The sequence below is a fragment of the Idiotropiscis lumnitzeri genome, chromosome 22 (genome assembly GCF_059441095.1).
Source record: "Idiotropiscis lumnitzeri isolate Australia: NSW breed Sydney's pygmy pipehorse chromosome 22, RoL_Ilum_1.0, whole genome shotgun sequence".
Taxonomy (NCBI): domain Eukaryota; kingdom Metazoa; phylum Chordata; class Actinopteri; order Syngnathiformes; family Syngnathidae; genus Idiotropiscis; species Idiotropiscis lumnitzeri.
This window is the reverse complement of record NC_142412.1, coordinates 6304609-6376697: the sequence shown is the minus strand read 5'-3', so window position 1 is coordinate 6376697 and position 72089 is coordinate 6304609. Positions and strand designations below refer to the sequence as shown.

General features: G+C 43.2%; 1 protein-coding gene across 8 annotated transcripts; it reads right to left on the bottom strand.

Annotated features, from left to right (window-relative positions):
* Positions 1-30301: 30301 nt before the first annotated feature.
* LOC148316178 (uncharacterized) lies at positions 30302-63618 on the bottom strand. Of its 8 annotated transcripts, none has more exons than XM_088287023.1 (6): positions 63547-63618; positions 63376-63416; positions 63181-63266; positions 62914-63062; positions 54849-54960; positions 30302-31486 (listed from the first exon to the last, which is right to left on the bottom strand). In XM_088287023.1, the coding sequence occupies exons 1-5, from the start codon at positions 63579-63581 to the stop codon at positions 54885-54887; spliced, it is 387 nt and encodes a 128-aa protein (XP_088143149.1). In that variant the 5' UTR covers positions 63582-63618; the 3' UTR covers positions 30302-31486; positions 54849-54884. The 8 variants fall into 8 exon arrangements, with proteins under 8 accessions (XP_088143149.1, XP_088143151.1, XP_088143146.1 ...); XM_088287025.1 differs by lacking the exon at positions 30302-31486 and adding an exon at positions 33650-35498 and having other exon boundaries at positions 54854-54960; XM_088287022.1 differs by lacking the exon at positions 30302-31486 and adding an exon at positions 43129-44315.
* Positions 63619-72089: the final 8471 nt, after the last annotated feature.

Below are 72089 nucleotides of genomic sequence, written 5' to 3'. Positions count from 1 at the left end.
ATATTGGACAATCAAATTAATGACTGCCCAGGCTTCAGGATGTCTTTTTACACTATATAAAGGTGGAAATTTACATTGGAAACGTTTGGTTTAGCTGTTATAAAAGTTTGGTTTTTTAGTGCTGTAAATGCATTTTCAGCTCGCGCTGTACACATTTGCTATGAGAGGCATTATCTCATAAGGGAAATATTGGACAATCAAATTAATGGCTGCCCAGGCTTCAGGATGTCTTTTTACACTATATAAAGGTGGAAATTTACATTGGAAACGTTTGGTTTAGCTGTTAAAAAAGTTTTCCAAGACTGTTCACAACCTTGACTTTGACACGTGTTCCAGTTGAAGAAAAACAGCCTCAAAGACTGAGGCTGCAATCACAAAGATTCATCTCAAGACACTTTTGGTGAGGTCCATTTGTGGTTTAGTGCAAAATAAAGCCAGTATGCTGAATGTGCACGCACGGCGTCTTCAAATTCACACTGTACATTTTTTTTTGCTTACTATACATTTACTTTATTTCAAAAGACTGAATTAATGTATATCCATCCACGCAATAATGGTGGTCAGGCGACCCTGAACAGAATAAGAACTAATACAGGTAGATGGGAGCACTTCTTGGTAATGTCACAGTTGTGCTTGAGTGTCACCTTGCACAAACAGCACTCTGTTGAACACGGATTTGAGCCTGTGTCCTTCTGTGGTTTGACCTTTTCAGTAGGGTAAAAAAGCGGTCATTTCTATCCTAATCTGTATCAAAATGTTTTGTTCCATTAAACACTTTAATGGTTTTAAGGGAATCTGAATTGTTGGGCAGTAGCGGCACCCCCAACCATTCAATGACTGCTAGGTGCCCATAATGGTTCAACTGGCGCCCACATTAACTAACTCCAAATTCCATTTGCGGATGTTACTTGGTCCACTAATCTTGTTCTTGCTGTCCGCACACTTTTGTTTTGTTTTGCTTTCAAAAAACATCTGAAACGCAACGGCTCATTTGCTGCTCCTGAACTGCTGGAAGAAATTAAACTGAAGTTTATGAAAAATAAATAAAATATTAAAAGTTAGATGTGGACGGACAGTGTTACTATGCATTACCCGTGATGCAAATAAATAAAGCTACACTTACTGTGAGCATTCTCATCCACTAGAGACCAGTGCTTCTCAAATAATGGGGCGGGCCCCCCTGAGGGGGCGCGCCCAAAAACGACCACCAAGGGAGTTGATATTTACGTAGTGAAGGACTAGGCCTACTCTAGTAAAAGTGTTAATGCTCTCTTGACTGTGTTTGCTTTGTACTTTCAATGGGATGGGAATGCATATGCAACAAGGGAAAATTAGATATTCATGTCCTATTTGGGCATTCCCTATAAGAAGGGAATGTCTGAGAGGGGGCTCGCACGTGCGCGATTGCCTTAAAATTCTGTCTGTAGCATCTGAAGACCTGGGACAAACACTGGGGCTAAAATTTTTTGTTTCCGAAATACTATATGACGGGGGCGGGGCTTCAAAGTTTTCACTTAAGATTTCCTTCGCCGCAATGGACAAAATGCTTAATAACATTCCTGCACATGCTGCTAAAAATCCAAAACTTCACATGTACATAAAGAGTCTGTACCTGAATCACGTCACGTGCAAAAACCATCAATTGTGAATTGATCATTTAAAGCGAAAGTGGATGTTGAATCTGGTTATTTCTGGTCTATGTATATGTGACGCTTGGGGCTTTTCTTTTTTTTTGGTCTGTTCTGACGGAATCGGGGTTCGAGTGGCCAAGCGGCCCCTAAGTTTAACCGAATGGAAGCTCCGGGGGAGGAGGGTGGGCGTGTGTCACAGTTAAGCCGAATTGGAGCACCTCTTCCGCCCGGGCACGAGCGGAGCGCGAAGCTGTCAGTTATGAATGAATAAATGAATAAATAAATAAATAAATAAAGAATGGCACCTTTCATTTCACAGGGCACACCAGACGGCGTACCAGCAGGTAAAAGTCTGAGTAATTAAATAAATACAAAAAGAATGGCTGGGGAATAAAAAAATAATACGTTTTAATAATAATTTGTTTTTTTTGTTATAACATGAATTTCACTCTCTCTCTATGTGAGGCATTATCTCATAAGGGAAATACTGGACAATCAAATTAATGACTGCCCAGGCTTCAGGATGCCTTTTTATGTTGGATTGTTGTGTAAAGGTTCTGAGCATTTTAAAGACATCACAATAGCAGATGAAAACATCTTGGAAGGGTCCTGGAAAATAAATTCAAGAAAAGAATTGGAACCCTGAATATTCTTTCTATAGTTATTCACTGCATAATTCAGTTTTCACATTTCGCATTTTAAAGTTTTTTTTTCTTTAGACATTCTTCATGTATTTTTTCATTCAACTCTGATTCTGATTAATGTGTGTAAAGGAAAAGTGCCCAGGCCTGATTTTGTTTTCGGTATTTATTTAAAGTACTTTAATATTTCATTATTCGTTTCAGTATTCATTAAACTACAATAATTCACCATTAATTTCAAGATTCATTGAACTCTTTTAGGAATAATTTAGTATTCAATGTTTAATCGTTACAGTATTTAATCTTATGGAAAATTATTTAGCAAGCACCAACACAAGGTTTTTAAAGATAAAGATGTCCTTAAATAGTCCCACAATGGGTAAATTTGCAGTGTTACCAGTAGTCATTTCCATTACCTGTAAATGTAAATTAGAATGTAACTTACTACAGTGAACCCTCGGTTATCGCGGTTAATGGGGACCGAGACCACCCGCGAAAACTGAAAATCCGCGAAGTAGCGGCGCACCTTCAAAAATGCTTAAAAAAAAAAAAGTGCGAAGTAGCGGCGCACCTTCAAAAATGCTTAAAAAAAAAAAGTGCGAAGCCAAGGATGTTCATATGAAGTCTTGTGTTACACTCCTCAACAAGTTCACAAAAGTTCATGAAAACTATTTTTTTTTTTTAAATAGAATGAGAATTATTTTTTTTAATTATGCTAAAGCTCACAATAATTATAGGAAAAATATTTTCAGCAATTAATTTCACAAATGAGTTTTGAGGATTTTATATTTTTTAACTTAATCTATTTTGGCATTACTGTTTGGTCGCACCGAAGAAGGAAGGTGGAACAGTTATTTGAGAATTGTAGTTCACTTTACTTTATGACATAATATTTATTGAGACTTCTTTTTTATTCAATGTCCACTCTACAAATACTCTAATAAAGCTAAAACTAATGTTAAAACTAAGAAAAACGATGTAAAAAATCATCAATTAGAAAAAACAAAAAACTAACAAACCAGCCCTAAAAGTGAAAACTAACTGAATCTAAAAACAAGTAAAACAAAACAAAGATTAATTGTAATGAAAAGTCCAGAGCTATTACAACCCTGCTACACACAAAAACTGCATATTCATAAACAAAGTACTTCATATTCACATTTTTGGCAAGAATTTCAGGCTGAAAAAAAAAAAAAACATGAGAACTTTAGAAGTACTGAAACATCTGGACATGTGCATTATAACGTTTAACAAATGCCAAAATAAAGTTCACCTTTTAAAGGTCATTGTGCTTTTTGGGTTCATCTTCAAATTTCACCTAAAAATCCCCAACTTTTTGTGAGTGTAGTGCTTGCTAACTGTGTGTCATCCTCTAATTAATAGTGGTACATCTAAAAGTGATCCAACCCAAATGTCATTAAAAGGGAAAATGTTACACTGCTGCCTGCTTGAGAATTTAATCAAACAGTGTTTCGTAAGGGACAAAGCAATTAAAAATAAGGGGAATGTTTGAATCAGGAAGCAGATACTGCAACGTTCACTATTGCTATCTAAATTCAATTCATAAATACACGCCCCGAGCAATGTGTACATACAAACATTACTCATCGTCATGAAGTTATAAAGTGATGTGAAAGAACACACACTTATTGATAACTGCCATTTCCGGGCTTTAATTAGGAAGTGTCACCTTCCTTTGTTGGGGCTGTACACAAATTAAATCGCTTTATGGCAGTACACTCCGCACTGGCACAGTGTGTGACTTGAAAATGCATATTTGTGTGTCATTGTGATGACAGCTGGAGAGTTGATATGTGCACATCATTTCATTACATAAGAATTGATTTATTGATATGAATTAAGAATAGAATCAAGATAAGAATTGTCCCTACTTGGGTTTCAATGCTGCTGCTGTTTTCACTTAATCACAATCATTTTACGTCATATGTGATCAATCCATTTTTGTTTTTCTCAAGAGACAACCTGGGTTATTCAATGCGTTACTGCATAATTAGAAAAAAAAATCTATATACATGTAATCTAATACAACAGTCACATTTGACTTAATTTCACTTCATAATATTTTGACTCTGGTGGTGAGAACGACAAAGAGGGTAAAGGCACCTGCCTCTGTTGCAGATCACTCAAGCAATTTATTCGGTTTCTGGCAAAGATCAATACAAAAAAAAAAAATGCCTCCAGGTCCAGGAGGTCATGTGGCCCCTGAGCCGTAGTTTGCCCACGCCTGGTCTAAACATTTTTAAACTTTTAAATGTCAATCAGACTCTCAGGAAGTGCAGACGCTGGTGGACCTTCTTTACCACTGCTGTGGTGTTGTGAGTCCAAGAAAGGTCGTCGGAGATCTGTACTCCCAGGAACTTGCCAATTATTTTTACATTTTGAATTTTTTGCAAGCAAATTTTTGGCAGCTGAATTTTTTTGCATCTGAATTTCTGTAGCCAATTTTTTATATGTTGAATTTCAATGATGAAAAAAATTCAGTTTTCAGTTTTATTTGTCTGAAATACTCTGCAGTAATGTGAAACAAATTTTAGAGCCGAGTTTCAAAAAACAAACTTTTATAACAGCTAAACCAAATGTTGTAAATGTCTTTTCGTGTAGACCACTCGTTGGTGGTAACTCCGCCAAGATGCTGCTCCAGGTGGTAGAGAGGATGAAGGCTCCCTTGTCTCTGTTCATGGTTTTGCTGTCCGTTCACTCCGCCAAGATGCTGCTCTAGAGTGAGTATTGATTCCACTGTTGCCAAATATGTTGCAGGCCTTTCCATTGGTGACCGCCCCAGTAGCCAGCCAATGGGAATCGTCCTCACAGTTTTGGGAGTGGTGGATTTTTCACATTTGAGGATGCTACTACGTGAACGCCATCTACGGATTTTTGTCTGGAGTCAGTCTTCAAATTGGTTGCCTTTGGATTCCGGCACATCAGCGGGCCCCGCTGGAGAATATCACCACTTCGAAGTTCGAACTGCTGTTGAAACGGAGAGGTAAGTGTTTTTCGTTTGTTTTTATTCAAAACATGCCTCGAGTGCTCACTCTCTCTCTCCCCGTATATATATATATATATATATATATATATATATATATATATATATATATATATATATATATATATATATATATATATATATATATATATATTTATTGTGATTCTTTACATGGTCAGACCTTTTTTGGGACATCCGTCACATGCGGAATGAATGCCCTTTTATTCCACACATGATTGGGCAGTCATTAATTTGATTGTCCAATATTTCCCTTATGAGATAATGCCTCTCATAGCAAATGGCTGCACTTCAAACATCCCATAATAGTCCTCCTCCTCCTCAAACGATCGCCATGGACAGTGTTTCTCCGTCAGCCTCCTCGCCCCGCCTATCTGCGCACGGCTCGCTTTCCAACTGTAGCGAGCGCCTGCAGGACCTGCGTAATCGCTCTGCTAACAAGAGAAGGTAGGAGGAGGGTTACCGACATCAAACTGATCACATGTTCCGTGTTCCCTAAGTTCACCTGCTTTAGGGATTGGCATTGGAACCTCAGAGTATGAGGCCATTCGCGAAGATACGTCACCTGTAGACTGATACTTATGTTTCGGTACCAAGCCAGCAGACTCCCCAGGAGGCGTGGGTTCGTAGTGCCGTGTCAACCATGACAACAACCAGAGCCTTTAGGAACTCCGGGCTGATCTCATCCAGCAAATTATTATAAATCAAACTAAGTTAACTGAGCATGGAAAGTCCCAAGCGTCTTGGTATAACCATTAGAGCATTTTGTCTGTGGGAAGCTGCAGAAGAGTTGTAATGGTGTGGAACGGAGCTCTCGCACGGTCTATGGTAGCTGGACAAAAATACATTTACCTGTGGCTCAGACTAAATGCCTCACATAGCAAATGTGTACAGTGCGAGCTGAAAATGCAGCTGAGGTGAACATTCAACAAATGGCACCGTGAGAAAAAAAAAAACAATCATTTGCTGTGCTCTCACAGGAAAACTCATAGCGGGCACAACCCTGCTGCCTTGTGGCGACCGAGTTCATTTGGTCTTCTGCAGCTTTGCTGAAACTATGGTGGAATTTGAACCTCCGAATAGTAAAACAGAAAAAAAAAAAGCCCATCCCTTGTTTGCCTACATCTGGTCATAAGATTAGATGACAGAAGAAGATTTTATGTATTTGTTAAAAGAGACAATCAAACGATTTGGTTTCACCGGCCCTCTGGGAAAGCCAACTACAAAGTAGACTGCGTCAAAAATGACTTTCTCATTGAAACTTTGTCGGTGGAATTCTTTCACATTCTTGCTTGATGTACAGCCGAAGCAGCCCTCGGTTATCGCGGTTAATGGGGTCTTAGAAGAAATTTGTAAAATTCACCCGGAGCTCCGTGCCCGAGGGCCGGCTATGAGCCGCGCCGTGCCCGGGGAAGGTGCTCCTCTTCGGCTTACTGTGACGCGAGCATGCCCGCCTCCTCCGGAGCTTCCATTCGGTTAAACTTAGGGGCCGCTTGGAACCGCCCGTGCCCGGGGAAGGTGCTCCTCTACGGCTTAACTGCCTCTCCCGCCTTCACGTGGCGACTGTGAGTCACGCCCCCCGTCGCGCCGCGGACGACCCTCGCGCAAGGGCTTCAATTATTAGCCAACGGAAACGGAGTGGCTTGTCTCGCGGTGCCCAAAACATTGAAAAATAGGCTAAGCTTTTGTAGATGTGCTTTTGATTTTAATTTTCACGTACTGCACGGTGCCCTTTTGACGAATCCGACTGAAAAAAATGACCATGTATAGTAAGGTGTTTTTTTACTAAAAAAAAAAAAACGACCATGTATAGTAAGGCGTTTTTGTCGAAAAAACCCCCCAAAAAAACGACCATGTATACTAAGGCGTTTTTGCTAAAAAAAAAAAACGCCGACCTCTGAATCCAAAGCTCATCTGCGGGTCTCGAAATGCCGCAGTGAGCGTAGAAATTAATTTTTTTTTCTCTGTTGCACGACTCCAGGGTCCTCCGCCACAGCCCCCTTTACCAACCTGCAATGGGACATGATGAGAGGATGCTGTGGTCGATATAAACTTTTTTTTTCCCAGTTACCAGTATACTACTGCTTCACTCTCCTGCTCACTAGTCAAGCGTGTTTGGGGTGTGTGTGTGTGGGGGGGGGGGGGGGGGGTGTGTGTGTGTGTGTGTGTGAGTGTTGTGTAGAGGTTTTATATTCAAACTGCTAAGCTTTATGTTTTGTTTTTGCAAATATTCACTCATTTTTAATATGATGCCTGCAACACGTTCAGAATGGCCTAATTCCATATTGACAAGTGCAAATTCACTTTTGATTTTTGGCAGCTTGGCTACCCCTATGAGAATGGTAGTTTTGCTTTAATTGTGTAACATGTTCGTGTGTCGTATAACAATAGTGTTCACTTTGTCCTAACTTTCATATTGTGGCCCACTTCGGTATTTAATCACTGCTAGAGTGACCCAGACATCGGGGGGCTTCATGGGGTTGCCCAAATAAAGACTGAAAAGAAAAAGCAATCAGATGAAGTACCTGATCATGTGCTCAATGGTCCTACTGCGAGCTACGGTGGTTGAGGGGCAAATGGAGACTGTTGCCAGACAATCACGTCCCACGAAAGAAAAGCACAACGCTAACCTTAAACAGTCTTTGGCTAAGCAGCAAAAATGCAGCTTGCCATTAGTTTGCCGTGGAAAACGAAGAGCTCTCTCAGCATCTGATTGCGGCCAAAGATGCCCAACGACAGCTCACTGCGGAGGTGAGTCTCTGGTTGGGTTGCCGGCGTGATGGAGCCCATCCCAACTGGTCCCGGACCTCAACGAGCTGGTCCAATCTGCGTCTTTTCTTTTTTACGATGTAAACCTCAAGGCGACGACTACACTTATTTTTATCTCCATAATTAAAAGATTTAAAAACACAAAAATTAGCACAAAACCCACTTCTAAAATTATTAACATTTCTTAAACAATATTAAGAGAGCGGGAAGAGACAATAGGATCCAACCGGCAGCAGGTTTTATAGCGGCCTCCCAACCTCCCTCCCACCGGATGTGCTCCAAGCGGCATACAGACAGCCGCTTCCTCAGTTCGCGGGTCTAAAAAATATTCGGGGGCATTGTAGTTTCGCCGTGCTTACTAGCTCACATTTTGGAGGATAATTGTAATTGGAACGAATGGCTTGTCAGAGCTAATAATGGCCAGCGCGGGCGCGACAGTAATTACGCCACACGTAAAGCGAGGCTGAAGAGGGGGGTTGAGATGTTCTTTCCAGACGTTGACTAATTCATTAAATAGATCCATTCATTGATATTTTAACTTGGCCTCCCACTGCAATTATGACCATGATTGTACAAAACAACCTCATACATTTTGCACTTATTTCGGAGTCTATTGTCAACATCTTTGCCTGCCATTCCTGCCCCGAAGGAGCGGCATTCCGCTGGAGAGCCTCGCTTTGGCACGGCGGACCGAGTCAGTTCACACAGTTTATTAACAAACGTAAAAAAAAAAAAAAAAACTGCCTTCCCTTGAGTGACTTTTGTTTTTTATATTTAGTAAACTAGTAAAATTTGCACAAAGGCAGTCAGGGGGCGGTGCCTTGCTTGCTTGTGAGCATCAGTCAGTTTGACTCGTTAAAGTCAGTTTGGACAGGCTGTCAGCTCTCCTGGCACATTGAACTAGATAAATGGTAGAAGATGGATGATTTGTAGCGCGATGTTACTACGTTTGTTTTCATTCAAAGGCACGAAGAATGCATGATTTGGTGTTTTTGATTTGCTGTAATTTAAACTAGGTTTTCCATAAAAGTGGTAGTCTTCGTCGGTGTGGTTTTCAGCGCACCATTTGCTACAATTTAACACGTAAAGTAAGCGTTTGACTCCGCCGAAATTGGGGGGAAATTACCTGCATTTGCCCGAGACCGGAACGTGGAGCGGCGGCCTCGGCCGCGTCGACCCGAGTCCGTGGGGGCGGCCGCGTGGGTTGAATCCCACCTCAGAATATATTATTTAACAACAAGCTGTGTTGATGTGCTCACAACTGACAGCACAAGTCATCTCAGAATGGACTGATAAAATTAAACCCGGGCACTGATTCATATACTGCTATTTCTTTCTAGCTCGCTCCAACAGACCAGATTCGGTCTAATTGTGCTCTCTTGACTGTGTTTGCTTTGTTCTTGCTTGGTAGTTTCAATGGGCACTGTCTGAGGTGGGATTTGAACCCACGCCTCCTGGGGAGACTGCGACCAGGTGGGTTCTCAAGGCCTTGAGGGACTGTGACGGTGTGACACAACGCTTGAGGCGTTTCCTTTTGAAACCTGAAACGAACAGGAAAAGGCTCTCCCCTTTTCTTCCCATAAAAAAAAAAAACAAGCTCAGCATATGCGTATTTGTTGAAGAACTGTGTGTGTGTGTGTGGGGGGGGGGGATGTTTGGGAACCACCATGCTGGCGCAAAGAAAGACGTGACGAGAGGTCTGAATATGTGCTCTGCTTTGTTGTCAACAGCATCTGTAATACTATGTTTGTGATATATATATACATTTATATATATATATATATATACATGTATATATATATATATATACATGTATATATATATATATATATACATTTATATATATATATATATATATTTAGATTATATATATTTATATTATATATATTTATATTATATATATTTATATTATATATATTTATATTATATATATAATATATATGTATATATATGTATATATATACATTTATATATATATATTTATATATATATATATATATTTATATATATATATATATTTATATTATATATATATTTATATTATATATATATTTATATTATATATATATTTATATTATATATATTTATATTATATATATATATATATTTATATTATATATATATATATATATATATATATATATGTGTATATATATTAATGTTTACAGTATATGTCTTCGGAAGAAGCGCAGCATTAGATTTTTTTTTTGTTCTCTCTCTTTGACTTCTGAATTTGAATTTCTGTCAGCAATGAAAACGGAAATTAAAATAGAAACCTCAACCTCAAGGATAGGATTTTTATCTGCAAAATTACTTGCACAACTTCCGCCCCGCCACGAGAGGGGCGCGGGCCAACAGTGACATAAGGTAACTCAAATTGTAATATTGTCACAGTAGCACTCCATAGTGTAGAAAGGCATCCTGAAGCCTGATCTCGCTGGAAACATGATAGCCCACTTCACTAATCCTCAGGGGAGGTGAATCCTGATCGAGTCAAAGCGAGTTTGAAAATAATCATTCTGTTTTAAAAAGCATCACGTGCAGTTGTGGGTCGAAGATTGCAAATTGTTGCCGGGGAAATGCAAATTATTGTGTTGGAGCAATTTAGGAGCAAGAGACCTGAGTCAGAGACTCTTGGAGAGATTGACAGTCACCGGACGGCGTACCAGCAGGTAAAAGTCGGAGTAATTCAATAAATACAAAAAGAATGGCTGGGGTAGCGGGCGTGCTGGCCTAGGGCTGGGCGACATGGCTGAAAACTATATCGTGACACATTACCTAACTGAATTTTTTACTATTTAAATGACAAATCAATTCGAAACGTTTTTATTTGAAGCCCCGCCCCCGTCATATAGTATTTCGGAACAGCGCCCCGTCGTGCCGCTCGGCGAAACTACAATGCCCCCGAATATTTTTTAGACCCGTTTCTCTGAAGTCGGGTCTTTTCTTTGTGCTGTGTGTTTTGCATCTTCCCACAGTGTGATAAAGCATCATCAGCCACGTTTGACGCAAATGGAACACTTGTTCCGGGAAGGAGCGGCCATCGGGGGATCGCACGCAGGAGGAGCCACGGGATTCGGCGGGAGGAGAAAGACCAATGAGAGCGAGCTAAAGTTAACTGCAATACACATAGCCAATATAACTGCATCATCTCTCCAGGGCCGGACTCGGGATGCGGCGGTCCACAGGAGCTCACCGGAACGTCGGGCTAATGGACAAGGCACTACACCACCCAGATTGCGGTTGGCTATGCTACGTGGGCCTGTGTTTGAGCGCGTTGAGATCAGCGAGGGCCAACCTGAACCGTGCTGTCAGACTAGCAAAGCGAGTTTTCCGGTTTCACCATCTACGTCAGTGGCACCCACTGAAGACGGTGCACTGAATTTGACAACGCAAGAAACATGAGTGAGTGTTGGACGATATAGCTTCTCTTGAAAGGTCCGAGTCTAAGTTGTTGTCCTGAAATCACAAATATCCCTCGTAGCGATTGGGACAATATACTTTGGCTGCGCGCTCGAATAATTTTACAGGCGCTACAGATGCATCAAATCAAGGACCAATTTGATTAAAAAAAAGGGATTTTCAAAATAGAAGATGTGTTGGGGGGCAGAACAGGACTCTGTGACACCACATGTATAATCCTTCCCAGGTTGATTTGTTAATGCTGGAACAGAAAATGTAGGCCCTAATAATAATAATAATAATAATAATAATAATAATAAAAGTAATAATATTTTCTACAAAAACAATAGCAGCACTAAAAAAACGAAACTTCATTAACAGCTAAACCAAACGTTTGTGCGTCGCACATAATGCATATCATAGCAAGCGTTGCCATTTTTTGGACTGTTGCGAGTCCTACTCATATATTATAATCTCCTGTATGCAGTCTAGAACTAAATCTTTTCATTAATCATTGTTCAACCTTCTTTCAATTAGCACTTTAGTAAGAGCTGACTCTGTATCGTGATAAGGTCAGAAAACTGATTGGAATTTGTAGAAGCGTCTCTATCAGTTTAAGAAATTGCGGTTGTTTAAAAAAAAAAAAAAAAAATATATATATATATATATATATCGTCTTGGGTTGTTTGTTTGTGGAGGTTGGGTCTATAGTATTGCAAAATGCAGGTATTTGGCAGCTGCTGGACATCTGCGAATTCTGGGCTGCGCACAAAGCGCGGGATCTCACCAGAGCGCACGAGAAGGAGTTTGGATCTGTGGAAGGTAAGCGAAAATGTTACCATGACAATCAGCATAGAAAATTCTCCTCAGGTGAAAGAAAATGGATGGATGGGTGGACCAGAGCTCCAGGTATACGAGGTCGACTCTCCAGCCGACTGTGGCCACTTTTGACGCGTCATCCCGAAACATGCACAAAAACTCACCAAACTTGGCAGTCTCATCGGGCATGGCGAAAAATTTTACCCGCCCCCGTCATATAGTATTTCGGAAACAAAAAGTTTTAGCCCCAGTGTTTGTCCACCACTCCCCACAGTACCTGAAACGGCACGGATCTACTGGGCTAGATTGAATCCTGAGACTCCACTTGGGGGAGGTGTCTACTCCACAAGTGCTCCAATTTGGCTTAACTGTGACACACGCCCGTCCTCGTTTAGCTGTTATAAAAGTTTGGTTTTTTAGTGCTGTAAATGCATTTTCAGCTCGCGCTGTACACATTTGCTATGAGAGGCATTATCTCATAAGGGAAATATTGGACAATCAAATTAATGACTGCCCAGGCTTCAGGATGCCTTTTTACACTCTATAAATGTGGAAATTTACATTGGAAACGTTTGGTTTAGCTGTTAATGAAGTTTCGTTTTTTTAGTGCTGAAAATTCATTGTCTGCTGGCGCTGTACACCTTTTCTAAGTGTTGCAATATCTCATGAAGGAAATACTGGACAATCAAATTAATGACTTTCCAGGCTTCAGGATGCCTTTCTACACTATATAAAGGTGGAAATTTACATTGGAAACGTTTGGTTTAGCTGTTATAAAAGTTTGGGTTTTTAGTGCTGTAAATGCATTTTCAGCTCGCGCTGTACACATTTGCTATGAGAGGCATTATCTCATAAGGGAAATATTGGACAATACTGGAGCGAACCTCTGTTAGCTGCGACCCGGTGAGGCGCTCGTCCTCACATGCAGGGGCCGCTTGGCACCGCCTGTGCCCGGGGAAGGTGGCTTGCCCTGCGCCGCGAGCGAGTGACGACTGCAGGTCGCGAGTCGCACGGGCGGGTCACCACAATGGGGATGTTTTTCTCCGTGCAACTCAACAAGGTCGCCCTCATATATGCTCGGATGAAGCCTTGTGTACAAATACGTACCAGATCTACTTGGATTTTCAGTTCGTACATAAAGTGCCGTAATAATGCTAATGATAGCGTAGGACATCTGGTGAGTTCTTGCACTTTTTATGAATCGCGATGTGCCGTGTGAATACAATTTGTGGGATTGCAGAATTGTTACGTGCGGGCCCATCTATGACCCCGCTGCGCAAAGGAAAATCCCTGTGTTAGTTTCAATTATTGTGTTTTCGCCAAACGTCTGAATTATATAGCTCTCGTCATGAAAACAAGCATCACTGTGGATGCGAATTTAACACCTGTAGACACTCGCCCATACCCACTTCTGACACCATGTCGTGTTATACAAATGTTAAATGAGGGGTCTACTATGACGAGGTCCAAGACGTTGGCTTTAACAAACCATTCACAGAACTAACTTCACGCATGTATGTCTTTGGCTTGAAATGAACTTTTGCAAGACAGCAACATACGATATCTTGCGATATAGGAAGCTAAACACAGAGTCAAGTTCTGGGTGCAAACTGGGATGCCTCCTGGGGAGACTGCGACCTGAACGCGCCACCAAAAGGAAAGGGTGTTCTGTTACGCCATACAAATGTCAAGTTTGCGCTCCCGCGCGTCTTGCAGCGATCCCGGCGTTCCCGTGGAGGATCATCCTGCCTGGTTCCGGTTCCATGCGCGCGCCGAGCTTCCAGGGCAGTTTTTTAGTGCTGTAAATGCATTTTCAGCTCGCGCTGTACACATTTGCTATGAGAGGCATTATCTCAAAAGGGAAATATTGGACAATCAAATTAATGACTGCCCAGGCTTCAGGATGTCTTTTTACACTATATAAAGGTGGGCAAATCGTCTGTGCCCGGGGAAGGTGCTCATATTCGGCTGGGACTCTGTCAACTGCGATTTACTTTGAAGAGATCTTAATTGGTCCTTTGCATTGAACACTGAGTTATGATGATTTGGTTTTCCAGGATGCATTCACCCAGATGGAAGAAAGTCTTTTGAGAAGGATGGTGTGTGAGATGGTGTCAAAGGCCGCGGTGCAGCGGGCCCGCCGGCTTTCACAGCCGGCGGGCTGTCGGTCTCCGCGGTGCCGCCGGCCCGGCCCCCCCTTAAAACAAGACGCATCGTTTCGGGTTTTTTTAGTTCCTTCTTTTAAAAAGGACTAATTTTGTATTGTGACATCCTCATGGCCGAAAAAAAGCACTCTCAGCGGTTACTGAATGACAATATGTGTTTTTTTCCTTCTATAATGTGTGAGAAAATATTGATCGCATTCGGTGTCTGGCAAATGCTTTCGCCCTGGCCCGTCTATGCAGACGTGGTGTATCATCAAGCCGCTGGGCAGCAAGCTCAAGCGCAACGTGGAACATGTGACAAAGGCAAAGAGTGAGTTACCTTCACTCAAACGGAGTGCACTGTTCTATTTTTAGCAAAAAAAAGTTGTAAATGAGAAAAAAATGGGGGGATTAACACGCACGGATGTCATACACTTGCGCGTATGACCTTCCGCTACGTGACAGTAGCTTGGTACTTTCAATGGGCTCTGTCTGAGGTGGGATTCGAACCCACGTCTCCTGGGGAGACTGCGACCTGAACGCAACACCTTAGACCGCTCCGCCATCCTGTCAGGTGGTTATAGTTTGTTTCGTACCCCCGATTCGCGAATCCTTACGAATGAATTTTGCACCTTCCCCGGGCACGGGCGGTGCCAAGCGGCCCCTAAGTTTAACCGAATGGAAGCTCCGGAGGGCCAACTCTGTCCAGGGCTGGTTACGTTCGTGTCGAAACATCCGTATAAAGCTGGCCCTTATTTCCCCTCTTTCGCCTGGGGATAAATTACAGTCACATTCAAGAGAGCATTACCAGGTGCCAGGATGGCGGCGAGGTCCCTATTGTTTTTGTAGAAAACATTATTACTTTTATTATTATTATTATTATTATTATTAGGGCCTGAGCAGTTGGAAACAACTGTACTGATGCACAACCGCTACGCCTCATGAAAGTAGCCGACAAGATGTACAAAAAGACCCTGTTGAGCTTGACTCTAGTCTGGCACTGTGAAGACACAATCGGACTTTTCAGCACCGTAATAGCCACGCCTTTTGCCAAAACGTCACAAAACTCGGCAGAGAAGGGGGGTAGACGAATGACTGGGATAGCAAAAAAAATAAATAAATAAAGAAATTGCTGTACCGAAGTGTCTTTAAGGAAACGTATTACGGAAGATTGACTATTCAACGAGACGATCACTGGAGGAACACTCACTCAGCTGAAAAAACAAAAACACACGCGGCATGACAGGCACGGATCCTGACAGTGAAATGAAAGGTGGCATTCTTCATTTATAGACGACCCCAGCTGTTCATCAAAAATGGGCAGAGTCTGATTATTCTCCGTGGCAACAAAAGTTCCTGCAAAATGATTCAGATGATCCATCTTCTCGAAAATTGTCAGTCATTGAAACAGGGTGATACAATGAAACTGAAACGACAGGGAGCTCGACATATACATATACTAAATCAGACCTATAAGGCTGTCAGCGGCACACTTTTTCCCAATTTAGCGTCTTATACCATACAGCAATGTAATTAGCACCAAGCAAAGATACATCCAATTAATCGATTACTTTTCTAACCTAAATTAAAGGCACACATAAAGAAATTAGGTCGTAACTCGCTTTTCACCTTTGCAAGTAACAGACAGGGGTGCCGGCACGTACGCTTTGTTCTTTAACTGAGCGCTTGAGCCTTTCAGGCCGCACATTTCTAATTTTGTACAGAATCACCACAGCTCGAAAACAACTAGTTCTTCCTGAACAATGAGATATCCGGGATCCAGCCCATCTGTGGGCCGCTTGGAACCGCCCGTGCCTGGGGGGTACACTTTACTTTCAATGAAAAATAAAAGTACAAAAATCATACTCAAAAGCTGTGCTGATCCCAAATGTAAAGCGATTTAAAACCGCCATCTAGGTCAGTGATTGCTGATTTGTAATGTTCATGTTGTGCTTGTTCTTTTACTGCTCTGATTTTTTTTGGAAAAAAGGCAAAAACGTATAAAATTCCCCCATTCATTTCAATGGGCACGTTTCCAATAACGGATTGATTGGTCCAAGCCTTTGCCATATGAAACTTGGTGAGCAGTTCTTTGTTGTTGTTGTTGTTACGTTCCATCGCAAATTAATTTTGACCAGAAGACGACAAAGTGGGAGCGTGCGCAAAAGGTCGGGAATAGTCGGCGTCCCGCGCAGCGCATAATCATGTCACATGGTTCAGAAAACAATGGCTCGCCATGGCCAGACAATGAATTTTCAGCACTAAAAAAACGAAGGGAAAATTTAACAAAATGTACAATAAATGTGTGATGGTTGAGCAGGCACTCCAGAGACCCAACTATTTGTATACAATGATTAAAAAAGCCAATTTTAACAACGGCGAGTGAGCATGCCACCGATACCCTAAGTCTTGGGGAGTGTCGCTGCTCGGGCCCTATTGTTTTTGTAGAAAATATTATTACTTTTATTATTATTATTATTATTATTATTATTAGGGCCCATAAACCTTTAAAGCACCTATAAAACACTTGGCGAGGCCTTTTTGAAGTTTTTATGAAGATCTGGCTTCATTGTTCCCAAGAGATGAGCCCCGCTCCGCTGGCGCCTCCGAGCTTTCTGGAAGTGCCAGTGAATTCAGGAGGTGGGGAGTTGGTGGGCTTTGGGTGCGGAAATACTGGACAATCAAATTAATGACTGCCCAGGCTTCAGGATGTCTTTTTACACTATATAAAGGTGGAAATTTACATTGGAAACGTTTGGTTTAGCTGTTATAAAAGTTTGGTTTTTTAGTGCTGAAAATGCATTTTCAGCTCGCACTGTACACATTTGCTATGTGAGGCATTATCTCATAAGGGAAATAAACGGGTGGGGCCCGCGTAGTCCGCGCGGGGGATTCAACCCGGCAGGGTGCTTGGCGGCCGCGGTTTGTCGGCGCGCGCGGCAAAGACGATTTTAGTGACCCTATTGCCAATCAATAAACGGTCAAAGCACCGCAAATCTTGACAATGAGTCACGCCAGGATCAGGGACAAGGCACGCGTGCGAGGCAACGCCAGTAGACATAACAAATATATAATTCTAACGCAAGATGCACTCATGACTAAATTTCAGTCGGATTCGTCAAAAGGGCACCGTGCATAATGTGAAAACCTTCACCTGTAAATAAAACGTCCCGACCCAAAGAATTCCCTCCCCAGGTTCAAGCCACACGGAGTGTTCTGTTTTTTGTTAGCTTACTGAAATGGTCTGTCTTTCTCATGTTGCATTATACATATTTGGGGGCGGGATGGGCCGAAACCGCCGCGCGCGCCGACAAACCGCCGCCGCTCCATGTTCTTGTCTCGGCAGGGATCGACGACCAGCCGTCGCTCCGCGTTCCTGTGTCGGCGGGGTTCAACGATGGGCCGCCGCCCCACGTTCCGGTCTCGGCGGTGTTCGACGACCAGCCGCCGCTCGACAGATTAACGAGCACGAAGCCTGGGAAGTCATTAATTTTATTATTATTATTATTATTATTATTAGGGCCTGAGCAGCGGTCCGCGCGGGGGATTCAACCCCCAATGTCTTTGTCAGCTGGCAGAACGTGCCCTCCCCACATTGACTGTGCCAAAGAGGGACGTCGTACTCGATCTTGGCGCCGCTTTTGACACTTGATCATAACATATTTATTGTTGCCCGCATTGACAATAGTTTTTTGTCACGTCCAAAAAATGTTAAATCCCAACTCGCCCGCACACACCGCGGGCGCCGCCCGGTCCCCGCGCCCGGCTCCCCGCGTGCTAACGGCTAAGCGGCATTTGAGAGCGCACTCGTGTTATTCCAGCGGGGAACTTTGAAACATTGTATCCGACCGTGGAAGGCTGTTGGCGGGCACGGCGCGGCTCATAGCCGGCCCTCAGGCACGGAGCTCCGGGGGAATTTTCCCCTCATTTCTTCTAAGTCCCCTTTCCAGCGGGGAACTTTGAAACATTGTATCCGACCGTGGAAGGCAATGAAGAATTCAGACTCCTCATCTTCAAAACACGTTGACTTCCTCTCTAAATCATAATTATGACAAGGAAAAATAATCGGACAAATTGATTTAATCGAAAATCCATCAAAGTGAAACGGAAACCCCCTTGAATCGTTTTTATCTTTTAACACACAGTTGAATGTGCCCAAATTTTTTTCCTTGTAAAATCCATTGTTGTCCAGTTGCAGCGCCGCCAAAAATGGGAACGCCCCATTTTGAACACAGGAATGAACGACTCCTATCATTTTTCAACTAAAAGATTTGCATAGTAAAACTAGACCAGCGTATTAACATCACAACTTTATATGCGCCAAATCATATTTTTTTCCCGCCATATTTCATCATTGTTTTGGAAGTATTCCTTCACTTTTTTTGATTGGCGGGCTACAATGGCCCGTGCCCGGGGAAGGATACTGGACTGTTCGTCACCTCACACATCGCAGTGTCAGATTTCTTTGAGGGATGTGTGGCCCGGAGCGGAGGACGCCGGGAAGCGCGATGCAAGGCCATGCGACTTGTGAGCACGATGGCATGTAATGGTGTCTCAAAAAAGTTAATGGATGGGGATGGACATTCTCACCATGATGAAAATTAGGAAGGACAGCACAAATGAAGACTTTTTTGACTCACTTGGTACCTTTCGGTCATGTCAGGTCGACGCATGGCTTTTCGACTTTTCAGCACCTTAATAGCCACGCCTTTTGCCAGGAGAAGGGCAGGGTCATCCGCACAGAAGAGAACAAACAACAGCGCTGGATCAGAGAGGCCATTGAGATCTGGCACAATATTCTGCTGTTGAGAAACACAGAGCCAAAGCAGGGCGTCCCCTCCGCGTGCTCCCCGCCGCGCGTCACCTTAATAATAATAATATTAATAATAATTATTACCATTACTATTATTATCATCATCATCGTCATTATTATTATTATTATTATTATTTGTTTTCTTTGAAGTCACTCATAAGTAACTCTGCTTCGCAATCGGCTGTCGGACGCCCGGCGCCGCCCCGCGAAGGGGGGCCGCAGCGTCGCAACTTTCATGTACACTCCGATTGTTCGATCGCATTAAAGCCCAATGTCGACAGAACGCATGAACATTCGGGGGTTCCCCATCCCAGACCACAGCTGGGGTTGTTAACATCATCCCGCCCTGAGGGGTGTATCCAGCCACCTCTTTCGCGAGAGCATCGCTGTGTAGAGAAGCAATCAAGAGACAAATAAAGCAAAATGAAGCCCCATAAAGCAGCCAAGCCCTGCAGGGAAATACTTCACACACGAATGGGCTCAGAAGTATCAATAGTAGGCTATAGACTTTACACAATAAGGGTTTTGGAGCCGATCACCAATCAGCCAGTTTATTGCCGTGACTCTCTGCTTGTAGCAACAACAACAAAAAATAGTTATTTTAAACAGTGACTTGTTGGTTTGAATGCATGTGTGGGATGTGACAGAAAATATTTGTTTTTGAATAAATACAAATGTCTTTGTATAAAAAATTAACCTAAAACATAATTGTCTGCTTTTAATGAATTGATTGTGGGCGTGTGTGCGCATGTATTCATCAAATCTTAGGGACAGCATTTCCACTGTCACTCATGGGGACCTCAAGTTGCAACTCATTCATAAAATTCCGAACGAACTGGCGAGGCTGCCCGGCTCACCGTGGCTGGTCATCGGTTCAATTCACGAAGGTTGGTCGGCTTTATGCTATAGTTGAAGTGAAAGCAAAAGCGACCTGAACGCCAAACATCAGCACGAGCGACAGGGATTCTTACTGGCAAAGACACATTTTCATTACACCATGACTCCTGGATATTTCCAATCCCAGGGCCAGTCCCATTTAACTTTAGATAAAAATGGAAAAGACGCAACACAGGCTGTTGAAAAACGAACGACCGAGATGAAGACGTTGTTTCCATGGCGCAGCATCTAAAAGGAAAAGGAATTCACATATGCATTCAAATAGCCTCCTTCTTTCTTCAGGAGTTTTAAACTACTTCGCATATGAACTTCTCTTATCAGTATATACGAACGGAGCGCGAAGCTGTCAGTTATGAATGAATAAATGAATAAATAAATAAATAATTAAAGAATGCCAACGTGTGTTTGCTTTGTTCTTGCTTGGTACTTTCAATGGGCTCTGTCTGAGGTGGGATGGAGTGGACTTGAAGGCAGCGGCGCTCACGTTGGCTGGTGGCAATTTTAGAACCCATTGTGGCCAGGGATTGACGCTAATCAAGTATTTTAATTAGGGATTATCATCTGACTAAATTCCCTTGACTATATTTGAGGAAAAAAAATTACTGTATTTATTAATTTCATTTTAACAGCAATCAAAATAGGACCACTTTTTTCACTTTTCCGCTCGCGTTTCCCCACAAAAATTAAAAACTCTTTGCTCACGAATGCGTCCACTTAGCGTGCTGCTAACTTGCGCGAGTCTTTGTTGTGAGGCATTATCTCATAAGGGAAATACTGGACAATCAAATTAATGACTGCCCAGGCTTCGCAAATCTCAACCTATATTTAATTGAATATACTACAAAGACAAAATATGTAATGTAGAAACAGATGAATGTTAGTTGTTTATAAAGATACAACACTTCTCACTCAGAGGACTCAAACTGTGCTGAACATTAAAAGTCTCGCAACGCCTTAGACCGCTCCGCCATCCTGGCACCTGGTAATGCTCTCTTTACTGTGCTTCCTTTGTTCTTGCTTGGTACTTTCAATGGGCTCTGTCTGAGGTGGGATTCGAACCCACGCCTCCTGGGGAGACTGCGACCTGAACGCAACGCCTTATGACGTTATTACACAAAATTTATGCAAAACTGATTTTTTTATTCCCCAGCCATTATTTTTGTATTTATTCAATTACGAAAAATGTGATATTTTAACGTCTAATATGAGAGGTACGCCTGCTGGACGGCATCTTTGGGTGCCGCTCAACTGGGCCCCAATAATAATTTCTACACAAAGTCCATTGTGGTGACCCGCCCACGTTGTTTGCACCACAGCAACATTACTATACTGAGTATATAGGTCAAATATTATGCGTACGGTTGATTTAGCATGACAAATACTATGAATCGATATGTGCTCAGGGTGGCAGTAGGGCAATAATACAGACTCTGCACCAGTCTCTGCATTGCAGAGGGCATAATTTTGGAAAACCCACAAACGGCTGGATCGACTGCGACCTGAACGCTGATTGACCAATTTCTAATAAATTGTGAGTGTTGTTTATTAATTATACTTTTTTGAGCATTTCTTTCAGCTCAATAGTAAGGCTATAAACTTAGGGGCCGCTTGGAACCGCCCGTGCCCGGGGAAGGTGCTCCTCTTCGGCTTACTGTGACGCGAGCATGCCCTCTGTTGCTTGTCAAGTGCGCTGCTTTGCTTTGAAGTTTGCGTAAAGGCTTTAATTTGATTGTCCAGTATTTCCTTCATGAGATATTGCCATCGTGCTAACCAGTCATCCACCGTGCTGCCCTCTGTAGTGATGTGAATATCACAACATCCACAAGAGTGACGGTCCTCCTAAGAACATTCTGTTCTGGAAGTGGAACATAGAGCAAATTTAGACCAAATTCAAGCTCAACAGCATCCGTTATTAGAGTACCTAACACTACATTCAAACATGAAATTATTCCAGCCTCTTCCACCATTGCTAAAAAGCGTGAAGAGAAAACCCACACAAGGATGGAGAATGGGATTCAAACCCAGAACCCAAAAATTGTGGAGCTAACCACTAGAGCACCCTCTCATACTGCCTCTATAAATCACATAAAAAATTTTAGTGTTAAGTTCTATTGAATCTATTGTTTTTAGTTAACTGTTATATATATTGTATTTATATATATATATATATATATATATATATATATATATATATATATATATATATATATACAGAGAGAGAGAGAGAGTGAAATTCATGTTATAACAAAAAATAAGTAAATAAGATAAACTGCGACCAAAAAAAAGTAAAGAAGGAAAAACAGCCAAAAATGGACCTCTGCCTCTTTCATAAAAACATTCCTCACAAGGGGGCGCCCCACACGTCGCGCCCGTCTTCGCACGCAACTCGGAACCACGTCAAAATGTATTTTACTTTATCTATTCATTTACTTATTAGTTTAACAAGTTTTTTTTTTTTTTTTTTTGTTACAATTAATTAAGTAATTGCCGCAGTCTGGGCAGAACAGGAATTCATACAGGAGTGCTGACACGGCTGCTCCTCTCCGGGCTAAGTGTGGCAGACGCCGGCCTATTACCCCCGGAGCGATGGTTTCGCTGATCCCCTATTTACGCTCCTTCTACCAAATTTTCACAACCATCGCAACTCTGTAAAGCACAAAATCTAGGTCAGGTCAGGACTGAACGCAACGCCTTAGACCGCTCCGCCATCCTGGCAACTGGTAATGAAAAAAAAAATGGCGCGTTGAATTTACTCATTTTAAAAATCACTGAATATGTGGTTGATTTAATTCAAAGACGGTTAAGGCTCGCTATCAGCAGCTGCTGTTATGACTCTAGAAAAATGGAGGTATTCAAAAACTTTTGACCAGCATTGTATTTCACCTTCCTGGAGTTCAAAGATTTCGGTGACTACAACATTGTCTCACAATAGCAAGGTTTTTGCTCTCGCTGTAACAGTGCAGGTTCTCCCATCAACACGGATGAGTTTGAACACTAGATGTCTCATGAGAATTGTACTCACCTTTGTTGCCGACGTTTTTAGAATAATTATTTTTAGGCACAAGAAATATACAAGCTGCAACCTGACTGCTTTACGTCATTTTTTTCAGTGTTGTCCCAGAAAGACACATTTAATATATTGTAAATTATTTTGTCTCAATTTACAAGAAATTTACTTACTCGGCATTATCTCATAAAGGAAATATTGGACAATCGAATTAATGACTGCCCACATGGCTGTGGCGTGTTTGTGCGTCTAGAGCGAGAATAAGAAATAGAAACCCATTCACACTAGCACATATGAACACCCTCTCTCTCTTTTCACCATTCAGATGACTCCCCTCTATCTCCAACAATCCACTCTGTGAATCTTTTGCTTTGAAGCAGACATCCCTGCCCTTCTCCCGGTCCATGATGTGGTTTTCCCTTTTGCAGTGGTCAGTGATTGCTGATTTGTAATGTTCATGTTGAAACTTCTCCAATTAAAGTTGAAAGTGGAAATCTCAGCACCGTAATAGCCACGAGCTTCCATTCGCGCCATCAAACACGCCCGCTTCTGGGACACGTCTGAGCAGCGACCAGTAAAATACAGGTAAGTTCTCAATGTATACCCTGGTGTTTGTCGAACAAAATCTCTGATCCAGTCTTCTGAATATCCATCAATGTGTGACACTGTCAGCTCCCGGGCCGAGGAGGGGTTGGGGTATTTTATTCAAATGAGTGAAGCCAGGATACTGGGTGCTTGTAAGAAGTTTGAAGATAAGACATTTGAAAAAGGCTTAAGGGCAGTTCATAAAAGCGTATGAGTGGGAAATACTGATGGGTTGGCAAGCAAATTTTTCTTTTGTTTATTCTATTTTCAAATCTTTGGAAAGTTCCCCGCTGGAAAGGGGACTTAGAAGAATTTTAGCAACACACTCGTAATAGACTTCAAGCATTAAGATTTCTTGCCTAAACTTGTGTTTCAAGGTGCCTTGTTTAGCACTGTAAAATTAAACAACAAACTAATAAAATATTGATGAATTTGCCAGGCCTGATTTTTCACCCGCTCGGCCAGCAGCGACGGCCTCGGAGGTGTGGCAGGGTCTACGGAGCATCACCAATTCGGACAGTACCAGAGCTCCGGCCGGCGTGCGTGGCAGTTAAGCCGTAGAGGAGAACCTTCCCCGGGCACGGGGATGCGCAGCGTGTGCATGCATGTATGTGCGTATATGTGTGCTCGAAATACATCCATGCATATGCTGTGTAAACTACTTTTTGTGCCCTAGGCCTTCTTCCATCAATTCCAACTCAGTTCAATCCTTCATCTCCAAAATGATGATACTAAAAGACAAAAATCCGATTGAAAATTGCACTCCCTCACAACTTCCCCAGCCCTTCTGGTGGTCTCGTATCGGTGGGCTTTGTTAGAAAAGGGGATGATTTTACACATGTAGTTGTTCCTCCTTTCTGTGTTAGACCAGCTTCCCCTCTGCACCTTTACTCCGGAGCAGGGCATGCTCGCGTCACAGTAGCCTTTAATTTGCTAGCCCCCTAGTTGTGAAACGTTTGGTTTAGCTGTTAATGAAGTTGTCGAGTTCCACGCAGTGGAACAACACACTCTATGCTCCCTCATCATCACACACCAGACGGCGAACCAGCAGGTAGCCACGCCCTTCGAAGGAAAGTCCCAAAAATAACAATATGTGTCAGCATCCCCTTGTCAGGTAGCAGCACGGTTTAATTTCGTACATAGACCCTTTGAATTATAATGCAAATGTGGTTTGATTAGTTGTTTTTCAACGACTCCACTGAATATTGAACAAGATCAAATCCTATAAAAAGTATTCCCTCAACCTCCATGGTTTATTCCGATGTCGAATGCCCACTTCAGGAAAATGACGAGAATGACTCAGAATCACATGCCCTCCTCCTCCGGAGCTTCCATTCGGTTAAACTTAGGGGCCGCTTGGCACCGCCCGTGCCCGGGGAAGGTGCTCCTCTACGGCTTAACTGCCACGCACGCCGGCCGGAGCTCGCAGGTGGCTATATATTGAGGTTCCATTGAGGTCCGAAATCTCAGCCAAGGGGGTTTCTCTCCCCAGCTGGCGGGTGCCAGCTGCCCCCTAATCGTATCATCATCTATATATATATATATATATATATATGTATATATAGGATGATGTTAACCCACGCTCTTCTTCGGCGCACGCCACACAGTCCAACAGCAGTTACAAATCAAAGGTGTAAACTCTTTAAAATATAAGTTAACGAAAAATGCATAGGTACATATATTTGGTGTTATGCTTCTATTGGTCTTTCTTCTCCCGCCGAATCCCGTGGCTCCTCCTGCGTGCGATCCACATCCTCTCCTGAGGCTTGAGTGGGAATTCTAATTCAAACCCGAACCACCACACATATGTTCATTAAGTTTTTGCGCTATGACTTTTTCAAGAATTTTTGCAATAAACGGAAGATTTGAAACCGGCCTATAGTTGTTGAGACTCTGAAAATGCATTTACAGCACTAAAAAAACAAACTTTTATACACACCAGTCAAGTATGGCCTCCCCAAAAATACTTGTCTATCCAATTACCACAACAGCGAGGAGGAGGGCATGCTCGCGTCACAGTAAGCCGAAGAGGAGCACCTTCCCCGGGCACGGGCGGTGCCAAGCGGCCCCGAAGCAGAAAGCCATGCCCTCCTCGTCCGCGTCCGCCAACAGCCTTCAGTGGTCGGGTCGCGGAGGCAGCAGCTTCAGCAGGGAGGCCCAGACTTCCTGCTCCCCAGCCACATCTTCCAGCTCTGCCGGAGGGAAAAAACCCAAAGTGAGTCCGCTATCGAGGTGGCAAACTATTTATCTTTCCCCAAAAGGCAACAAGTTGGAAAGTTCTAGAAGGAAAAGATGTTTTTGTGAATGATGGTGTGATTGTAAAATGTTTGAGTGAAAGTAAAAGTTTTTTATTTTTTGGTGCATCGGGCGCCTCAGACACCCCTCTCATTAATGACTGCCCAGGCTTCAGGATGTCTTTTTTACATATCTCCCAAGAACAACGATTACACAAACTTCTTTAAAAGTTTTTGGATAGCCTTGAGCGGAAGACAACACTTGAGATGGCGCGACCTATGGAGAGGTTTTATATACGAATGTTATGTAACAGTCATGTGCAGTACGTTTTAATGGAATTATTATTTAGTAGTTTGTCCGGAAATTTGAGGTGTTACAGCAGCAAAGATATAGCTCACACAGAGTCGGCGGCGTAATGTAGCCCTCTTTATCACACCTGGTCTCAAGCCTGTGGGAGCTTCTGAAGTTGTGTTTGGCGTGGGATAATGTTTGTCAGCCTAGAATTTAAAAATGTTCAATCGTCCAAATTGACTCTTGCCTACAAATGAAAACGATAGGTTCATTGTAGATTCAAAGCCTGCTTCTTTTTAAAAGTTGTCAAACTTAATCAGAATTACTTCTGCTACTCTGAAAAAAAACATTGGATAAACTCAAAGTAAAACTATGATAACGTAAAAAATTCTGTGTGAATAAAGCCATGATTTTGAGGTGAAATAAAATGGGAATTTTGCTTGTAAATAGTTTACACGAATCAATCATGTCAATCAGAACCTGTCAGAGCTCACTTGGTGCAGTGTGCGTCTATAGAGCAGCAGGACAGCAAGACCTACACATTTATCTTAGGAGGCGTGGGTTCGAATCCCACCTCAGACAGAGCCCATTGAAAGTACCAAGCAAGAACAAAGGAAACACAGTAAAGAGAGCATTACCAGTTGCCAGGATGGCGGAGTGGTCTAAGGCGTTGATTTGTTGTCATTGACAGTGAACGGTCAGCCATCGAAAACTAAAAAAAGGGTTTTAGTCCAGTTTTACTGGACAATCAAATTAATGACTTCCCAGGCTTCAGGATGGTGACGCATGCACCTGCGTTGACAGATGTTTTAGCTTTAGCCTTAGCCTTATCAAACGATTTAAGCACAGTCCTTAAATATGTCATTTTGATTAAATCTCTTGAGTCAAGGGAGCTCCGGGTGAATTTTACAAATTTCTTCTAAGTCCCCTTTCCAGCGGGGAACTTTGAAACATTGTATCCGACCGTGGAAGGCTGTTGGCGGGCACGGCGCGGCTCATAGCCGGCCCTCGGGCACGGAGCTCCGGGTGAATTTTAACATTTTCTTTTATTTTATTTAGCATTTTTTCATTTGCCATTATTTACATCATGAGAGCATCTTGGCGCAATCTACTTGCAGAAAAAGATTTTGCAAGAGGTACCCTTTTTCTAAACCCGACCATGTATAGTAAGGCGATCTGATTCTTGATTGCTGTTAAGTCACTCCGAATCCCCTCAAACTGCTTTGGGGGACTACACAATCAACCCAAAATCGGTACAATGATGCTGTGCAATCACCACAAAGCACTTGCTAAGCATCCAATACTTCGCGGATTTTCAGTTTTCGCGGGTGGTCTCGGTCCCCATTAACCGCGATAGTGCTGTAAATGCATTTTCAGCTCGCACTGTACACATTTGCTATGTGACATACTCTCTGGCAGAAGAATATTGCGTTTTTTTGTTTTGTCCAATTAACTTAAATAAAACTTGGGAAAATTTAAGAGTCGCGTGCAGTTATCCGTTTAACCCCCAGAAGGAAACCCGGGCTGCGCGCGGGGCTCGTGTGTGGGGAGGGGCTGCGAGACCCGGAAGGTCAAACACCTAAGATATTTCGGTATGCACCTGTTCACATTTTTGGACTAAATAATCGGACCTGAGAGATGATTATAGGGGTTGGCCGAAACATGTCAGGTAAAAAATTAAAGTGAGTGAACGGTGTGATTGGGGATTACAAATACCACTTGGTATTTTATCCCATGTAATACAGTAGGGTTGTACACAGCAGACTGGTGTGGGCCACATGCGGCCCGCCTTTACAAGGTCTCCCAGCCCGAGCAGGCGGCCATGAAAGTGTTGGCGATTGATTTGAATCAGATCTGTAGAGATAAGTTGGAGAGTGTTCCAGTCATTCAGGGAAGAAAATAATAATTCTTTGTGTTTCTTTAATGTGCTAATAAGAATTGTTCAAACAGCAGTCTGAGTGTTGTTGTTGGGGTGCAACCGAGAAACCGTGGGAAAATGAACGAGATTTTCCAGCACGTAAAAAGTGTAAGGGCTTTCAGTGAATAAAGGCCTATTATCATTAATATCCAGTACATCGACATGTACGATCTTAATAGAGGACATAGGCGGCGTCCCTTAATCTTTTGCTGTTATTGCGATATCATATGCATGCTCCCTCTCTTTGTCTAAATAGTCTTTGGTGACAAGTGAGTATGACTGTCCATCTGGGGACGACTTGAGGGCAAAGGGCAAGTGCTCCGGAAGGCTGCAGACCACCTGTCCATTCAAACCTGAGTCACAAAAATTTTGGTCCCCTACAACAACTTTTCACGAAAAAGGACGAATTTCGTATTGTGACATCCTCATGGCCGAAACAGTCATCCGAGCATATATGAGGGCGACCTTGTTGAGCATGCAGACAATGCGGCCCAACTCGAGTTATTGCTAATCCATCGCAGGAGATCAACGTAGTTGTAGTAGTTGAGTTGTTGAAACGTTAATGAATAATAAAATGAATAATAATACTCATAATGCATTTGATTTATATTGCGCTTTTCTGGACGAGAGAGCGAGCGAGACCAAACGTTTCCAATGTAAATTTCTACCTTTATATAGTGTAGAAAGGCATCCTGAAGCCTGGAAAGTCATTAATTTGATTGTCCAATATTTCCCTTATGAGATAATGCCTCTCATAGCAAATGTGTACAGCGCGAGCTGAAAATGCATTTACAGCACTAAAAAACCAAACTTTTATAACAGCTAAACCAAACGTTCCCAATGTAAATTTCCACCTTTATATAGTGTAGAAAGGCATCCTGAAGCCTGGAAAGTCATTAATTTGATTGTCCAGTATTACCTTCATGAGATATTGCAACACTTAGAAAAAGTGTACAGCGCCAGCAGACAATGAATTATGGAGTTTTTGATAAGGTTGGTTCCGTCCTATTTGCAGTGATGGATATCTTCCATGGCGTCTGATTGAAGCTGCCTCGTTTTTTGTCCATCTGGTTTGCCAAACGGGCTCTTGGCATTATTATTGCGTCTGTTCAGACTGCTGGCACTCACGCTTTGCACTTGGCAAGAGCTGATGGGGGACAGTGAGGGCAACACACAAAAACGGCGGAAAACCACCGAGTCATAGAAGTTCCTGAGGAGTGTTCCCCGAACGCCAAAGGACCTCAGCCGCCTGAGTAGGAAGAGTCTGAAAATTCATTGTCTGCTGGCGCTGTACACTTTTTCTAAGTGTTGCAATATCTCATGAAGGAAATACTGGACAATCAAATTAATGACTTTCCAGGCTTCAGGATGCCTTTCTACACTAGGCACGGGCGGTTCCAAGCGGCCCCTGAGTTTAACCGAATGGAAGCTCCGGGGAAAACCCACAAAATAGAACCGGGGTCCTATTCCATCATTCCTAGCAAAAAGACATCCTGAAGCCTGGGCAGTCATTAATTTGATTGTCCAATATTACCCTTATGAGATAATGCCTCTCATAGTTGGGAGAATTGCAACGTGAGGGGCGGTGGGTGCAAATTTTTTTTTTTTTGTCTGTTCCACTGTGTTCTGCAGGTTTGAACATTTGAGCATTTCTTAGTTTTGATCACTCATCAGTTTCCCAGATCGCGCTCATGAATCAGTAATCCAGCATATTTATGCTTTGGAATGTACTACCCTCAGGTATTAGAGGCGCCACCTCAGTAGAAATGTTCAAAACACTATTAAAGACGCATTTATACATTTGTTGGCCTGTTTACTGCCGCTTTTAAAATCGCGTTTATGTATTCAAAACCACTTTTGACTTTTACATTTCAAGAAAAGAAGTGGGTCGTTTGCATGAAAGCCTTTGAAGCTCTTATCGTCAAATGTAATACATGGGAATGAAATGAGGAGCACAAGGAAGAGAAACACTTTTTTTTATTTTTTTAATAATGTACTCTTTCAGCTGTTGAATGCGTGTGTGTGTGTGTGTGCGTGTGTAGGTGTGTGTGTGAGTTTAAACCCTTTGACAGTATCGGTGATGATTAGCCAAATAGGAACGACCTAATAGAGAATGGGTGGGCAAACTTTGTGATTGGCGAGCCACAATGGGTTCTAAAATTTGAAAGAGGGGCCGGACCATGAGCAGATGGATGGAGTGTTTTGGTCACCTCTCCTCATTGGAGAAAAAAAAATACATTTAATTTTAAATGAAAGTGAACAAAAGCATTACAACAATATATATGTCTTTAAAAAAACAAGTTCAGCGGGCCGGATTCAAAAGTTTAAGGGGCTGCATTTGGCCCTCGGGCCGTAGTTTGCCCACGCCTGTAATAGAGGGTTCAACTAAAAATGAAAGGCACTTATCACGAGACAACATCGTCATTAAAGGTAAGATTACACAATACAGTAAACAACAGTGACTTGTATAACATTTTGGCATTAACATGACAATTAAGGATGACAAATATACTAAAAACATTATCTTACAGTACAACATTCTACGGCCATAACCTGCAGCGCCCCCTACTGCTCACTGAAATGAATGTCAAAGTACCCTCGGGCTCGCTGGAGGAGCATAAATCTCTCTCTTTATCAAAAGCACGCAGGAACATCGCTGGGCCACTCAAAATGGAGGAAGGGAGATCAGCCCCTTGTAATGACAACCAGACGTGACCTCCTTTACAATTTGGGCTAGCATTGTGATGTGCGCTACAGGCAGTTTGTCTGTTGAGTTGTTTGTGTGAATAATAGGCATACAAGTTCAATTGTATTGTTGACCCGGTGTAATATGAAATTCTTTGTTCTTCACAACTGCACTCAAACCAGTTTTTATATGTTTAGTGTTGGGCAGGCAGTTGGCCAAGTTGTTGATAGACAAGGAAGGAATTTTGTACAGAATCACCACAGCTCGAAAACAACTAGTTCTTCCTGAACAATACAAAGGAAAGGTACTGACGAATTTGTTGCGATTTAAATTATCCTTTAAACCTAGTTTGAATATGAGTATAAAAATGACGCCTATTTGAATTCTTGAGCCCGTTACAAACAACACAAGAGCGATGGCAATATCGTAGCCGCCACACAAAGTCTTCCTTGATTTTCAGTGCCGACTTTGTTCCCAGGGTGTGTGACGTGATTCATCGTGACATTCGAGTGTGTTCCCTAGACCACCGAATAGCTTCTTAGGACTTGTGTGCCTTCAGGAGCGGCCCTGGTTTCCCCAGCAAACCTTTGGAGACTGGTCATTTCTTGTTTCCCCCAATTGGACTGCTGTGGGAGCACAATAGCAGAAGTATTCAGGCGGTCAGGTATGTTGAAACGTGTGAATCTGCCGCTTTTTTGCCTTTATTATTCCTGAACATTTACCTGAACTTCTCATAGAATAGTTTTGGAAAGTTCTTGGAAACGTTTGGTTTAGCTGTTATAAAAGTTTGGTTTTTTAGTGCTGTAAATGCATTTTCAGCTCGCGCTGTACTTGGAGTGGAGACAGAATCTCATCTCAATCTGTTGTTGCGGATAAACATGACCTTTATTTTGGGAATGTGCCGCCCATGATGCACACTTTGGACAATGTTGGCAGTCAGTAATTTGATCCCCTGCATATTAAGATAGATCCGATTGCATTGGAAAAGATCAGCTTGACATACCGCATTCTGTTATGTATACAGGGATCTCGACGCTCCGGTCAGATTGTATGAATCAAAAAGCTTATCTCAATTTTTGATATTTGACTGATTCATTAAAAGCAGACAATTATGTTTTAGACATTATCTTACATTTCTAATCGTATGTCCTTTCTTCTTCCAATCCATCCAGTCCTCTGCACTGATGTTGATTTATCATTTCGGGCAAGAGAAAAAAAATTGTCACTTGCCCAAGTTGGGCAAGTAATTTGGCCAAAAAGCAGAGAAAACAAGCTTCGTGTGAAAAGAAACAAACAACAGAAACATTATTTGGATCATTTTTATTTATATATATATATATATATATATATATTGGCCTGTGCAGTTTCGGGAAATATCGTCATGGGCCGACAGGGATGGAAATTCATTTGTGTTGATCGGCGTTGTGATGTCTCTCATCGACATGTCACCTTTTTTTTTTTTTTTTTTCCATTTGAACATCTCTTGAAGATAGACATCACAACGCCGATCGGCGAGGTCCACAAATCCTTTGCAGGGCTTCGGAAAATCTACAAAGACACACCTCGCCGACTTCTTCACTTTGTCTCGGAGAGTTGCGCTTTGGCTCGTTCACGTCGCCCTTGTGACTTGTAAACATATCCACTCGGAAAAGCCACTCAGCCGTCTCCCCTAAGGAACTGTATATCGTGAGCAATTTCCGGAGACGGACGAGGATGAGCCTTCGATCTTGAAATAGTCAGTTTGGGGTAAATTCAGAACAGCCACTTCCAAGTGAATCACCATCACCTAATTCCCAAGCTTAAATTATTATAATTATTTATAATAAGTATGCACAAATTCATTTGACTAAGCGTGGATTTTCACCAATTACTCGCAACCAGGTTATTAGCGCTCATCGCCATTAGCAAAAAATTCGTCTTCACCCAAGTGTGTCCTTAACAGTTTATGAAGAGACTGCGACCTGAATGACAGCTGAGCGGTGTCGCGGCCTGGAGAGCAAAAATTATTATTATTATTATTATTAGGGCCGCAGCGTGTGCCTGTTTTAGAAGATAAAGAGACCAGCGCCCTGCTGGTGGCCATCATCATCCTCTACATCCGCAGGCTTCTCCTCACGTAGCCTCCGTGGAACTCATAAACCGGGGTGAAATTCGACATTGTAACAAATGGCGTGGGTTCATCAGTGAGATTGCCGTTTGGGTCGATGAGGTACCACTCAATTCGACAGAATCGTTTGGGCAGTCATTAATTTGATTGTCCAATATTTCCCTTATGAGATAATGCCTCTCATAGCAAATGTGAAATTTTCCATAGGTGTGAATGTGTGGATGATTGCTCTTCTATCGATATGATAAATATTAAAATCCGACTGAAAATTAGTCAGAAAAGACTCAAGACAATGATCTTACTCTCTGCCGAATTTTGTGCAGCGTGGATCACGCCTGTGTCTCCGTTAACAGACACATAGGAGGCAGGCTTCAGGATGTCTTTCTAACGACGTCTTTGACCCGCTGGATCATGGCATTGTGCGCTCTATAAATAAATGCGCTCACAGAAGGAAGGGAAACTAATGCCATTGGGAAAAACTTTGTGGGAACCGGCAGCACAACTTATTTCTCAAATCGCTTATTCTCAAAATAACGCAAGGCGTTGCGTTCAGGTCGCAGTCTCCCCAGGAGGCGTGGGTTCGAATCCCGGCTCAGACAGTGCCCATTGATAGTACTAAGCAATCTTGAATGTGTTTGCTTTGTTCTTGCTTGGTACTTTCAATGGGCACTGTCTGAGGTGGGATTCGAACCAACGCCTCCTGGGGAGAATGCGACCTGAACGCCGCTGAGCCGCTTAAATATCAATCGTAATCTTAACACATGAAACACAACAACGTCGCTTCAGAACGTAAGCCAGCCAGGGGTTCTTTCTTTTTTCCACACACTGCAAAGACATTTAGGAAGTACACAACTTTATGACCCCGTAAAGTGAACTCAGATATTTCTTTCTGAATACATTTGAAGGTAACTGCTAAACACGTGCAAAGACAAAACCGTGCAATTCTCAACTGCAGAGATAAAATTTTCATTGAACACGTTACGTGTCGTCACAAAACACGCTTTTGATCTCCATGCGTGCTGCGGAGGAAATGCTCAGGCAGCTGAGCCCTCATCGGAGTGCACTTTCGGGTACCGGCACGTCGTAAATGTGTCGCCTGAAACAAAAGCCCTCTTTTTCTTTGCTGAATTGCAAAAATCAGGCCAACCCCCCTGATGGCTCCCACATAAGTCCTCCTCCTCCTCTTCTTCGGGACCTCGCCGCGGTCGCTGCTCGGGCCCCAATAATAATTTCAATTGAATAAATACAAAAATAATGGCTGGGGAATAAAAAAATAATTATTTCATATCATTGCATCAGATTGTAAACATAAAAACAAGACCCCGGGTTGTACCGATTCCATCAACAAGTGTTGCCTCACCAAGGGCTGCAACTAACAATTGTCACCTTAATGTCAATTATTTTGACGATTAATCGAAAAATGTTATGCCTTTTGCAATGTGCGCGGCATTGGCAATAGCCTACAAAGCAACGTCAGGGGAGGGACTTGGCTGCTCACCGGCCGGCGTGCGTGGCAGTTAATCGGATATATCAGTTAAACAATAAATAATTGATTGATTAATCGACTATTTAAATTATCTTTAATTGCAGCTCTGGTTATTGCTTAATATATTATTTCCCAGGTTATTTTCCCTCAGTGCATTGTCGTTTGTGCCACACACGATTCTATCTTTTATCAATGAGTCTCTCAGCTGCTCATCTTCTCAAGACATCCAATTTAGCACGCTTGTGAAATTTGGTAAAACCTAGCTCATTGCTCCAAGAGACTTTTTTGTAGGTCTTGGTCTTATACATACAGTGAACCCTCGCTACTGTTCTTGCTTGGTACTTTCAATGGGCACTGTCGGAGGCGGGATTCGAACCCATGCCTCCTGGGGTGACTGCGACCTGAACGCAACGCCTTAGACCGCTCTGCCATCGACATGAGCCAAATTGTACGGTCCGCTGGTACTACGAACGTTTGGAGCTGAACTACGAGAAGGCGATCCAGTACCGGCCCAGCAATAGCTCTGCATCGATTTCAATTTGATTAAAAAAATTCAATTTGAATGCATATATATATATATACATGCATACACGTACACACATAAACAAAAAGAGTTTACACATACGCCTCCAGAAACAAAAATTTATTATCAGTATACTGCCACGCACGCCGGCCGAGTATTCACGTTCTGTCCAACAATGCCAATAAACAAGTTGTGGGACAGGCGGTAATCGGGAGGGCAATAACCCTTCAACATATTTTTTAACACAAAATAAAATTTTAAAATAAATAAGGAATTAATAAGAAAATAAATAAGGAATTAATAAGAAAATTAATCAGTAATAAATAATAATAATAATAATAATAATAATAATGAGGTGTGGTTGCACCCCCTGGTGCAACAATTTGGCTTGAGTCAAAGGTGCTTCTACTCGAGCGGCACAGGACTGAAGGCAAAATGTGTTTGGCGAGTCTTTCGCTGGACTGCTCCAGACCTTCGCGGATGACCGGAACCTCCGAGTAGCCCACCTGAGAGGGAGTCCGCCTGGGATGGCGTAGTCAAGAAAAATGAAGCATCTCGATGAGCTCAGTGAATTCACCCTGTCACTCAAATAATTCACCAACAAATACACTTTTCACCCAGAAATTCTTCCTTAATGCATTTCATACCACTGAAACATTATCAACAGTTTGAACACCAACAGTGCGCTTCAGGATTCCGATTGGCTCAAATGTACTTACATTTGATGGTTATAGAAACTCCGACTGTGTTGCCGGCCGGGGGGGCGCCCGCCGCGCGCCCTTCGCCGGCCCTGCTCGCTCTCCGCCAGGCGCCCGCGTCGGCCGGCCCCCACCATAAACAATGCTCAGGCCTATTTTCTCTCAGGTCAGTGACCTTTGAGGGTATGAGAGTAATTTAAGGTGGTCACTAGTAGACAGGTCGTATCAACGGGGAGACGCATCTGCTCTCCCTCTGGGGGACTTTTGGAGGGAAATCCCGAAGACTAGCGGAATGCCCAAATAGGACTAGGCGCCAATGTCGCAGATGTTCAGCAAACTGTCATTGTCAGACGTTCCCCTGTACTTTACTTGTCGCAAGGGTATTTTGACGAAATTCATCCTTTTTCGTGAAAAGTTGTGGGAGTGGCATTGCACAAATTATTATTATATATTATATATAATTATTTTTATACATTTCCTTTTTTTTTAATTTTATTTTGTCTTAATATTGTTGCCATTTACATTTTTTTTGTTTTGTACCCCCCAGAAAAATCATTTGAATAATCGTTATTTCAAATATTACTCAAATAATTGTGATTAATATTTTTTTTCAAACTGGAGCACCTCTAATTAGCTGCAAAACCTAATTTGAAACCCTATCGTTGTTTAGCACGCAATATCAAACTTGAAACTCAAATTTGAAACACAAAATAAGGTTGAAAACCTCTAATCTAAAATCTTCACCATGCCGTCAAAACCCACATTTTTTTCTCTACAAAGATATGAATTTTTTTAAATCATGGGTTCACAGACCCCAGAGTGATTCTCACGCAAAGATTTTAAAGGGAATTTGAGCAGCCGCTTCGATTGGCTGCAAATCAAATCTGCTGTGTTCAAGGCCCCAACGTAGGGACAAAATTCCCCTCCTCCCTTCCGGCGTGGAACGAGATTCTCATGGTATGTTGGTCACTTGGGAATAAAACATAAAAAAACTTCAATATACCTAGTGAAAAATAACAAAACTTCACAAATGACAAGCCAGGCATGAGAGCATCGGAAGACAAAAAAAGCGGATCTTGTGTGTCATCTCAACAGATCTGCTTGGTGTATCCATTCAAGCGTGCCCTTGAGGGGAGCGCGTTGTTAGTCGTGTTTATTGTAACAAGGCAAGTGACATTATTTCTTATTACTCCGAGTCAGCTCTAATTCAAGTAGAGTAAAACTGAGGCAGGAAGACAAACGTTATAATTAGTCACGCAGCAATAGTGGGAATTTTTAGCAAATCAATCATGAAAAAACTGGGCCGCTTGGAACCGCCCGTGGCCGGGGAAGGTGCAATATATATATATATATACCCGAGGTCCAACTACGAGCTTTTTAACTGCAGCAACTTTAAGATACGCTATAAACCATTTTAGTTAATGTTCACAATTTGCCGGCTGGTAATTTATTTTCCCATTAGCCCCCGGTCTGAAGTGTACGCTCCGGGTCTGAGCGTGTGTTGGGGGGCCCCACCTTTATATAGTGTAAAAAGACATCCTGAAGCCTGGGCAGTCATTAATTTGATTGTCCAATATTTCCCTTATGAGATAATGCCTCTCATAGCAAATGTGTACAGCGAACAACTGTTTTCATCACAGTCACACAACTTCCCCTGCAGCGGTCCTTTGCACTCTTTCACCATTTCTTAAGTGGCAAAGTGACACTAGATAATCTTACCCCAACACATAGACTTAACTCTCTGTGTGGGAGTCGGGCGAGAAATCATATTCGCTTCACAAATAGCAGAAAAGGTAAGTAAACCAAAAGACTGGTGGAGAGTGCAAGTCATAAATGACGACAAACAAAATAATCACATAAATATAAACTGATACACTTGTGATTTTATATATATATATATATATATATATATCTCTGTTTCACCAAACTGAAAATTTGATGAAGTGTGTACAAAGCCAAGACCTAATAAAAAGTCTCATGGAGCCGTATGCTAAATTGAACAGGAAGTCGGCCATTCTAAATTTATCAGAATCCGAAATCCTTTTATTGTCATTGTACAGTGTGCAACAAGATTAGGGAGCTCCCCTCTCCAGTGCAATACAACAATAATTTAATCAAATATATAAATTAGATAAATAAGAGAATAAATATTGTGATTAATTTTCTGATACGACACAGATTCTGACCAGTAAAGCACCAAAAGTTGTTTGCCAACCACCACAACACGACAAATTCAACAAACAAAACATACTAGTATTTTTTCCACAATTATGTCTTTAGCCGTCAATGGCAGTAAATTAAGTACAGAACGACAACTCGTGAAACTTTACACACACATCAGGCAGAGCAAATTGTGTCATATAGAATAATCACTCTTAAGGCCCGGGGGTCACATGCGGCCCGTTAAATGTTTTAATCTGGCCCGGTGGCTCATCGTTGTCACGACACCCACCATCTTGGCCACCATGCCCGTGCCGCAGGCCACGTCCAACACCGCCGCCGCTTGGCGCTCGCCGCGGAAGAGGGCGGAGACTCGGCTTGCTGCCAGAGCTGGCGCGCGGTACTCAATAAGTTCAACATCCTGTTGAATGGATGCCGGAAACTGGCAATGAGTAGACTGTTGGAACGTGTCTCTTTTTGTCATTGAATATAACGTTTGATAAACGACTCTTCGTTTGAATCTCGTTGCACACTTGAGTACAATGACAATAAAGGGATTTCTAATTCTAATTCTAATTTAGCGGGCGATTACAGCTTCTCATCCCCTGAATATTCGGCCAATGGGATGCGAGCGGTGCAGCGATGGATTTCCTTCGGCGCACCATAGTAGAAAAGTGACAGAATAGAAATTTTTCTATTGTCTACACAATATATTTTGTCATATCGCACAGCTCTAGTCGCTTCCGACTTAACATACAGAACTTACATGCTACACGATGTGATGAGTATTGAAAATGGGCTTCTTTGCTGCTTCCTCTGTACTCTGTATTGAAATGGAAAGCTCCTGATAAAAATTTGTTTGGCTTGTGATACGAACACTACTAAATTGAACATGTATAATAAATGTTAATAACATTAGGTCTAAGGCGTTGCGTTCAGGTCGCAGTCTCCCCAGGAGGCGTGGGTTCGAATCCCACCTCAGACAGAGCCCATTGAAAGTACAAATTTCACAATCTTGGTGCCGTGGGAAATCCAGTTTTCCTGCCAAGATCTTCTGGTAGATTCCAAATGGATTGTCATCAAAAAAAGGTGGATGCCTAAAGAGAAGGAACCAGAACTTCAACTATTTGGTTCTTAGCACACGTGTTGCGGTCGCGGGCGTGCGGGCGGCTCCGGCTCCCTCCCGCGACTGACCGCCAGTGGCTTATGAATCTTTTCAAAACCATCATTTGTAACATTCCCCTTTCCTCCTTACTGTTATCTGCACACTCCGATCACATTGTGTGTCTCTGAAGGTCAGAGCAGTGCGAGAATATTTCACTTTATTCTCGGCTTATAGCCTCGTGCGGCGTGTGTACATGATGTGGTTTTCCCTTTTGCAGTGGTCAGTGATTGCTGATTTGTAATGTTCATGTTGTGCTTGTTCTTTTACTGCTATGATGTTCAAATTACTGCTTGCACTGTTCGTAAAGCATGGTTATGGCTGCCAGGTCGTCTCCCGGGAGGGGTTTATGACAATAAAGGGATTTCTAATTTCACAGGCACCGACAATACTTAATGGATGGACAAATCAGATGGGGGAAAATAAATCAGTATGAAAACTCTTATTACATACTTACACTTTGACCCAATAATTTGTTGTCACCTGATTTTGTATCACAGTTCCAAACAAGCCAATTTGAAGGTTTACAAATTTTGGCCAAGCATTGCTGTACACATTTGCTACGAGAGGCATTGTCCCATTGCGGCGAAGGAAATCTTAAGTGAAAACTTTGATGCCCCGCCCCCGTCATATAGTATTTCGGAAACAAAAAAGTACTCACCCATTTCTAATATTAATTTAAAAAAAAAAAAATTCTAGTATTAGTTATATGAACGCAAGATCTAGTTGCAGTTAGTTTTTTTATTTTTTATTTTAGTTTTAATTATTTCGTTAACGTAGTTAGGTGAACCAACGGCTACATTTTCTAAAGAGTGAATGGTCTGCTCATTTATCTAAATGCGCCTAATAATTAGCTGGTTACCAGCCCGGAGTGTAGGCCTCACCCACCCATTGCCCTGTTGTTTCCCGGCTTTACAAAAAAAAAGAAAAAAAAATATTATATATATATATATATATATACATATATATATATATATATATATATATATATATATATATATATATGGGTAGAGAGAGAGAGAGAGTGAAATTCATAGAGAGCATTACCAGTTGCCAGGATGGCGGAGCGGTCTAAGGCGTTGCGTTCAAGTCGCAGTCTCCCCAGGAGGCGTGGGTTCGAATCCCACCTCAGACAGAGCCCATTGAAAGTACCAACTCCGGAGGAGTGCATGCTGTGTGACAGTGAAGCCGAATATGAGCACCTTCCCCGGGCACAGGCGGTGCCAAGCGGCCCCTAAGTTTGCCCAAATGGAAGCTCCGGAGGAGGAGTGCATGCTGCCTGACAGTGAAGCCGAATATGAGCACCTTCCCCGGGCACAGGCGGTGCCAAGCGGCCCCTAAGTTTGCCCAAATGGAAGCTTGGATAAAACACAAAATATGCACATTAAAAAAATACAACTAAAAATTCTTGCTCATGGACAAAATGTCCTGGGCAGTCATTAATTTGATTGTCCAATATTTCCCTTATGAGATAATGCCTCTCATAGCAAATGTGTACAGCGCGAGCTGAAAATGCATTTACAGCACTAAAAAACCAAACTTTTATAACAGCTAAACCAAAACTGGGTTTAGCTAGTCAGTAAAACACTCTTTATAGTGTAGCAACGTTAGTAACGCTAAATTAACAACGGAATATGGCGGAATGATCGTGACGTATCCCTAGAATATGTACCAGTAATCTTATCATGCTGATGAGACTGCCAAGTTTGGTGAGTTTTTGTGCATGTTTCGGGGGTCAAAAATGCAAGTGCCCCAAGAGATGATGAAAAATCTTTGATGTGCTATGCTTTTGTTCTCTCTCTCTCGTTCACTTTTTGGTGTGTCCTCTGGTTGTTATCAGTTAACCGCATCACACGTGGCAGGCCTTAGGGGAAGTACTGTAAGACTCTTAAAAGCAGCACTGTACACATTTGCTATGTGAGGCATTATCTCATAAGGGAAATACAATTCTTTGAAACGCTACAATTACACGCGTTCCTTTTGAATACATTTTTTTATAAAATTAGTTAAAATTAAAAAAAAAAGTGCAAATGTATGCATTGGAGTTTACTTGCTATATCAGTTGTTGTTTTTTGTCTGCGAGACATGAATGATGACTTAAAATGCAGGTTTGAGATGTCATATTTAAAACTTGGAGAAAGACCCTCTGCCCCTGTGATGGTTCTGACCATGATCAAAGCTATAGCAGCCGCAACATTAGCTCCTTAACCACCGCTGCGCTCTCTGAGCTACTCCCTTTAGTAACCGATTCGTTTCCTAATTATATTGGTACGATTGATGATCTTACAAACAACTTTAATGTCGCTCTGTTAAATGCGCCTGACTCCGTCGCACCTTTAAAAACTAAAACTTGTCCAAAGAGGCTGACTCCGTGGTTTAATGAGGAAACACGCATACTGAAACGATTCTTGTAGGAAGCTTGAGCGCAAATGGCGTGCGACCAAACTGGAGGTCTTCCGTCAGGCATGGTGCGCTAGTTTATACAAGGAAGCGCTCAATCTAGCCAAAACTAATTCAATGGCCTCTCTGATCCAGCGCTGTTGTTTGTTCTCTTCGGTGCGTCGCGGCTCAGCAGCTGGCGGGGAGCCGGGATCCAACCCCTGGAATGTCGTTATCGCGGTTAATGGGGACCGGTACTTTCAATGGGCTCTGTCTGAGGTGGGACACAAATAATGCCAGAAAGGATGTAATTGATTTATATTCTCACTCCCTCCATCCTATATCTGTTCCTTTTATTTTGTTTGCATATTTGGCTTCATATTTATTTTATATTTATTTACATTGGTTGGGGCTGTCCTAGTTGAGAATTGCGATTAGATAGCCGACAGACTGCGTTAGCGTTCAACATTAACCTAGAAAGCGGCAGACAGGAATCATTTTGTTATGAAATGAACAGGCAAGGACGTTTGACATCCAAAGTGAACATTTGTCAACTTGGCATAGTAGTAAACCTTGTTAAATGACAATCAAAGACAGTTCTTCTTTTTAAACATCTCTATGTGCCCATAGATGGATTATCAAACTAAATTCGCGGCGATTACACGATTGAACACGCGGTTGAGCAAGTCAAAGAACCTTGACAAAAAACAAAATGGTAGGGTATAGAATGTCCTGCAGTTCAAGTGATCACAAATTGCATTTCGATACAAAAACCTTTGGACAACAGAATTTTGCAGATAGTTGTGCTAATAGCTAGCGTAGAAAGGACAGAATTTGAAAGGACATGCCTCTCGATCAGCGATGATTGACTCGAAACTTTTGACCATCAAATTGTACCAAATGTGTTGCAAATGTCCAACATTTCAGGCCTCAATCATCAACTTGGATCGAGATGAAAATTCTCAAGACATTCACTTGATGACCTCATCCACTGGTTTGTTGATTTTTGCCAGATGGGGGCGCTGTTCTTCTTCGTCTTTTTTTTTTTTTGCAAACCTCGTGAGACTTTAGGTCAAAAACGGTTGATTACTTTTATGGAGCTTTTTATGTCTCTTCTCTGATGTCTCTCCGGCGGAGCGTCGCGGACCCTCACCAGCACCCGCACCCTCACGCGGGGAGGACCGGAGCACGGCCGCGGAATACTGTAACGAGTTGGAATTTCAAATATGACACAAAAAAAATAAAGTTGTTTATTTTAATTTTCACGTACTGCACGGTGCCCTTTTGACGAATCCGACTGAAAATTAGTCAGAAAAGACTCAAGACAATGATCTTACTCTCTGCCGAATTTTGTGACGTTTTGGCAAAAGGCGTGGCTATTAAGGTGCTGAAAAGTCCACTTCTGAAGCCACCATACAGCTCTTCTTGCTATTGAGGCATCAGCGCGGGGAGTTTTCATTACAGTTTGTTTTTATTGGATTTTTTTTGTTTTAAATTGTTTTCAGAACTGGTTTGTTAGTTTTTATTCGTTGTCATTTTTATACACTTGTCATTTTGTTCAAAATCAATAAGTGTCGTGTGCACTACTGAGCATGGGACGGCCCGGCGTTCGTGAAAGTCAGGCCGAAGAGTTCTGAGTATCCATTTTGTTGCTAGCCCCCCCAACACCCCCTTTCCAATGCCATCCACCCTCCCCCTCTTGCCCATCATCAGCACCGGCACCCCCCCCCCCCCCCAAATAAATAATGCATGGGGCCTCTGCCAACACGCCACCGCATGTTTTATTCACGCCGGTGACCTTGCAGCGGCTCGGCGCGGCGCAGCGCCGGCTGATGTGCCAGGTGCAAGGTGCCGTTGACTCCCAACGAGGGAGAAAAGTCACAAAATTGCTCCAGAACCCGCCACCAAATCGAGTGGGCAGCTTTGTGTTCACGCTGTTAAGTAGATCGTCCTCTCGCCTCACGTGAGAATTTTGGCCTGTTTTGCTGCCACTGTAAACGCACACATCTTGCATTGGATGACTAAATGTGGAAAAATAGTTTGGAAGCATTTTATGGCAGTTTTGGAGGGCGTTGGTATACGCTGTCAGGGAGCTCACACGTAGCGTGACGTGGATACGCTCCAAAATTCGTCGACGGGATGGTCAAACACGCGACGCAGCTCCTGGCAAAGGAGGACATCGCTGGTGACGAAGCCTCCCACAACACTGTCGCCCATTTGGCGGCGCGGCCGCGGAGCAGGTTTGTCATGTATGCTATCTTGGCCCGGTCGGAGGAGTAGCTGTGGGGTTGCAGGTCGAAAACTAGTGACGTGCTGAGGAGGAACTGGCTGCAAGCGCCTAAGTCCCCGGAGTAGGGCTCGGGCGTGGGAACGTGGGGCGACTCAGCTAGAGGGCCAGATTGTCAGGTGGCAACCCAACAAAAAATAAGGAGTGAAACTTTGACAAACTATCTCCACTGGGGAAGCTCCACTTTCCCGCTTACATCGCTTCTATATTTTGAATTTGTGATGGACTTATCGCCATCCTCCATCAATTAAGTTGGGCGAGGGGAGGAGAAGGGGGTCAGGAGTTGTACGGGGGTTGGCGTTGAGGGCTGATGGTTGCCCCTGATTACCTAGAGGAGGGGCAACAGAATTGATGGGCGATGTCATCATCTTCCTCCTCTCTGAGAGACGAACAGACGGGCAGACAAACAGAAAGACAGATGACAGGAGAGAAGCGGGAAAGAAAGAAAAGAAAAAAAGAGAAAGAGGAAAAAAAGAAGAAAAGGAGTGAAAGATGACCAAAAAGAGAAAGGAAGAAATCCCGCCCTTGGTAGCGAAACTGTTTGGGTTGCTTTTGCATCCCGGGAACATGTTTTGCGTCGGGGAAGTTGGCGACTTGACCATATCTGTTGTCTTGGGCCGCGCTGAAAGATTGAGCGGCTGCGTTCCTTCCTCCTATAGTAGCAGAGATGCAAATAAACATGAGAGAGGACGACACTCGTGAACGGGCTCCCCTCCATTTTGATGCTAAGGCACTACACTGAAGTAGGAAGAGCTCACGTTTCCAATGTAAATTTCCACCTTTATATAGTGTTTGCGCGAGCTAGCATGCGCGAACTAGCATACGGTACATTGAAAAAAAAAACAACACACATCAGTAACACACATCAGTAACCAACAGTTCAAAATATCCCAAAAATAAAAACACAAGGGTTCCTATACATTTACAAATTTCCAGTCCCTAATTCGTAGACTTCTCAGTATTAAAGACACTTTTTGTGACATTTGTAATAAAATGTTAATCATGTTAATAGATTATGCAATTCATCGTGCAAATCATTTATTATTATTCTAAATTTGTATGTATTAAATATTGTATTTAGTATCTCTCTATTTAATTTCTTAAGCTTTAATTAATCTAATTTAAATATTTAATTAAATTATTGTTGCATTCCACTGGAGTGCGGAGCGCTCTAATCTCATTGCACACTGAGTACAATGAGAATAAAGGACATTCTGATTCTGATTCTGACCTGGAAAAATAAAAAATCAAGTTCCATACTTGACATACTAGCATAGGGGGCAGAATGTCGCGTAAATGTGCAGTTTTACGCGCCTGCCGACCCCGGGGACATGGGCCCCGAGATTTCATCGAAAAGGTGTTTTATTTATCATTTGCAACAATGTGATTTCGAGGATGACCAGGAGGCAATAGATGCTGAGTGGGCACACTCTAGAAACAATTGTGTTAAAATTAACACAATCAAAAATTCCAAAGAGAAATAAATGATTAATTGTGACAATATGCTCAACCGCAAGGAATTCGGTGCTTCTCGCTTTGTGAGGAGAAGCAGCTCGGATAATGTTTACAGTTATTGAGCTGGAAGGATTTAAAAAATTTTTTTTTTAATCATAGATAAGTGACGTTGAATTTCGTCTTTGTCGAGCGTGAGGTTGCACGAACTATTATGCCATATAAAAGCACGACTTAAAAAAAAAAACGTTTTTCTCACAGCACATTACCAAACAAAAATGTCCATAAAATGTCCATACGTTAATGTGTCCATTTAAATTACTTAAATGTAACAAACTGGCCAATATGCCCCCCGGACACGATCGGTGGCGACGTTTCGCGCGGTACTGATTACTGATCAACCAGCTGAATAATAAAAAAAACCAAAATAATAATAATATATATATATATATATATATATATATATATATATATATAAAATGTAAATATTTTTAATCGCCATGGCCCTCGAGAAATGTTAAAAAAAGCAGCCCTGGTTGAGTGTTTGTCGCCTATAGAGAAGAGTTCCAGCGCTTATCGAGGAAGCGACAATTAACACGACATTAATCTGTCGGCTCTTTTCTCCTCAGGGCTTGAGCGGCCCGGTGTTTCTCCAAATTGCTGATTTGAAACTGGCTTTCACTTAATTGGGCGGGTTGTGGTTCATGGCAATGCTCCAATATTTGCCTTTATAAAGCTCATGTATATTTTTTTGCAATTAATTATCAACATACATGTATTTTGAGGAAAAATGGTGAAGTTGCATCTTCTTATGTCATTCTCTGGAAGTGGGACGCATACAGAAAACAAAACATAAAACTTTTGATCGATTTTTTTTTTCTGGAGCTGGTCTAAAATTCTAGTCTGCTTTTTGTCACCAAATTGTCAGGCGCGATGACTTACATGTGATGGAGTTCATTTACAAAAATCCCCAAAATAAGTTTTGGCTGAGTGGACTTGGTACCTATCTGTAGGATTTCAGTTTTATCATTGTTAAGTTGCAGAAAATTGGATGGCGCCAGGGCTCGGCGTTGTGTTCCCCCCTGCACCTACGAAGCTCCGGGAAACTCCAACGCCGGCGTTCAGTAGTGGCTGTGGGCGCCGGCAAAACCACAACAGCCGATGGAGGGGTTGTGAATGCGGATTAACGCGTATGCTGGTTGCAGTTAAGTACATCGAATAACTGAGTTTTTTAGACTGAAGGTCAATGCCTTTCTACACTATATAAAGGTGGAAATTTACATTGGAAACGTTGTTTTTGTGGAAATTATTATTATTATCAACTTTTGTGGAAATGAAGGAATGCGTGTAAAAATGTAACGCCATTTGCGCTGAGAGTGTAAATTTCCACATTTATAGAGTGTAAAAAGGCATCCTGATCAGATGCCAATCCGTGCCACAACTTTATTTCACAACAGCTAGAGCTGGAACAAAGCACTCGGCTGGTCGTGAACGAGCGGAGATGGAGGATACCGAATAAGGACCCTGCTAAGGTGTGAATGAAGCCCTCCGTTCCTAAAGCTGTTTGGAAGAACAAATATGTATTCTTCTTCTAACCCACGCCTCCTGGGGAGACTGCGAGAGCTTCCATAAGGGCAAACTTAGGGGCCGCTTGGCACAGTGCATTTTGTGTGTTCTGGGGACCTGCGATTTTTTTTTTAGACATTAAATAGTTCAAGACGGCAGCGGTGGCATCAAGATGGATGCCGCCTGCTTGTGATCTCCGCTTGTCCGATCTCCGATCTAAGCAGGGTCGGGCCTGGTTCGTTGTATGATGGACACCTCCATATGTTGTTCAGCCAGCATGTGAGGGGGAAAATAAATTTTGGCGACACACTGGCTCATTTTCAGCACAAAGATCGACATGAGAGATTTGTGTGCTCCATTTAAAGAATGACAGCTTTGAATGGCCTTCTACCACTCGTCGTAGGAAATGCTCGGCCCGGCACGCCGGCGCTTTGTACTTTCAATGGGCTCTGTCTGAGGTGGGATTCGAACCCACGCCTCCTGGGGAGACTGCGACCTGAACGCAACCCAGTTTGCCTCAGTTGCTTCAAAATAATGCGACCTGAACGCAACGCCTTAGACCGCATCTCGGTTTTGAAATTGTCTAGTGTCATCCCCAAGCAAAGTCATCCAATTTTTTGCTTCCTCTTAAAGAAAGAGTAAAAGAAATGGGATTCCAATTATTAATTTGGGGAAAAACGCAACGAAAAGGCCTCGAAAAAGACGCGAAAATTCAATATTTTTTGTGAGCGGCACACACACACACACACGCAAATACGGATGAACATTTGTTCACAGGGTAACACATGGTCCCCCCCGCCTCAAATCACTTGCACTTGCTGCACAGTGACCCTCGGGGGGGCCGCTGAATTTGCTGCCATTATCACACACACACAAGCCTGAAAAAATGGCACTAAATGTTTTTTTTGTCTCAGTCTGTTTAAAAAAAAACTAATACAATTCCACAATTAGTGTTACATTTCAAAAAATGTTTATTAAAAAAAAATAAAAATTCTATACATTTTACATGTGCGATCTGACTTTTCTTCAACAAAGTGGGTGCTGGCGTAATAAACTGCATAACAAGGTGACGTAACATGGACTTTCAAAAATTCACAACTCACTTCCTGTTCATATTAGACGTTAAAATATCAAATTTCTCGCCATGCCCGATGAGACTGCCAAGTTTGGTGAGTTTTTGTGCATGTTTCGGGGGTCAAAAATGCGATCGAACAATCGGAAAAATAATAATAATAATAATTTCTACAAAAACAATAGATTTGAAGACCGCTGATCTAGTATATAATGGACAATAGGTTGGAGTGGTGCCTTAAAATACGAGGGACCTGACTTGCGAGTTTTTCAAGTGCTTTTACTCACAATGGGTGTTGTGCGCATACGACAAACTCTGCCATCTTGTGTCCCACTTCTTCTTTTGTCCTCATCTTGGGCCATTTGAATCACAGAAGCAAGGCAGTCTTTCCGTTTTGTCTTTCGCCTTCTTCAGAGTGTCACATGATGCTGTCTTGTGACCCGTCTTTATCAGCTGATGTTCCATGAGGGCGTGACTTACCTGTCACAAGAATCATGGAACATCAGCTGATAAAGACGGGCATTGTAGTTTCGCCGAGCGGCACGACGGGGCGCTGGAGCGGTTAGACGGCCGGCGTGCGCCGAAGAAGAGCGTGGGCGAAGAGGAGAGTGGACGAAGAAGAGCACGTTCCCCCGGACACACAGAGGCTGACTGGGCACCTCCATGACCTTCAGCTTCAGGCTCATTGAATCGATGTTTACGTCAGGTAACATCACCCTGCACTGGTACATCTGGGAGTCTGAGAAACGAACATCTTTGATGGTGATGGACCAGTTGCCGGTGGGCGACTCTGCGTTTGGGAGCCGCCGAGGCGTTGGCGGCGGGAGTCCTCGGGGCTCGGACCTAAGGCCTTACGGTTTGGGCTTCGGGGCTTACGACGGAAGGCTGGAGGAAGAGCGCCGTCGAGAAAGCGAGCGGCAAGCGGAAGACGTGGCGAGCTGGGCCGGCGCGACCATGCATAGCCGGCCCTCAGGCACGGAGCTCCGGGGGAATTTTCCCCTCATTTCTTCTAAGTCCCCTTTCCATTGCGATTATCTGCACACCCCTAGATTGTTTTCACCTGTTTCATATTACTTTTCCCGTTGTATTTAAGCCGGCAGATTTGGAGAACAAAATTCAAAGAACAAAACCAACCAGTCTAAAAATGCCGTAAAAATAAATAAATAAATAATTACATTTTTTAAAAAAAAAAATGAGCAATCAAATCGCGACTAAAACAGGAGAAAAAAATATATATATATATCTCCAAAACCTCAAATGCTGGAAAAAAGGTAAAGTGCGGCAGTAATATTAATTCTATGCAGACGATAAAGAATGACTGTGAGTACTTTCGACACGTTAAATGCATTTTCAGCTCGCACTGTACACATTTGGAGTTTGCGGATCCAAAAGCATTGGCTGTGTCAAAAAAATCACTGGCTGGGTCCTCTGAAGGCTGCATTTCCGGTTAATTTTTTTTTAAACATATGTCGTCACCTTGGCGTGCCTGTCCAAGTCGTGATCAGCCATGTCCCTTATTTTTGCGTCGAGCCTTTGTTCCGTCATATAACCACACAGACACTTCCTCATATGCAACAGAAATATTCTCCTTTTTTTCTGTCATAAATACGCACACAGAGTGAATCAGTGCACTCACAAGCCTTGGACGCGCACCTGCGCGTACAGTCTTTTTTAAAGGATTTCGTCCAAGGTTACCCTGACCAGATTTGGCCAATTTCTACTAATTATCTATCAATTACAGTATATCTTAATCAGTCAGTCCTTAATAAGAAGATCATAACTGCAGTTGACTAAGTCTCTCCATTTACATCTTTTTTTACGATGTGTTGTCATGTGCAAAGATTAAAAAAAGTGACAATCCTATTTTGATCAGATAAGGAACAAACAGTATGAAGAGCTGTGTAAAAGTAATAAGTTGTCCAAAAAAACGCACAAATATCTCATGTACAAATGAGTGAAAGCTCTACTGAATTAACAAAGTATTTGTACTTTTCTACTTCCTGTGCCTCAGCACTAGTAGTAGTTTTCCAACTCGGACATCTGCTGGAGGGTAGTCAAGAGTCTGTTGCCTTTATGTAAAGATAGAAATACAAATCAATAGGAGTTCCGCGCATTGATGATGAAGCTCATCTCAAATATAAATGCTACCTGCTAGTTCACATACATTCACTATACAGATCTAGAGTATAAATGATTGGTGGCAGACGCCGGCCTATTACCCCCGGAGCGCCCGGGGGGCACGCCACTGAGCAAATTCCTTAATATATATATATATATATATATATATATTTATTATATATATTGTATATTTTTTTTAAGCTCAGGGTTCGCGGTTAACCGCTTCCCGATTGCCCGGGGCAAGTGAAATTGGGCCACGGGCAAGGTAAAATTATGGGCAACTTGCCCGACCGGGCAAGCATTTTTTAAAGCAGCCAAATATCTTTAATTTTGACGAAAACGGAGGCGTTGCGTTCAGGTCGCAGTCTCCCCAGGAGGCGTGGGTTCGAATCCCGCCTCAGACATCTCCGATGACCTTTCTTGGAGTCACAACACCACAGCAGTGGTAAAGAAGGTCCGCCAACGTCTGCACTTCCGCGCTTTCACAGTGACAATTTCTTAGTTGCCGGTGCTTTATCTACACCATAAGCGCTTTTTTTTTTTCGTTTCCAATGTAAATTTCCACCTTTATATACTGTGATCTTTAAGCAAGGAATTCCAAAGTTCTCTGATAAAGCACAACAAAGGATAACTCGAGTGCATTTCATAAACAAGAGCTCCGGCCGGCGTGCGTGGCAGTTAAGCCGTAGAGGAGCACCTTCCCCGGGCACGGGCGCCCGCCCCCCGGCCGGGTAGTGCATGTGACTCGAGGTGAAAAAGCAATCAGCAGCGGCAGAAAGTGGGTGGTGGTGGGGGGGGCGTGAATTGTTTTCTTCTGGCTAGGGAGGGCGTAACAGAAAATAATTGAGAAGCACTGCTTTAATTAATCATGGATGACAAGGGATCCCTCTTCTTCATTCTGCTTGAGCGCTGTGACCCTCGGCGACCCCCTTCGACGCACTCGAGGCATTCGACAGGTGCATGTAGGCCTCGGCCCGACTGTGGATATGAGGATGTCACAATACGAAATTCATCCTTTTTCGTGAAAAGTTGTGGGGCACTCAGAGGCGGAAATAGTTGAAGCCGTATTTCATTAGAGCCGTCCAGATAATGCCAGGCGTGGTCAGTGATCTTCAGGATGTCTTTTTACACTATATAAAGGTGGAAATTTACATTGCCAGAAAGGGGTTGAGAGTTTGCAACTGTGACACACGCCCGCCCTCCTCCCCCGGAGCTTCCATTCGGTTAAACTTAGGGGCCGCTTGGCACCGCCCGTGCCCGGGGAAGGTGCTCCTATGATGTCTATGAAAATAACAAGTATCTGTGAGTATGATTTTAACAATTATCTATTAATAGTCCGCTGTTTGCCACAAGAAACCCAGTGACTAATCTGGTGGACTGAATGATGTTTCAGGCCACGTCTCAATGCTTTTGTTTTTGTCTTTTGAATGAACATTATTCGCCCTGGCACCTGGTAATGCTCTCTTGAATGTGTTTGCTTTGTTCTTGCTTGGTACTTTCAATGGGCTCTGTCTGAGGTGGGATTCGAACCCACGCCTCCTGGGGAGACTGCGACCTGAACGCAACGCCTTAGGAGATTAATGACCACTGGGCCGAATACCCTGCTTGCGTTACCATTGGGCGTTGAAGCGATTGAGTCGTGGACATGCATCCTAAGGGGCGTTTTAGTATTGCATCCCCCGCATTTTCCGGGCAGGTGAACAAAAAAACGTGGGGGCGTTTCTCCAGCGCTCTTCCCCGGGCACGCTGCCACGCCTGGAGAGGCGCGCCCGCCAGCCACGCACCTGATCCTAATCAAGTCGGAGCAGGTCCCTGCCTGGTTGAGCTGCTTTCAAAAAGCCTGTTAAAAAAACCAGCCCTTCAAGGTTCAAACGAAAACCTCTTAGACTGGTGGTGGATACATACTTGGAAATGTCCTTATGTCAATTGTAATAAATTAATACTTTTTAGGAATAAAACACCTGAATTGTTTTTGGTTTTTTCTGGCCGCCGGTTGCGTGCGTAACGCCTATTCAAGTGTTAAAATTAATCAAGAGCAAATGTAACATATCATTATAAAAATTCAACACCCCAAAATTCCCCATTCATTTCCAATGGCAAAAAATTCAGATGTCTTCAGGTCGGGACGTTTTATTTACAGGTGAAGGTTTGGATTTTTAGGAGCATGTGCAGGGGAGTTGCAAAATACTCACACAAGTGAGATAATGCCTCACATAGTACCAGTTGCCAAGATGGCAGAGCGGTCTAAGGCGTTGCGTTCAGGTCGCAGTCTCCCCAGGAGGCGTGGGTTCGAATCCCACCTCAGACAGAGCCCATTGAAAGTACCAAGCAAGAAAAAAGCAAACACAGTCAAGAGAGCATTACCAGTTGCCAGGATACACAATAAAAAGTGATTTGCTCAAGCTGTAGCTGCTGGTCCAAAAAAAAGAGCACAGCGGTTGACGAGATAGGCTTGAGAAATGTTACAAAATAAACGTGTACACACATTTGGCCCTGTTCAAATTTAAATATTTATTAAAAATTTCAGCGGGCATTCCATCACACAGTTGAGGGAAAGGAGGCTGGAGGTGAACTGTTAGATTGCACTCAGGGCAGCCGATCGGTGGCCGACTATTCCCCAACACAAATTGTAGTTTACACGTGTCCAACTTTCCGAACAAACAAACTTGTTCAGACCACCAATATAGATGACATCATCATGAGCGCTTTAGTTACGAATGTCGTGAACAGTTTAGTGCTTATTGAAACCTCAAATTTTTTTAAACCGTGATAAACCGTCAAGCCTGGGTTGTGTTGGTACTTTCAATGGGCTCTAAATACAAATGAATTTTTTTTTTTTTTCCCCACTCGGGGCTGGATGCAAGCCTCTCTTGAAAAATAACGGTGACAGTCCTCCCACTCATGTTCAAAGGACCCAGTCTCCAAATTATCTTCTAAAATTTGGATTCCCATTCACTCACTGATTACACTCACTATATAATCCACCTACACTGACTACCTGGCGTCGGATTGTTATCCTACTTGCTCATGCTCCCGTACTTCGATCGTTATCTTGTTGGGCCGAACCTTTGAAGGGGGTGAGTGTTGGGCAGAGGACGGGCCACGCGGAGCGCCACGAGCACAGAGACACCCCCGTGAACTGAAGTTGGAATTTTTACCATGGAAAAGCCACAATGGGCGCCTTTTTTACTTCCTTTCGGGGGTCAAAAATGCGATCGAACAATCGGAAAAATAATAATAATAATAAAAATGTGGCGAGTGGGGAAATATTGGACAATCAAATTAATGACTGCCCAGGCTTCAGGATGTCTTTTTACACTATATAAAGGTGGAAATTTACATTGGAAACGTTTGGTTTAGCTGTTATAAAAGTTTGGTTTTTTAGTGCTGTAAATGCATTTTCAGCTCGCGCTGTACACATCCACCCCAGCCAAGCTGCCCTCTCCCAGAGTGTCACATGATGGTGTATTGTGACCCGTCTTTATCAGCTGATGTTCAATGAGGGCGTGACTTACCTGTCAATGCCGAGTTTGATGTATGTGAACATAACTTGATAATGGCTGTGTCTCTCAAATGGGAATGCATGTTTTTAAAATGTAAGATATTTTGCAGACCCCCCCCCATAAGATGGCTGAGAAAAATGAGTTGCAAGCTTAGGCACGGAACAAATCAAATTAGTTATTTATGCCACTACACTTGTATTATTCATTTAACAAATTGTTGTTGGTAGCTCGTTAACCAAATCCTAACATTATGGTAGGCTGCATGAGGGAGCGTTTCGCCAGCTAAGCTCATGCTTGCTCTTTTATGCCTCTCATAGCAAATGTGTACAGCGCGAGCTGAAAATGCATATACAGCACTAAAAAACCAAACTTTTATAACAGCTAAACCAAACGTTTCCAATGTAAATTTCCACCTTTATATAGTGTAGAAAGGCAGCCACATTTTCTTCTGGGAGAACTTTTTTGCAAATTTAAGTCAAGCCCAGCTGACTTTCAAGCCAGAAATGTGCAATTATGATTTAAGGTATTGACAGATGATGACAGAGTGACAGATGTCTGAAACACTTTATATTTTAGCATAATTATCTTCTTCATTCTATTCGTATTGTATCCTACCTCTTGCTGGTTTGCTCCATAAGATCGGCCCAAAATGAAAAAAAAAGTAATAATATAGTATGATATTAACAATTTCGCTTGGCACCGCCTGTGCCCGGGGAAGGTGCTCATATTCGGGCAAAAACTATTTGGAAAATAACAGGCGCAAAAACAAAATTTTTGGGGGCAAATGTCACCCAGAAATTTGCAAATTTGTTGGGGCCGAACCGGTCACTGTTGTTTTTCTAGAAATTGTTATTAGGGCCCGAGCTGCGACGGCTGCGAGGTCCCTATTGTTTTTGTATCTATGCGGGTGATTTATTGCTAAATTTGTCTTTATTTTGTTGGAGAGTTGTGAACGGATAAATGGCATTTCAAATCAATTCAATGGTGTGTTTATGAGCGTGGTCACGCCGTCCAATTCCACGACGGCGTCCAGCATTAGCTCTGTTAGCCACGTCTCCGTGAACATCAGGAAGCTAGCCTCTCGGAAGCTCCTCTCGTGGATTGTTCTCTGGATTGGCCAGCCAAAGATTACTGGTGGCAGTCAGGTCTAAAAATTGTAATTATAACAGCACATGTTGTTATGTAGACAACAAGGGCCAGCGCATTTATATATGTTGGCGAAAGCGTATTGTGAAAGACGGAGGTGCTTCATACAGAATGCAAAATGAGAGAAGACATTTGCCGTGGATGTTCATTCTCTATGTTTAAATATGTGCATGTGTTGATGCTTGCGTTGCCAAATTTGGGGCATGTTCGTTTGTGCTGTATATGATTCTGGCTATATAGGCTACAGGTCTCGAGTTCCACATTTATTTGACAATTAAGACACAAAATAGCCACAGTGAGAAAAGGTTTAAATAAAATTGAGCATGTACCTTACTGCATGCGTGTCACTGCTGGCTGCCTGCGGATCAGAGGTTTGTACACAGGCTGGCCGGAGCTCTGGTACGGTCCGAACCGCGCGAAACGTCGCCACCGATTTTTGACCTGAATGAAAAGAGGCTCGCATTTAAACTAACTCCCTTAGGAGTTTATGAACCAAGAGCTACAACGAGTACATATTATGTCGCTTCATTACGACTTTAAAGGTTTCCTGTTGTGTAACATGCGGCATCTACTTGGCCCAATCAGGCAAGGGGAAAAAAACTTCAAGGTACCTGAATAAAGTGTCATATTGATTTTGCATCGTGAAACATAAAATCCACCACACACGAGGCTTCAAACTGCATGATAGCAAGAGGGGACATAATATGAGAAGAAAAAAAATCTCTGCCTGTTTTGACAAGTCTGAATTCTTCATTTGTTCTTGACTAAATTAATGCATACACATCTGTTTTGCAGCACATCTGAAAAATGAATGATCTAAAACACTCGTGTATTTTATATTCGACTGCAAATAATTCACTGAGGAGGTTAGAAAGAGGAGCTTTCGGAGGTTAGCAACTCAGAACTTAACTCACTTTAATTATACATAATTCTATATGTACATCTGTATATAAGACCTTTTAACACGCCCAATAAAACATTTTGGACAATCGTATCACTAAAAACAGTTGGTTAAAAAATAACCCACAGTAATTTGGGCCATTTTGATAAATGTTTCCAAGAAAAATGCCTGATGCTCCTTTTAGATCATATTCAATAATCAAAGAAAGTTTTTGAATTAAATATAATTCATATTTGGTGATTTTGCATTAATTCCAAGATGTTATTCAAATAAATACAAACCTAACAAAAAATATTAGCTGAAAAATGTGATTAATCGCAATTAATCATGGAATTTTTAATTCTCTACTCATCAAATGACATTCGTGACCCTGATGGATAGATAAAATAGATTATTAATCTGCCTGTCAATAATTTTTTCCAGCCCATGCTCCCTTAGACCGAATATCAGCTACCCTAGCATCGCCGAAAGAGCGCGCACACACAAACATCTGCTTGTATGCGTGGCGCGTAGCAGGGCCGCGCTGCAAGGGGTTAAATGTCTGAGTGATGCATTGATTGCTATGACTGGGGAAAATAAGTGGACATTGCTCGTTTAACGCAGGGCTTGATCATTTCTGTCTCCTATCCTCAGATCAAGGACCTGCGGGACAAGTACTCCCAGTGTGAGGACATGCTCCACGAGGCTCGAGAGGACATAAAAAATCTGCGAAATAAGAGTCTGCCTCTTTCGCAGTGGATCCACGTCAAAGTTGGTGCGCACGCGTCATGTTTTGTTCAACTTGTTTCTTAAAGGCAGCTCGCGGATCATGTCAGCGATCAAATTAGATGCATGTGTCAGGTGGCCGAGTGTGGAGTTTGTCGTGAAAGGCTGGACTTAAAAGTCAGCACGGATGCGCTAATCATGACTGGTGGTGCCCTTCCGTCAATTCCTTTAAGTTTCAGCTTTGCAACCATACTCCCCCCGGAACCCAAAGACTTGGTGGTTTCCCTTATATTTGTCTGTATTATTGTTGTATTGCACTGGAGAGGGGAGCCCTCTAATCTCGTTGCACACTTGACTGCACACATGGTTTTTATTTGCATCAGCATAAGCAATATATATATATAAATTTCCACCTTTATATAGTGTAAAAAGGCATCCTGAAGCCTGGAAAGTCATTGGGCGCGCTAGTCCGAATTATGATGAGGGGACTGTCATTTGAAATGATTTGACGTCTTATCATGCATTACCGCTACTTACCAGGATGCATTTGTGTGCTTACAAATCTGCGTTTTGTCCATTGCACGTAAACAAGCACTTAAAAAGGAAAGATGATTGACAGCTGTGGTTACCATGGCAGAAAAACTATCCAGTTAGCATTAAGCATTAATGCTAACGGTCTAATGTCAGATGTTTTTTTTTTGGTTTAGTTTTTTTTTTATCAATGGTGTCCTTGAAGCAACTGCTCCATCAGCTGATGAGAGCAGTCATGTGACTAAGACCACAGGAAACGGGCCTGTGAATAAACCGTGGAAGTGGGAGGGAAGCGTGGAAGTACGTGAGGAGGGGGAGGGAAGCCAAGAGGGAGGAAAAGAGGAGACTAAAGAAGTTGTGAAAAAAAAAAGTACACAGAGTGAGAGAAGAGAGACTTTAGCTTGCATCTGCTGTTTTCTTTTCTTCCCCTCCCTCCTCCTGCTCTCCGGATTCCAAATTTGGGATTTGTTTAAAATCTGGACCGCTCCTCTGGGCGACGTTTCCTTGCTGGGTGAAAGGGAACCCTCACATGATAAACACACTCGTACCCCCCTAAAAAAAAAAAAAAAAAAAAAAAATGTCTGATCCTACGGTCAACGCTCACTTGGAGGGGATCATATCAGACTTTGAAGGTTAGTTGCGTTCTTCCTTTCCTTTTCTCGCTCGTCAGTGACTATGTAACCCCTGCCATGAGGACAGCAACCGTCGATGTTTTCCACATGTTTGATTGGGACTGAACGGCATCTGGAAAAACTGAGAGGACTTTCTTGACATCTGTGGTTGTGGTTTAAGGCAAAATGCATGCTAAAAGTGTTCGAAAGTGTTTGTTAATGCTGTTGTGAACTTGTCGCTGCGAAGCCCAAAAAAGGGTGCAATCAGCCTTTCTCCTCAGGAACCGGACTCACAATATGGCTGCGCTGCTGACCATAAAGAGCCTGCTACTTTCTTTTAAAAAGTCTACAGTGACTTATCACGAGGGTCGTACCCTCAAAAATAATGTTTTGTTGCCATTTGTACTTGATAATCAATGCACATCAACGTGACCTTCGAAAAGAATAAGTTCTTCCAATTGATTGTAGTTTGCCTGCTGAAAAAATGGATGGTGCGTTAGATGGATCGATACATGGGGTTAAAATAAAGAGTCCAGGTTTTGCCCCTGCGTCTTTCGACATTAGTGGTTCTCAAACCGGGGTCACTGGACCCACAGGAGCTATACTATAACTTGGGGCTCAACAAAATAACTTACAATACATTTTTTAAAAAGTGCAAATATATATATATATATATATATATATATATATATATATATATATATATATGTATATATTTTCTGACATTTTTTTGAGCAGACTGAAATAAGTCAAATTGTGGCGGATGTCATTGACAACAGCGAGCATCAATTATATGTGAGTTTATGGAAAAAAATTAAATGAATAAACCTTGGTCGTTAGACAAACTGCGCTATCTTCTGGCTGAGGGTGGATTCGAGTTGAGGCAATGGGCAAGCAACTGTCCCAGTGTCATCGAGCATCTTGCACCAGACATGAGCAAATTAATGACTGCCCAGGCTTCAGGATGTCTTTTTACACTATATAAAGGTGGAAATTTACATTGGAAACGTTTGGTTTAGCTGTTATAAAAGTTTGGTTTTTTTAGTGCTGAAAATGCATTTTCAGCTCGCACTGTACACATTTGCTATGTGAGGCATTATCTCATAAGGGAAATATTGGACAATCAAATTAATGACTGCCCAGGCTTCAGGATGTCTTTTTACACTATATAAAGGTGGAAATTTACATTGGAAACGTTTGGTTTAGCTGTTATAAAAGTTTGGTTTTTTAGTGCTGAAAATGCATTTTCAGCTCGCACTGTACACATTTGCTATGTGAGGCATTATCTCATAAGGGAAATACTGGACAATCAAATTAATGACTTCCCAGGCTTCAGGATGCCTTTTTACACTCTATAAATGTGGAAATTTACATTGGAAACGTTTGGTTTAGCTGTTAATGAAGTTTCGTTCTTTTAGTGCTGAAAATTCATTGTCTGCTGGCGCTGTACACTTTTTCTAAGTGTTGCAATATCTCATGAAGGAAATACTGGACAATCAAATTAATGACTTTCCAGGCTTCAGGATCTTATCTTATCTCTCCTACAACGAGGCAAGGGCCTCCACCAAGTCACCCCAGGGACAAGTGCGGGCGTGTGTCACACTTGGCCCGAATAGGAGCACCTTCCCCGGGCACAGGCGGTGCCAAGCGGCCCCTAAGTTTGCCCAAATGGAAGCTCCGGAGGAGGAGGGCGGGCGTGTGTCACACTTGCTCCGAATATGGCTATTTATATTACGGACGAAACACAACCGCGACAGGATCGGCACACACTTTTGGAAAAGGAATTGCAAAAAAAAGTCAGATTTACGAGATTGATTTCCTCCGCATTAAAGTCTTCAGACAAGAACGCCGTCCGTGTGAGAACCTCACACACCGGCGGGTGCCAACAGATTTGGTCAGGCCGGGTCGTTGCCATGAATGGAGACACACCTATTGTGTATTTGTGTCTTAATTTTACCTTGAAGACATGAAAGGCCTGACTTTCACGAACGCTGGCCCGTCTCCTCCGGAGCCTCCACACGGTTGAACTTAGGGGCCACTCGGCCCACCTCGTGTCCGGGGGAAGGCCGTCCTCTTCGGCGTAAGTTTCACGGTGCCGGCCCGTCTCCTCCGGAGCCTCCACGCGGTTGAACTTAGGGGCCACTCGGCCCACCTCGCGTCCGGGGGAAGGCCGTCCTCTTCGGCCTGACTTTCACGGATGCCGGCCTGTCTCCTCCGGAGCCTCCACGCGGTTGAACTTAGGGGCCACTCGGCCCACCTCGCGTCCGGGGGAAGGCCGTCCTCTTCGGCCTGACTTTCACGGATGCCGGCCTGTCTCCTCCGGAGCCTCCACGCGGTTGAACTTAGGGGCCACTCGGCCCACCTCGCGTCCGGGGGAAGGCCGTCCTCTTCGGCCTGACTTTCACGAACGCCGGCCCGTCTCCTCCGGATCCTCCACGCGGTTGAACTTAGGGGCCACTCGGCCCACCTCGCGTCCGGGGGAAGGCTGTCCTCTTCGGCCTAACTTTCACGAACGCCGGCCCCCAGTCTCCTGTTGAACTTAGTGCAAATTCCTCCTCACGCCCTTACCCCTGGTCACCTAACCAGGGGCAGGTCACCGGCACCTTGCGTCCGGGGGAAGGCCGTCCTCTTCGGCCAAACTTTCACGGACGCCGGCCCGTCTCCTCCGGAGCCTCCACGCGGTTGAACTTGGGGGCCACTCGTTGAAGCTGCAGTCCAGCTCGTCCAGAGAGGTGAGCCTAACGGGCAGGATGCAAATATCACACTGGAGGACATTTATGGGCTTCGGGAGCAGCAGCTTGTACCCCGAAAAGGTTCACGGCCACTAGTCAAACTTAAAGGTAGTAAGGCCATGAACGCCCATGTGATGGCAGGCTCTGGAAAGACAAGGATTGAAAGTATACAGTGGGTGGAAAAAGTCTACACAACTCAAGGCCTCTACTCTGGGGCGGCAAAACCGTCGTAGATGCCAAAAGATGTTATGTGAGTGAAATGACTTGCTGACCGAGACCCGACCACAAGTCGGATGTGGATGCAAAATGCTTGACATGTCAAAGCTCCCGGCCCGATGTAGGCGCTTTAAAAAGACGGATGGAAATTATTTTTACAAATAAGGACCAAATTGTAAATAACAATGAGCGGACATAGCCGCCTCCTAGAAAGCACACATAATGCGAATGACCACTCTTTCATTTAAAAAAAAAAAAACAGACTCAAATGCACCTAACTTGAACTATTTCCAAACTTCCCAGGCTTCAGGATGCCTTTTTACACTCTATAAATGTGGAAATTTACATTGGAAACGTTTGGTTTAATGTGCCACGCTGTACAGGCTTGCATTGATCTGCAAAAATACCAAAACTCAGTCAAACCAACCCCTGCGCCTTTTTTTTTGCACCAAATCTTACAGCGGCACCCTAAGGTCCCGGATATGCAATGAGAAGATGGCAAGGACGATTTACGGGAATGGGAATCAATTGGGGTGCCATCGGGTGGACATTTTGAGGCCACCAAAATCTTTATTCCTTTCCCTCGCATCGTGGACAGTTTAGTTTCACTGAAATAGTCCGAGAGTCATTTATTTACTACAAATAATTTATTTTGCTTCCTCTCTAAGCTTAGCCTATAAGCAACTTTTTTTTTTTTTTTTTTTAAATCACACTAGAGTTGCGAGCAGCTGTTGAAGGGCAACCCAGGCCATGTTGAGGTTCGGCAGTGCTTTTCAATTATTTTCTGTTACACTCCCACTAAGAAGAAAACAATTCGCACCGGAGATTTAATTTATGGTACATACCATGTTTTGAAAAACCACAAACTGTCAAATGATCTTTTTTTTTTAACTAATCAAATCACATTGAACTGCCCATGAGCCACTCGATCTGTTAGCGTGAATGATGGCCTCTTCTCCTTTCATGTCTTTTCCAGCTGGATGCAGAAGCCCCGCTGCGGCGTTCCAGACACGCTCAAAAGTGCTTCGAGGTCACGGAGGCGGAGATACTACAAGATCTCCCTTTGGGAATGTTGTTCTGGTTTTGTTTTGTAATCAATGAATAACCCAATCAAAACTAATCATGAATATCATTTTTCGAGACGGCTATGCGGACCAGTGTTTTGGCGGACATGGCCTGAGAGGCTTAATATGAAGATGCACTCAAATGTTGAGTAATTACATATGTCTTATCTTCAAACTTCTTTCAAGCATCCAGTCTCCTGGCTCCACTAGTTTAGTGCCCTGCTAGGAGACAGAAAGATCCTCACCACTCTAAATTTGTGCCTGTCTTTGTTTTTCCCGCTGACTCAGCAGTGCGCTGCCTGCCAGCCGCATGCATTAAATCATGCAAAACATTACTGCAGAACAACATTCATCAATTCTGAAAGATACTTATACAGCAGTGAAATTCTCCAGAAATTTAATACAGACAAATATATAAATTAGATAAATAAATAAGAGAGTGCAAAGATTGATGTTTGATGTTCTGAGGAAATATACCAAAAAAAAAAAAAAACCCACACCTCAGACAGTGCCCATTGAACTACCAAGCAAGAACAAAGCAAACACAGTGTTGATTAGCGATAGACTGATTATCGGCCGGGCCGATTATCAGGGTTTGGTATTTGGTATTTTGCTGATAATCGGCATCGGCCATTTTTTTAACTTTCAAGGCCGATAAATTAAAAGCTGTCTTGTTTTGGCCTAGCTTATCCGGTACTAGCATGTGGTGGCGAATTCTTCCACCGTGCGAATCAGGGCCACAATGTCACGTTCCGTGCGATATTTGTGTTCTGTCGACACGTCGAACAGAATAGGCTGTAAATTTCGCTTCTAGTTAATTTTCGGAAATTTATAAATAATATTGCCTTTATTAGTCCCACAATGGGGAAATTCGAGATTCGAACCCAGGTCACTGTCGAAGAACGACGGAAATGTGAGTTTTATGTTGTGCTTAGAAATGGAGAACATAAATTGCTTACCGCAGAAGGGCAAGGGGAAAACCAATTCAATTCCGCCCAAAAGGTTACGATGAATTATATCAGCCCTAGTGTCCGACTCCTGATTGGAACATGTGACTGACAGGTATGGAAATGTACATTGGAAACGTCAAAGGGTATTAATTTGTAAAATGAGTGTCACGTTTATGATTGTCCAGTATTTCCTTCATGAGATATTGCAACACTTAGAAAAAGTGAATTTTTTCGATGTACAATTGCTTTTTCTTCGGATAATTACCAACGCCTCCTGGGGAGACTGCGACCTGAACGCAACGCCTTAGACCGCCCTAAAAAGAAACTGACAATGTAAAGTGTCCGAAAATAGTTATTTGCACTGACTGTTTAAACAAACGAAATAACTAGAATTGAAAAATAAATAACTATTTGAAATAAAATAAAAACGAAAATGCTTTTACAAAAACGAAAACGAAGAAACTCTGTCTTACATAAATAAAACAAACTATAATTATAAGGAAAAAGGTACTTTTTCTTGTCGTTGCAATTGATATCTTAAAATTTGATATTTTAACGTCTAATATGAACAGTTGAGAAATCGACTATGGCGTCTTTCTCACGGCTCCGAAGTTAGCGGTCTAAGGCGTTGCGTTACATGTGGTCTTTATTGTGGCAAATACTTCAATCCAAAAAGAATCGCACCTCAGACGGCAAAACAAAGCACAGTGAGACTGCTGGGGGGAGTCCGGATCGTCCAGAAGTTCTCTGTATCCCGGATCCACGAGGTCAATGCTGAACTCAACCCTGCGCTCCGCCGGACTCTCGGGGACAACGTTAGGAATGTCGGAGTCCTTTGCCGTGAACGAGAGGCGCAAGACAATTTGATGCCGGTTCTGGTCTTTGAGGCTCCGTGTCCTTTTTTTATCCATGAATGCAAAAACTCCAAATGCTAAATAGTAGCGCTCGTACCTCCTCTACCGGCTCCGTGGTGGTCCACTGTTGATCAGGGGCAGAACTTGAAGAGGAAGTGGCCCGGCTGGTGGTGGTCCGAACTTCTGGAAGCGACAAAATTTGAAAGGACGCGCGTCAGAGCCACTTCACTCGTTGCTCGTCACGCAAGAAGTAGAAGACGAGAAGCGATTTTGCAGCCGAGCGCATTCCTACCGGCTGTGTCGGTCGTGTCGGGGCTCCGAGTCAGCAAATCTCTGCGCAAGAAGAAGTTTTCACGTCGATACAAAGTACGTTTGTAGTTTCCAACATTTGCGTGTCAAATAAAAAAAAAAGGAGATGATCATGTGGTTGAAAATGTTTTGGATAAAAGACGTCACCGCCTACCGTGATTGCGGCGGCTCGTTTCTGAAGCGCTTCATCCTCTGCACACAAACACACAAATTGTGTGTGAGTCCGTGAAAGTGTGTCCATGTTGTCACTCGCAAGTCGCTAAAGACGGATTACTGCAATCAACGTTTCATTTCTATGCCAAGTCTCTTACGGGTGAGATTATTACTCGTGCTGAGATTACATTGAGATTACGCTTGAAGCAAGTCAGCTTTTTTTTTTTAAGGCAACATCTTAAAAATCTAAATAACAAAAACAATATTTTGTCAGTGTATCACGGCCTAATGAGTAAAACGCATGTTGATGTAGAACTCCTTCTACACACACTTTTATGTTTGACTTTTTACGTCACGTGATGGACGCTGGTTCCAGAAGCGATTGGGTTTTGATTAAATGGCAGTTTTGGGACAATTACAATATGAGAATGTGGGGAAGGTCGTCCTCAGCATTTTTGAAGGTGCGCCGCTACTTCGCGGATTTTCAGTTTTCGCGGGTGGTCTCGGTCCCCATTAACCGCGATAACCGAGGGTTCATTTTTGTAGTGGGCAATTTTGGTGAAAACTTTATAAAAACGTTGTGCCCGTGCCCGGGGAAGGTGCTCCTCTACGGCTTAACTGCCACGCACGCCGGCCGGCTTGTGACAGGTAAGTCACGCTGCTCCATGGGGACATGATAAATGTTTGTTTTTATGCATTTAGAACTATAACGTCTGCCATCCACTCCAAGTTGATCAAATGGGCAAAACTGACAGGAGGTGACATCACAGAGTCAGCGGAAATCAGATTATCCTTTCAGGTCGACACTAGTAGCTCAGCATTATGTACGCCGTTATCTCTCGACGTGTTCTAGGTTGTCCCGTGTTGCGTGGCAGGAAGTGATGCACGCTCTGAGGCAGACGTGGCACACCACCTGCTTGAAATTTCCACCTTTATATAGTGTAGAAAGGCATCCTGAAGCCTAGAAAGGCATCCTGAAGCCTGGAAAGTCAGATGACTTTAGTGTAGTGGGTCCCGGTCCAGTATGTAGCGGGTCTGGCTTCAGACCACCAACAGGCCCCTCTGGCGCCGTCGCACACAAAGAGTCCTCCGAGCATATATGAGGGCGACCGTGTCCATATGTGCACTTGGTACTAGGACACCCTAGGCCGCAGTTCGATGATCGACTTTGTAGTCATGTCATCGGATTTGCGGCCGCATGTTTTGGACACTCGGGTGAAGAGAGGGGCGGAGCTGTCAACTGATCACCACCTGGTGGTGAGTTGGCTCCGATGGTGGGGGAAGATGCCGGTCCGACCCGGCAGACCCCAGGCGTATTGTGAGGGTCTGCTGGGAACGCTTGGCAGAATCCCCTGTCAGAAAGAGTTTCAACTCCCACCTCCGGCAGAACTTCGCCCACGTACCGGGGGAGGCAGCGGACATTCAGTCTGAGAGGACCATGTTTCGTGCCTCCATTGTTGAGGCAGCCGATCGAAGCTGTGGACGCAAGGTTGTCGGTGCCTGTCGTGGCGGCAACCCCCGAACCCGCTGGTGGACTCCGGCAGTAAGGGATGCTGTCAGGCTGAAGAAAGAGTCCTATCGGGCCTTTCTGGCCTGTGGGACTCCGGAGGCAGCTGACAGGTACCGACTGGCCAAGCAGAATACGGCTTCGGTGGTTGCCGAAGCAAAAACTCGGGCGTGGGAGGAGTTCGGTGAGGCCATGGAAAACGACTTCCAGACGGCTTCGAAGAAATTCTGGTCCACCATCCGTCGCGCTGAACACATTTGCTATGAGAGGCATTATCTCATAAGGGAAATATTGGACAATCAAATTAATGACTGCCCAGGCTTCAGGATGTCTTTTTACACTATATTTCTATCCATTTATTTTTTTAAAAATCGAACATTATTTGAACTTGACTGGGAAATGACATTCCATGTCCCCAGAGGCACTGGTAGTCAGTGACCTTGAGCGTTTTTTCAGAGGCTGCAGGTTTTATTTGATGTGCGTGTAGTCAGCAGTCTGCGCCTGTGCAACTTTGACATTAAAACATGTGTGTTATCGAACAACACACATGTACATGTGTTGCTTGGTTTCACAGCTGACTCAAACAAAATTACACTTTGTAGAAGTAGTTTTTAAAACTTGAGGAAGAACTGACCCCCGAAACACGTCCGCCTGAATGGCCCCAATGGGACGCACTGGCCTGGCCACATGAGTTGAAGACAACCGAACACCATATTTCCCCGCCTCGTTCATGCCATAGTCCTTATTCTGGTCCATATTGTGCGGCGGACATACAGTTATAATTTGCCCCTCTCGAAAGGGCAGCTCCTCCTCAGCAGCGTCCGGGTTGGGTGACATGGTGGCAGGGTCGTACGGGAAGAGGGCCACGAAGATGCGGAATTCACCGTTGTCGCCTTTTGCCTTTGGTGATTCAAAACAACCTGCAAGTAGTTTGTGTAGAATTAATGTTTCAAATAAGGCACTACTAAACAAAACACCATACTCAAAATGATTTTCTTTTGCAACATCACAAGCATTGCATCATTTATCAAAGTTCTTCCCCAGTTACAGATATTGTTCATAAAGTATACGGAGTGAGCATAGCTTGCAAGGTTCTCCGTAAATGGCTGTGGGAGTTTGCCCTTCCCCCATCACGGTGTTGCTTAGCCCAAGCATGTCCTTAAAAGAGGCAGGAGGTGTTAGTGATTTTACTCAAGGATTAATGTTTAACTACAGAGCCCAAAGGCTCCCACTCCCCTTTGATGTCATTATTTCTCCGGTGATTGCTATTATTAGTAATAACACGAGGACTGTGGCGTAGAAGATGGTTTAACAGCGATCTAGTGCGCACCCCAGAAACTTTAAACATTATTTTCCTAAAACAGAGCTATTTTCCTTGTGATCTGAGTTGTTTCTACCAAATTACGACTGGTCAAGCAAGAAAAAATTGTCAAGCAAGGGGGAAAGGAAACAAGGACACAAAAGTAAGGCAGCAAGGAAGGAATGGAAGGAAACGAGAAAGCGATGTGCCAATGCTAACCGGTGCTGTCCGCCACATTTACGCTTACCACATTACTCTGAAACATAATTAATCTATCGCTTACCACGGGCAACTTTCCATTTCCATGACTAATATGATTCATATAAACGCCGACTTGGTTCTGGTCGAGTAGTCGACTAATTGCGACTACTATTGGTGACTAGTCGACTAGCAAAATAATCGTTTGTGGCGGCCTTAGTTGGGAAATTTTATTTCATAACCACACAGGAAAGCTGGGTCCCAAAGTTTTTTTAAGTAAATATTAGTGTGTGCAGATCACGGCTGTAACGATTTTTTACAAATTTCATCAAACCGATCAATCAGAAGACAAACATGAATTTCACCCTCTCTCTCTCTACCCGTATATATATATATATATATATATATATTATCTCATAAGGGAAATATTGGACAATCAAATTAATGACTGCCCAGGCTTCAGGATGTCTTTTTACACTATATAAAGGAGGAAATTTACACCGTGGAAGGCTGTTGGCGGGCACGGCGCGGCTCATAGCCGGCCCTCGGGCACGGAGCTCCGGGTGAATTTTACAAATTTCTTCTAAGTCCCCTTTCCAGCGGGGAACTTTGAAACATTGTATCCGACCGTGGAAGGCTGTTGGCGGGCACGGCGCGGCTCATAGCCGGCCCTCGGGCACGGAGCTCCGGGTGAATTTTACTCAATTCTTCTAAGTCCCCTTTCCAGCGGGGAACTTTGAAACATTGTATCCGACCGTGGAAGGCTGTTGGCGGGCACGGCGCGGCTCATAGCCGGCCCTCGGGCAAGTAATTTGGCCACTCGGGCAAGGCAAATTTTAGTGGCACTTGCCCTATGGGCAAGCAGTAACGTAGAGGAATGAGGCTAAGCAGACGATCTAGCGGCAAACTCTTTTATTAGCAAAAACGTTTACCCTCGGCCGTAGCGGCCCATGCTCCAAACCGTAGTAACACGCAGATGTCTCTGACATATTAGCTTACTTTTGAGGCATTATGATATTTCATATCGTCTTTTTCTTTTTTAAAAGGCGCACATATTACGATTGGTTTGTTGTTCTTCTTATTGCAATTTTAACGGCAAGGGCCAAAACAAAAGCGTGTGGATTAAAAAAAAAAAAAAAAATCCAATTCCTCTATGTGTTCCTAATTTTCGATTCCAATCGGCTCGATTCCGCGGGATGACCTTTGACCTTCGCGACCTTTATTTTCTACAAGAAACCCTCTGATTTGGACTTTAATGACATGGAAGTGTGAGATGATCAGGTGGATGGTTTTCTCCAATTCAGGCACAGATTTCCCGACACTTAAGTTTCAGATCATTTGACTTGCAGCAGAGCTTGGCCCTCCCAACACCACAATTATGTTGGACATCTAACCTAGATGTTAGCACTGTTCAAAAATAAGTTGGCAGCCGTCTTCGAGGTTCTAGCCAGAACACTAAACTGTCGCTGCTCATTGGTGCGCCGACATCAGCATGTACTTTGCATGAGATGGCCCGTGTTCCACGCCTTCCACCCGGTTGACGGATTCATGCAGGGGCTCCCCTACCACATCTACCCGTAGATGATATCCTTCATGAAATAACCTCCGATAGATGTCACATTTGCAGCTCCTGCTTGTATGGAGACGAGGCGGCATAAAGGTTATGAGATTTATTGACGCTGCGCCTGTTTCCACGAGCGCGGCTCAGCGCTGTCAGGTTTTATTTTCTAAATACCGAACGCAACGCCTTAGACCGCTCCGCCATCCTGGCACTCAGGCAGACAAACGACCTGTCGCAGCAGCCGGTGGAAGACGAACACAGCCTGGCCATGCGCTTCATCCCGAGAACAACGCAACATCATACTGTGGGAATTTGATCCATTAGTCCAGAAGAGAATTTGTGCACCATAGATTCCTCCATGGTTGCCGTATCGTGTGGCGACCTCGTAGAGACAATCTACACACATGACATGAGGAAGAAAACGTTTCACTATGTTCTACCCATCCCAACTGCGGCCCCCAACATCTCCCTGGCTGTTGGGCCCTTTTAGGTGCAAATGTGAATAGTTGTTTGTTTGCGTAAAAATTTGATACATTTTCAAAAAGTGATCCTAAATACCACAAAAAACAATTTTAAAATGGCATATGAAGGCTTTTTTTTCATAAGGCAGCAAATATTTGAACTTTCATCACCAGGCCCAAGCGGCCGCACAGCGAGGCCATGGTCAGCTCGGCCTTCAGGATCAATGAGGTTTTTCTTTTTTTTTTGTTATGCACCGGTGCAAGAACATATTTCACTTGATTTGTTCTTACACCATTCTGGTTTATTCATTTATTTTATTTTTTCAAGTTTAATCACACGGCTGTCACATAGACTCCCGATCAGCAGAGCGGTCTGAGGCGTTGCGTTCAGGTCGCAGTCTCCCAAGGAGGCGTGGGTTCGAATCCCGCCTCAGACAGTGCCCATTGAAAGTACTAAGCAATAACAAATCATCAATGTGGCCAGTATGTCACAAACTCGGCTCACTCAGCCGCGGATGCGCCGGCGTGGAACTCTTTCAGACGGCTCGCGCATACAACCCGAGTCACCACGGGGACCCCATGCGACCTGAACGCAACATATTCGAAATAGAGATTGTGCTCGGCGCGGACTGTCCTCAGTGCGCAAGCATTTTGTCCATTGCGGCGTACCACACACCCCTCCTCTTTCGGCTAACACCATATCTAAGCTTCGCTCAAACGCATCATTGCGAGCAATATAGAACAGATTGCTCTTTTGTGACAAAAAAAAGATCTGGTCTGCCGGCATTTGGCATCCCGCCAAATCCACGTAGCTTGGCATCCTGAAGCCTGGAAAGTCCGTGCACCATGTTGTTTTGGCAACAACGTTCCATTCCTCCCACGAGGCTCACCGTCGATGTAAACAGAACAACCAGGGCTGCTCAAAGTGATCAGGGGAGAATTGATTTCGTGAGGGAGGTGACCAAGAACCTAATGGCGCTTGGTCATCAGAATGCGAAGCTTGTCATGTTGAAAATATTTCAAGTCGGTGTGCGTGTGTTTTACCGCGCCTGCCCTTTTTCGTCTTCCCTGCTCTCAGATCCAGGGAGCTATGGAGCTGGGGGGCCCTCGCTCCCCGCCCGTGCCCGGGGAAGGTGCTCCTCTCCGGGCTAAGTGTGGCAGACGCCGGCCTATTAGAACACTACTCTTATAATACAGTGGTAGCTTGATTTACTAATTTACCACCTCAACAACCAATTTTCTAAATGTGTTTTTTTTTTTTTTTTTTTTTTTTAAATTTTGATTTTGGAGGAGATATGACAGAAAAGAGAGATATGCCTTCAAAATGTTTTCTCTTTTTAACTTTACGACAGAGAGAAAAATAATTTTTTTAAAGCAAAGGCAAGTACATCGGACGCTCAGACTGACATTGTGAAGATGCGCGTCCTGATGGAAGAGGACACCGAAGCACGATCTGCGCAATGGCCCTAATAACAATTTCTAGAAAAACAATAGGGACCTCGCAGCGGTCACTGCTCGGGCCCAATAGAGTTGCTTGCTTGACCAGTGGGGAGATACGAGTCCCCCCAGATGTCTTATGATTTCTATTCCCCGATTGTCAGAGTTAAATATCCCAATCGCCTGCGACTCCAATATTCCCGCCAACCCTTTTTTACCATCTCACCAAAAGGTACCAACGTTTCAGAGTTACTTTGGGCGTTGCGTTCAGGTCGCAGTCTCCCCAGGAGGCGTGGGAAATTCTCAACAATTTAAACCTTTTTATTTCACTGGCTAGCAATAGCATGACGGATAGCAATAGCGCTGCGGCTAGCCGGCTGCCTCGTCCATTTGTCTCCATTCCAAAAACATGCATGGCAGGCCGATTATTTGATGTTCTGCGCATTTTGCTGCTTAACTCATTTTCCACAATACCTCAAAGGCGATATAGCTCAATGTTGATATGATATGCTTTTTTTTTTTTTTTTTTTTAGTACAAAATCACAATGATATTGAATTCAAACAATATATATATATATATATATATATACGGGGAGAGAGAGAGTGAAATTCAATACTCACCACTTTTGCCATTCCATGCTGAGCCACAGCACAAGAACACAAAGCTCCACATTTTGGCGTACAGTTAGAGAAAGCGCTCTGATGTGAGTTTTTGTGCATGTTTCGGGGGTCAAAAATGCGATCGTACTGTTTTTATGCGTTTGTTGTCGCTCTTCTTTTATGCTTATGTCGCGGCCAATTTTTTTTTTTCATTTTATAGCTCAGCGCCCGCATACTTCTATTCCAAACTAGACAACGTAGAATGTGCATTGAAGCACTGCATGAAGTTTTCACTTAAGATTTCCTTCGCCGCAATGGACAAAATGCTTAATAACTCTCATGCACATGCTGAGTTGCACAGAGAAAAACATCCAAGAAAATAACTTGTATTAGCTTTTACCAGTTGGTGGCGCTACTACTACGATGCCGGGTTCCTCCAACATTCCAAAAACATGCATGGCAGGTTGATTGGTCACTCTAAATTGCTTGCTCATTTGCATGGAAAAGAAGTTTTGGGACTTTTTTTTTTTTGGAAAAGGTAGACTTGTGCAGGGTGGCACGGTGGTCGACTGGTTAGCACGATGGCCTCACCGGTTGGTGGTTGCTTGGTTATTATTGTGACAATTCTATTCTCCAATCTTGATCGTACAACAAGACAAGTTGGTTCGCAGGCAATTGCGGATGACCCTGCCCTTCTCCCGGTCCATGATGTGGTTTTCCCTTTTGCAGTGGTCAGCCTCGCAAACCAGAAAGTCATTTGAGCATTTTAATTCAACACTTGCAGAACAACTAGAGCACACTAATCAAATGACTGTCTTCTTACTATTAAGTATTTGCATAAAAACAAAAAAATCAATTTATTTATTCAAGTCGGACTCTCTTCGCAGTGAACCCACACCTCCAGGGGAGACTGCGACGTGGGTATGACGTGACGGATCTGGCCCGTCACCTACGTGTGATATTTTATACGTTAGTTGTGCAGCTTTTTTGAAATGGCTCGCCATGGCCCTTGTCATTTTGCACGTAAATTACCATGATAGCCATCTTATTCTCTCCGGGGCATTGTAGTTTCGCCGAGCGGCACGAGCTGCAAACATGTTGAGCAGTAGAGAACACTGCACATAAAGATTAGCTTGGACCGATAAAATATATTAAGAGATAGTTACACTCTACTATGCATACTGTACAGCAAGGATGCTCGATTATGAAAGAAATATTAATCGCAATAATTGTGGTGCTGAATCCTCTCTTTGTTCTGCACATCACCTTAGTTTAGCTGTTAATGAAGTTTCGTTTTTTTAGACAGAAAAGCATCAACAACTAATCACCAAGAGACAGAAAACGAATCAAAGAGTAAATGGGTGTCTGTTCCGGCCAATGACTGGTGTCATCTCCAAACTTCACACCGCCCGTGCCCGGGGAAGGTGCTCCTCTACGGCTTAACTGCCACGCACGCTGGTTGCACTGTAGGTCTTAATCC

What these genes read in the sequence shown, in the direction of transcription:
- LOC148316178 (XM_088287019.1), bottom strand. Translation starts at nt 63,581, where the DNA reads ATGAAGCGCTTCAGAAACGAGCCGCCGCAATCACG. An exon ending in CCACGGAGCCGGTAGAGGAG is followed by an intron (nt 63,063 to 63,180) that starts GTACGAGCGCTA and finishes TTCACGGCAAAG; the next exon opens with GACTCCGACATTCCTAACGT. An exon ending in GCTTTGTTTTGCCGTCTGAG is followed by an intron (nt 44,316 to 62,913) that starts GTGCGATTCTTT and finishes CTGCTACTATAG; the next exon opens with GAGGAAGGAACGCAGCCGCT.